The following is a 72,089-nucleotide window of genomic DNA, read 5'->3' on the forward strand; positions in this document are numbered from 1 at the left end:
TCGGCAATATATCTTGAGTAGGATTGATTTTTATTTATCATGAAACTAAGCGAATAGAGAAAACATGTTCAACTAGCTCAAAGTATGATTGTACACTTAGGGGACGTATGATCTTTTACTCTCTTGTTTAATTTTCAAAAATATAAAGCTTAATAGGCTCGTACGTATTTTGTGTATGTGATAACAAATATTTATGTGAATTTATGGTTTCTTCATCTATTGTTTGAAATTGCTAAAAAATTTGTGAACATGATATTTTTTGGATTTTAAAGTCTAAAAAAACTCCTAAACACTATTCTATTTCACATTTAGGGAGAGTTTGTAATTAAGTAGTAATATAAGGAAAGAATTCAGATTTTGGCATTCGAACTCTTTTTTAATATTTGCTTTGACATGTTTCAAGATTTGTTATGTATTTTAGGGGCTTCTGGATTTTAAAATCTGAAATCTAGGAATACTTTTAAAATTTTGTCGAGGTGTGTAAGTAACTTATGAATTGTATTGAATAATTATTTATTATACTTACTTTTACCAAACATTGTAATCTGAAATTTAAGGATCGATCGCAAATAAAGTAATCACCATCAAAATTTATTAAAATAAAAAAATATATGTTGACAAATTCCCATAAAATTAAGTAAAAAAGGTCATTAAAATTAATTTTAAATTCGTGAGTCCATTAAGAGTATGGAAGACATTAACACCTTATGAAATGCATTTAAAAATACATAACTTAAATTATTATACACATTGTTAAATTTAAAATATTTCTTTTATTAAATAAGAATTTAAATTTGAATAAAATGTTGTTTTTTAATTTATTATTTTTTAGAAGAAAGTGTATTTAAATGGAGAAAAAAAATTATTGTGATTGACAAAAATGGTCTGTTACTAGTGTAACGAAGAATTGAAAGCTAATAAGTTTTAGATAAAAAAATATTTGTGACACTTGATTTTAAAAAATAATTTTTGAATACACATACCTTAGGTGAGTTTCAAACTACAACATGAGTAAAATATCTACTTAATATAAATTCAAGGTTGTCATGATGACAACCTTAGACACAAACCTAACCCTAAATCTTATGTGGCATTATATAGAAAGCTTAATTCCTATGTGGCATCTTTAGAGCAATCCTAAGTAAAACTTAATAATAATTTTATGTGGCATTTTTATAGCAATATATAAAATATAAATATTCTAATATACAATCCTAAATCATGATGGCAACCCTTATTTATGATTTTCATAGTGACCCAATCTTACACGTAACTGCAAATATAAATATTCAATTTTATTAATTTTGTAACTCCCATATAATTCCATTAATTATTTCATTTACTCAACCTTATAATTTTTTGTAAACCAACCAAACTCATTCCTATCTCTATATTTCTTTTCAAATTCTTCATCCACTCATTAATCTATTCATATAAATTAATATAATATAAATATAAATTAATATATTCATAAATATTTTGTAACTCCCATATAGATATATATTAATTCATATTTATATTAATACTTTTGTCATTCTTTATAAATATCTATTTGGTCATTTCATCACACGATCATTTTTCAAACAATTATCTTATCTAAAATGGCTAACAATGGTTAGTATTGGAAACATAACATAATATTCTTTTATTATTCTTAATTGGTCAATTTGTCTCACTTTCCTCCTTAAATAGATAAATTTCTCTCTTTTTCTTCATCACACAAATGTTTTAGAACTTGACAAAGCATGAGATGAATGAGTGAATTATTCAACACTGATTCAAAAAGAGAATTGATTTTTCTATTTTTATCTAATCCGGTAAGGTTTCATGTTTTTTTTATATCTTTCAATAATTTGGAGCATCACAATTTTAGAAGTTGCAATACATATGCTTTCATTTTGATATTTTTTTATTTTTTTGGGTTTAATTTCCTTCCTCTTTCTTCAAATTCTTATAATATTAGTACTTATGCATTCTTTCGAATATAAATTATTATTTCTTTCTTTATTATAAATTACAATTATTATTTTAATCATATATATATATATATATATATATATATATATATATATATATATATATATATATATATATATATATATATATATATATATATATATATATATATATATATATATATATATATATATATATATATATATATATATATATATATATACACACACACACTCATAATTATTTTAAAATAAGTTATTTATTGTTTTTGTAATAAATATGCACATACGACTCTTGCAATTGTTTTCGTCCAGATCTAATCATATCAATTACATTATTTTTTTATTAGTACATAACAATAATATTTAATTTTTATTTTAATTGTTATGAAGTTTTGTTTTTTATTTTCAAATTCTTACTAAAAAAAATCTAAACTCCGCTTTTTAATATTAGTGACATTATCTACCAATTAAAATATTAACTTTGCCGTTACAATCATATTACAAAAATAAAATTGAATCTCAATTTTTCATTATTTACTAATTATCTATCAATCTAAATCTTAAACTTATAATTGATGATTATTAGAAATTCTGAAATTATATTGCTTACTAATTTGAGTAAATAATTATATTTTTTAATATGAACTTATAATAATTACCAATCATTCCAATTTATAACTCAACAATTAATGTAATATTGAACATTTTAAAACTATTTTTTTTAATTATATTTTAGTATAATTATTATTGAATTATAAATGACAGCTATGAAATTGTTGTTTTACAAATTATCCGTTCATTAAAATCCTAAGATACAAACTAATTGATAAAACTTAATATGATTCCTATATTGTTTCAAGTTACATCGATCTTTTTTATTAGTCTTTAAAATTTAACATATTCTTAAATATTCTAATAAACTCATATAATTAAGACTCAAACTAACATTCTAATATATTCTAAAATTCTTTAAAATTTAACATATTCTTAAATATTCTAACAAACTAATCAACTAATCTGCAATTTTTTTATGATAAAAGTAAATTTAATAATCAAAATATCACTATTTAATAAAAAATTAAAATAGCTTCTTAAAATATTAATAACTTAATTTAATAAAATTTAGAATCATTAATGCCTATGAAATTGAAGAAAAAAAACTTTAAAGTTTCATTTTAATTTTCAAAATCTTTTTTTCTTTAATTTAATTATTGAAGTTAAAATAATTAATTTATTAAGAAGATTAACCCATAATAAATAATCGTTTCCCATACCCCACAATTCATTAGTCAGGTCACAACATACCTCTTCCACTACAATAAACAAACAAAAAAATCAGGAAAATATTAATGAAGTTATTTGATTAACATAGTAACACCGAAGAAAAAATCAATATATTAAAGTATAATATGATTTGAAAAAAAATCTAGAGAATATATGGTTTAAACCGTTTTTTGGACTTGACATTGAATAAAAAAGTTCTTAGGTTTTTTAAATTATAGACTAAACACTAAAAGAATAATTGAAATTTAGATTGATATACTCTTATATGTATTATGAATTTAACGATTAATCACAAATATTATCTATAAATAATTTAATATAATATTGTATTATTCACATAAATATGACAAATCTTTCAAATTTAAATAACATTATTGAAATTTTATCATATATAAATTATTAGTAATTCTCATATTTTTAAAATTTTGTTTATGTTTAATATAACTTTAAAATAAATGTAAACATATGATATAATTTATATATATAAATTATTAATATTAAAATTCTAATTAAATCCGTGCAACGCACGGGCAATAGATCTAGTAAGTTTAAATACACTTTTGGTCTCCCTAATTTAATAATATTTTAATTTTTAATCTCCCATTTTAAAAAGCAGTTTTTTTTTCCTAAAATTTATATTTATTAAATTTTATTTAGGGTTAAATATATTTTTGGTCCCTATAAAATTATTAAATTTTATTTTTAGTCCCTATGAAAAAAATACATGTTTTGGTTCCTACAAAGTTATCATACACATATTTTCAGTCCCTATTGTTAAGCTAATGTGTATTTTTGAATAATTATTTTGTAGACATCTTTAAAACGTTATAAAAAGTTCATTGAAAAATAAAAAACTCAAAATTTGATTTATAAGTCGAGATTTTCATTACTTTTATCATTATCTTTTAAAATATTCTAAACATGTATGAAAAAAATAATACAAAAATTTAAAAATTAAAGGGTAATTAAACAACTTTTAAAATTTTAAAAAATAATAAGAAATAAAACTGCATGCATACAAATTTTCTAAGAACCAAAATATGTTATTTTTTTAATAAAGACTAAAAAAAAATTATAAAAATTTATAAGGATCCACAATAGTTAACCTTTTAATTTATCCCCCTCCAATTTTATAGATGTGACAATGATGATTATGATAAAACAAATTAATTTTGATGATGTGACATTGATTACTAAGCTAATTTATTAATTATATATTATTTTTTAAATATTTTTACTGAATAAATTAATACTTTCTAATTAACTATTTTTAGTTAATTAATTAAAAGTCTTACAATAAATTTCTGGACCAAAAGTCCATTAAATTTCAACTTAAACCTAGTACTCAAGATGACAATATAACTTCCATGAAAGCGTTATATAAACATCACATATAGCACACAAGGACGATAATAAATAAGCGTATTACAAAAAAAATAACGGAGGTTGAAAATATCATACCAATTTTGATGATTTATTGCTCAATTTGTTGCACGCATAAATGATTAGTAAGCAACAACAACTATATCATAAGCAACCAACGGTCAATCTTGTATAAATGGATATGTCTCCTTTGTATGTCTGAGATACACTGTCATAAACTCCTTCATAAGTCATCAGATGAACTCGTACAACATATGTTCTAATCATCTTTGATTAACATTTAAAAACAAGCATATGCTTAGCTACTTCATTGCTAAATAAGTGTTTGACAATCTCGGATAACTGTTTCAACACTTGACGGTGATACAACTCTTTCAAAAATTTATACTTTGAATCCTTAATAATTGGTTGACAAAACAGTGAACATCGCCAATATTCATAATTTATCTTCATCTTTTTTCACAACGATCTTGAAAGAGTAGGTCAATAAAGACGCTTCTTCCAAGATCGTTAGCTTTTATGAATAGTCATAAACACAAAACAAATAACATAATGTCAGATTTATGATGAATCCTGCACACACCTCAAAGTTTTGTTTGTTCAATCTAGATAAATCCAACTTAGAGAATCTCTTGACTCAATTAATGATCAAATGGCATTCTAGTAGAGAATTACTTGACATTATTCCATATTGATAAGTCAATGATGAATCAATCATTAGTATATAAATGAAATATGTTTGGTTTCCACTTAGATGAGAGATCTTCCAAAAATAATTTTTTAGGATCGAGAAAACTTTAAATTCCTGAATTTTAAAGTCGCTTAAACTCAATAAAAAAACCATCTTTGAGGCCATTTGTTGGTTGCGAATATAAGTGTGAAAAAGGTCTAGAAGGGGGGGTTGAATAGTCCAATCCCCTTTAAAAACGATTTCAAAACTTTTAATACAAAATCAAAGTTTGATGGGCGGAAGCTAAAACAAAATATAATGGAAGCATAAAATCTCATTAATATGAATTCTAACCAATGTATTTCAATGTTATCATTGAGAGTATGATCAAATAGTGACTTAAGTAAACTAGGATTCAAATTGTATAATCCAGACAATTTAATATCTTAACATAGAAATTCTTTTTATCACAATCAATTCTAGCAATATTCGATAGGTTTGATACAATAGAGACTTATGCTTATACAATAAATCACTACAATCATGATCTAGCCTAGATGGCATATAATTTATGTTATGATTTAACTTTTACATGATGAATGATGAAAATTAAAGAAGGATAGGGAAGAAAGAAAATACACAAATATATATATATATATATATATATATATATATATATATATATATATATATATATATATATATATTGCTTTGTCAACCATCGTCATTATGCTTACTCCACTTTTCAATGGTTTGAAACTATTGGGAAAATAATCACGACTTCTATTATTTTCAAGAGTTAACATACAAGTATTTTTATACAACGAACTATCATCAATCTGAATGCTAATAGCCACACTACATTAGCCTACACGCAGATCCACTGATAATTCCTTCTATTGATGAAGATACTCAACTTCTACACACAAAATCCTCATTTATCTTGATCCAATAATCTTGCTATCCATAATTATCTGCTTCAGGCTTCCTTTCTGCATCATTCTTTCCTCGAATTTGACCAAGACTTTTTTGAGCAATTTCCATTAGCCTCGAATAATTGGATAAATCCCAAATTTGTTCTACGACAAACTTCACTTTATTTCACCAAAGTCTTCAATGGAGTATAGAGACACTTTTCCCTCTTTGTTAACAACACGCAACCAAAATCCATTTCCAAGAAACGATTCTTCTACCTAATACACAAAAACACAACTTCAAAGAAAAACATTAAATTCCCTAATGTACCTTTAGTCTACCTCTCACACTCAATCTTTAGAGTTGACGGTTCATAACCATGGTTCTTGACAAAGGTTGAAGATGATGAATAGTATTTGAAGAATCTCATACATATAACTAATACTCACATGATCCACATTCTAGAAGTTTAATCACAAGGTATCAAAAATGAGTTAGGTGTTGATGAATAAAGAACACACCCACTAGGTTCTCTAATGGTTATTGGTAAATATGGGTTTCTAGGTTCTTGGTAATTGTTCAGAGATTGAACAATTCCATCACTTGATTTATCAATTCCCCCCTTCTCCCCCTCCCTCTCTCTATCTAGATTTCTCTCATGGGTGACATGCTCTCACTCATTGAAAAAACAAAAAGTAAAAGATGAACAATTGATGCAAAAGGGTTGACACACTCCCACATGTTGCTACACACTCTAAATAACAAGGATACTGGATTTTTATCAAATCATAAAGTAATGATTCAAATTAAAAAAACAATCAACTTGAATCAAAGGATGGAAAAAAGGGGAAAAGGCCATCATTCTAGTTATGTGTACCTCATGATTAGAGTCTAGTGGAGTTGGGATTCGAATCACACTCTACTTTGATTCACTTCAAATGAGGTAGACCCAGCTCCTAGCTTTCATGAGACTTCATGATTTGAGTCACACAATGTATGATTCGAACCATACATCCTTGCATCCTTGAGTAAAACCTTCTAACTTATGATTCAAGCAATACTCAATATATTGAGACAAAACCAATTGCTAGGCTAAGCAATGAGACAAAAACATGGATACAACAACTAATATAATGAATGGAGAGACTTCTTAAAGGTACAAAGACTAAATATAGTTGAAGCCAATGAATACAAATTATTATTCCAAACGAATTACAACGACAATGCAAATAAGTTCATATAATGGACAAAGTACAAACACGTGATAAATCAAATAATGCATATACACGCAAATTGAAAATTCATCAAAACTAAAAGGATACATGCGATGATTTTAATTTCAGACGAGTTGCACATACTCGTGAAGATCTGCTTTCTCGTTGTATTCACTCAGCTCAGAGGCTTATCCAATGACTTCGGTATCCTGTTGTTCAAAATGGGGGTGCATAATGAATGTTTTTACGCATTATTTATAATGGTTTCTCTACTTGATCTTGCGTGGGAGCATGGCTGCCTCGGTTACCCTTGGGGCTCTAAGGAGGAGTTTGGTGCTTCTTACTCTTATAGTGATTCTTCGATTTTGGATCTTTGTCTTTCCGCGGTGCTATTGGCTCAGGGGCAACAACTTAGCTTTTCTTTGAAATGGCTTCATGCGTAATGTCTCCCCTCAGAGGCGCATTGTATAAGCTTTATTCAAGGCAAAATAAAATCTCTCATACTACTAGTGAATTCTATTATCGAACGATAATATGCGTGTTGCTCAACAACTCATTAACACCTTGTATTTTGAGATTGGCTTGCACTAGTTAAAACGGGGAAATATTTTCGGTTGTGAAGTTGGCGGTGGTACTGGAGTAGATCCTAAAATATAAGGAGGTTGAAGTAGATTTTTGTGCAACAGAATGTCTAGCACAACCTGATATACTATACCTTGAGAAGGAGGGGTTGAGTTTTCTCCGTTTGAGCGGCAGTGGCAAAACGAGTAGATTTAGATCCAACCATTGTTGAAAGGTTTGGGAGTCAGGAATCTGGAAGAAAAGAAAATCAAGGTTGATCTACTTCTCAAATAGGTTGAACAAGGTGGGTCTAGTGTTTGATTTTGAAAACTCTATTATGAACAATTAAGAAGGTTTTGAATTGATGGATCGAAAAGAGAATGTCTGATTGTGGAAAAAGCAGGAATTAAAAGTTGATTCTCATAGACGATGCCACTATTCCTTTACGAAACCATAAATAGTTGGAGAATCGGTGGTTGTGATGGGCGACGGTGGATCTAAGTTTTCGATGCAGATGAGAAGGAGCTGACTTGCAAGGTTAACACTCCAACGCTCAAATCACTATGTGAAAGAGAAGAGTATATGAAATTTGAATTAGAAATTATGTACTTAAATTCTTCGCACGTAGCCCGTATATAATGAAGCGGTTATAACAATGTATTATATGCTAGGCGTGTGACGTGGAAAGTCGCTAGATGTATCTTGACTCTGGATCTTCTATACTCTTCAATAAAGTAGTTTTTCTATCCCACAAACAATTCAAACGATTTATAATTCTCTCGGAATGGTTGACCGATGATTTTTTGATCGGTCAAACTTTAATAAAGATAAAATATATTAAAAACTCTTACACTTATTTATCTTTGATACGGTGATATATATAATTCATCACCAAAAGTATATTCTTTAGAATTTTACTCAAAACTACAATTGAAATAAATTTTAATCTATGCATGACAAGAATTAATTAAAAAATATAGTATTTAAAAAAAGAAAAAATTTTAAAATAAATAATTTTAAAAACCTTCTATTTTCACATTTGGAATAAACCTGAAAATAGAGATTATTAAAAAAATTGAAAGTACATAATTTATATATTTATAATAAAACATGCATTTTTATTATTTAATTTACTTATCAATTAAAGAGACTTCAATTCCTTCCAAATTCGTCCAAATTTAAAATAAATAATTAATTAATTTTGCCACCCCACTTTAGGTTACAAATTATACTAATCATTTCAAATGACAATAATAATAATAAATAAGTAATTAATAATGAAAGTACTAATAAGTTTAGAACCGTGCAATGCATTTGAGATACTCGATCAGTGGTGGAAAAGCCAATTGCAAAGCTGGAAAGGAAAAGCTGTCTTTCTGCACCACTCCCTGCCACTGCACACACCACTCTCTCATCTCATCACTCCTCCCTCATCTCCCCCCTCCCTATCCATTCAATCAATTTTCAATCTCTCTTATTATCATCATCATTACTCATTACTCCTCCACAACAAATCACACACATTCAATTATCAATTCAATCTCCTAAGTCACAATACTTTACTACTTGTATCAAAAATTTCAACATCACAGGAACATTATAGTATATTACCCAAATTAATTAATTCCTACTAAACTCTTCTCACTTCCTTCCTCAATTCGCTTTCTTCTCACGCATTCCTTACTCTCACTAACACTCATTCTAAACAAGATTCCTTTTTTCTATAAGGAAACCCTAGAAATCATATTATACTATTTCATTCCTTTCTTATATCCACTCATTAATCATCACCGTTTTAATTCTGGAGGAAGAGAGAGTTTTCTATTTTTCCGTTGTTGAAAAAAATGCAGTGGATTATAAGATTCTCACGGTTTTTCTCAGCCGCAATGTTGGTAATCTTTCTCTCTCCTTCCCTCCAATCCTATCCTCCCGCTGAAGCGATTCGATCTTCCTACCATATCCCTCACGATTACCGATTCTCGTTCCGGAATTCGCCTTCTTTCCATAATGCCGATGAATGCGATTCAGTTTCAGATAAAATCAGTGTTTGTGACCCTAGTTTGGTTCATGTTGCGATAACCCTAGATATTGACTACTTACGCGGTTCAATCGCGGCGGTTCATTCGATTCTGCGTCACGCTTTTTGTCCGGAGAGTATTTTCTTTCACTTCCTTGTGACAGACACGAATCTGGAGGCGTTGGTTCAGTCGACTTTCCCGGAGTTGAAGTTCAAGGTTTATTACTTCGATCCGAGTGTTGTTAAGGGTTTGATTTCGAGTTCGGTGAGGCAGGCGTTGGAGCAACCGTTGAATTACGCGAGGAATTATCTGGCGGATCTGTTGGAGAGTTGTGTGAGGAGAGTGATTTATTTGGATTCAGATCTTGTTGTTGTGGACGATGTTGCGAAGCTTTGGGGTACGGATTTGGGGGTGAAGACGATTGGGGCGCCGGAGTATTGTCATGCGAATTTTACGAAGTATTTCACGGCGGGGTTTTGGTCGGAGAAAGGTTTTGCGGCGACGTTTGAGGGGAGGAAGGTTTGTTACTTTAATACTGGAGTGATGGTGATGGATCTGGTGCGGTGGAGGAAAGAAGGGTACACGAAGAAGATAGAGAAATGGATGGAGATTCAGAAGAGTGAGAGGATCTATGAGCTTGGTTCTCTGCCACCGTTTTTGCTGGTTTTTGCGGGACGCGTGGCGGGTATTGAACACCGGTGGAATCAACATGGTTTGGGTGGTGATAATGTGAAGGGTAGTTGCAGAGATTTGCATGCTGGGCCTGTGAGTTTGCTGCATTGGTCTGGGAGTGGGAAACCATGGATTCGACTCGATTCGAGAAACCCTTGTCCTCTTGATGCTCTTTGGGCACCGTTTGATTTGTATGAACACGGGCACGGACTCGGACATGGACACATTCATGAATCATCATCATCATAGAAAGACAGAGACACAACGGTAATTGGTTAATGTTTCTCTTCTGGTGAAGCTAGATTTTCTCAACTCTGTGTAATCTTTGATTTCATTGAATTCTCATTATTTTGGTTAATTTTTTTGTGTTGATGAAATGAGATTATTAACCAGATAGTTATATTTAGTCATTGTTTCTGAGTTCTTGTTCATATAAACAAATCTTTTAGTCTGTAGTCTGTTTGATTTGATTAATTTTCTGCATTGAAAAATATTTAGATGAAGATGATTCTTCTGGTTCTTGGTTCTTGGTTCTTGGTTGATAATTCTTGTTGTACACAAGTTGGGTGTCTTGTAATAATCATAATGTACTAGAATTATGACAATTGTGTTGAATTTGTTTAAGCTTATCCATCAATATGAAGAAAAAAAACTAAGTGCTTTTAATTTGATTTCTTATTTAGTGTAATGGCTGGTGGTGTCTGGCAAGGCAGTAAGTAGGCACTGGTCTTTCAGTGATTTTAGTGTTTTATCTGTTGAATTTGTGTATGTTGGGAAGTGGCATGTTGCGAAAGGGAACAAAGAAAGATACTCGAAATTTTGTTTATTGTATGTATCTATGGTGGAAGTGGAAGACACGTATTTTGGTGGATAGCTTAGCTGTCCACGTCTGCAATAAGTTAATGTGAAAAGAAATTTGAAGCAATTGGGCAAGAGACATGATTCACATGAAGTATCTAATTTAGTCGGCAAAGGTATCAAAAACAAACAATCCAACGAGGGAAGCTAAGTTAAGGTATATGGATTTTGTTGGCAGTGAAGCTAAGTTTGCGGGCACTCTGAGGAAAGAGTGGTTTGGTTTGGTGACAGGGGAGAAGGGAACGGAACGTTTTGTGCACTTTGTGAATTTTTGTATTGGATTGATTGGATTATTCTATTCAATTTTTTATTGTCTGTCCGTCACTGTCACTTTGTCCTTTACACCGCTTGCATAATAGCTGGCATTGTAATGCTTTGTTCTGTATTTTCTTCCACCGTCAGATTAATTATGCTGCTGCATTTTTGGCCTCACAATAAATAAATATTATATCAAACTTGCATGTCCTTTTCTTCTACGATCCTGACACTATTGCATTGTTTAATATTACTTTTAAAATAAACGGAAATGTTTTTAGGACAGAGAGTCAGAAATCAAAACTGTATATATACTTTTTCTGGTTATGAATCTAAACTATACATTTTTTTATACGAATTTTGCTGCGTTCAAGCAAGTCCTCTTCTATCTTACATTTTTTTTTTAAAAAAAATTTATAGATAAAAGGAAAAATATTTATTATTTTATAAAATATCATTATTAATAAGATTTTTTTTCAAATAATTATGTTTCCAAACAATAATATTAAAATAACCATGTTTTTTCAATATTTTTCAAAATACCTATTTTAAATAAATAAAAATTGCATGAGCAGTCCTCAAGCCAACTGGATTGGCGTCCTTGAAAAACATTTTAGAAGAGAAATCAAGCCAACTGAATTGGCGTCCTTGAAAAACATTTTAGAAGACAAATCGGGCAAATTTGCGTGTTCAATGGATCAAGCCAATCTAATTGGAGTCTCTAATAGAACAAGTTTGGAGTCTCTAGTAGAGCAAGTCAATTCGATTGGCGCCTACACTTTGTACTTTAATAGAAGTTCCAATTCATCTGAAGCACCAATTCATCTGACATATACACTTTACATTTTTTCGGTTTTTAAATTTACTTAAAATAACTAATTTATTAAAAATTGATATACTAATATTATTTCCTTTAAAACAGGTTGCTTATGAGAATATTTTTTTACCCCAAGTGATAACAACCCACTTGATGATCATTCAGGGCATCGATTCCACACTCCAGATGTACCCTTTCTTTCCTGTATAGGTCTCTTTTGATTTTTCTAAGGTGTTTGATGCGAAGTCTCTGGAGCATCACCAATCACCATCATCATTAAGAATTTCTTGTAATTCTACGTAGTCTTGTGTCTATGTTAATGTGTCGTAATTGAGTTTTGCCCAAGTTATTGTAGTTTGGTTGTTTGTTTGGGTTTATGGGGTTACTGGTAGGCGGCATGGTCGATTGAATGGCGACATTAGTGTGAATACTTCAATGGAGAAAGTAAGAAATGATTGTTGGGGTGTTTGATAGCCATACGTTTGTTAGGTGTTTGGTTATTGATGTTTAGGTGTGTTGGCTACGATAGAAAGTATTGGTGTCATGTTTCTTGGGTGTTTTGGCTAAGAGAGGATGTGTTGGCGGTATATGTTTGTTGGATGTTTTGATTATAATCAAGTGGTTGTTGGTGGTATGTGGTATGCTCTTGGTTTTGTGGTTGAATATGTGGCATGTATTAGTTGAGGGTTTGGGTGTTTGTTGGTTAGTAATTTTGTTGGGTGAGAGTTGTATGTAAGTGGTATGGTAATTTTTTGGGGGATATATGTTGAAGCTTGTTGGCGTGGATCGACTAAATACCTATTTTTGGATATAAACTCAGTTGTAATTGATCTATACGAATACATATAATTAGGAGTTGGTTTAGATTTGATTGACATGACAACGTTAGTTAAGAGCAGTTGATAACGACGCTTTCATTGACGAAACTCAGCTTTAGCGAATTCTGCCCATTCAGAAAAATTCCATTGTTTTGAGTCTTTATTTAATGCCATTATGTCAGGCACTTTGGGGGATATGACATTTCTTGATGCATGTCGAACCGCGGTTTTACACGGTCACTATGGTGCATCTCCATAGTAATGAACTTGATGACTAGTGTTGTTGCACTCCATACAACTGCATCTTCTTCGTTCATTTCATGTTAACGATCTAGAACCAGATATGACCTCCAAATAAATTGTAGAGAAAACATAAATTAGATTAGTAAATAATTAATATTAAAAATAAACTATTATGAAATGAATAGTTCAATGGTAATACATCGTCTGGTCTCAGGTGATCCAAGAGATTTTGATAGGTTGTAATGTAGTTTCTAGGATATTTGTTGTAACTCATCCCAGATGCCTAAACAAAAAAGTTGTAAATAATTTGTATAGAATTAATAATATATATTAAGTAAATAAAATTAATGTTATAGACTTACTTTGTTGCATAGGGAATTGTGTAGCCGTTGTGGGAGACATGCACTCGGGACGGCAATCTCGACAAACCTCATGCTTGGAGCAAAATGGTGCATCTATAAAATGTAGATGTACCTATCTTTGTGTTTTTACACAAATAATTATAGAGACAGGACAAACAAGCAGAACTCCAAGTATACATTCCGATTTTATCTATGTTTCTTAAAAACGGTAAATACATAATATGTAACACTACAACCAGTATTATTAGGAAATATGAATAAATCAATTAGTAGCAAGGGGTGGGAATAGGCTGGACCAATCTAGGCTTTGCCAAACATGAGTCTCGCTTGTCAAAAATTTCAAAGCTTAAACCTGACCTGTGGCCTATTAAATGCTTATTTTTAGGCCTAAATCTGACCTTTTCGAAGGCCTTTTTGGCCTAAGAGCCTACATAAAAGCCTCTTTTATTTGGGCATTTGTAAATAAGAAATTTAACGAATGTTTAAATAGACTAACAAATTAAAAGATTAGTACGACTAAATACTTATTTGTGTTGACTTACTAAAGTTTACCTATTAACATAAATTTTGTGTTACTATTTGTTTGAGAGAACTTATGAAAACAACTTATGACATTGTTCATAAGGTTTTTGCAGTTAATATTCATCAGTTCTTCCAAATGACTACGCTTGATTTTTATATTTTAATTCAAATTATAAATATAATATTTTAATAATAATTAAACTATATATATATATATATATATATATATATATATATATATATATATATATAGAGAGAGAGAGAGAGGGGTCAGTCTACTAGGCTTTAAAGGTTTTTTGTATAGCCTGTGGCCTAGTCTTTTTAGTTAAATAGGCTTTTAAAAAAGCCTAAACCTTTTCTATTTGAAAAGAAGTCAAGCCTGACTTGGGCCTGTATAGGCTAGGTCGTAAGTCTCTGTTAGTTGGCTTGACCTATTCTCACTCCTAAGTAGCACAATATAATATCTAGTTTTATTTATTTTCTCTTGTTCATTAAAATTTTTCAGTTAATATCATACCTCTGTAATGAGTTTTAAGGCGGGTAAGTAAAACATATTAGCCCATCGGAGTATCATCTAACAATTGGCACCCAAAAGTTCCTCGCATATTTAATTGGCTAGATTGTACATTCCATTAATTGCATTGTCATCAATAGATAAACCCAATAAAATGTACACGTTCTTTGGTATTAAAGTACATTTATTGGTTGGAAGAAAGAAAGTGTGTGTTCCGAGTGTCCATTTTTCTTGTAGAGTGATGATAAACTTGCATAAACGAAGTAGGACATAATTTTGATAACATGGCCAAAACTAATACGTTCAACATAAGGTTGAATATACCCGTTGTGTGAGATATATTCATGGACACAAGTACAAAATTTCAATAGGTCTTTAAAAAGCATAAATAAGTTTTTCATAAAAATAACGGATTAGAAGAATAGAGGGGAGGAAGGAGTGAGAATGTTAGTAAGTGAAAGGTGGGCTTATAATTTTAACTAGATTATCCTAATTATATAAATTAGGAGATAACATAGGTTTAGGAGAGACTTCCAAATAGTACGTGAAAACAAACTTGAAGAGAATAGAGACAGGGAGGTTAGGAATACAAGTGGGAGAAGGAAAAGGCTAGAGGGAAGAGCATCACCCATATTATAATTTTATTGCTGCTAGGATATCCAAGGTAAGGGGGAGAACTACTCATCTAATGAGTATATGCATGAGGGGTTGAAAGAGGTGTCCTTAACCTTCAAAAGGATTATCGGATTTTTTTTATTGAATTATGAAAATTGATGAAGAGTTGCTGATATATAACGATGTTGGTGATAAAATTTGTGTACTATTATGTGTGAAAATTTTGTTTATGTTTGCTTTGAACCTCCTCCATTGTTATGTTGAAAAAGCTTCGAAAACATAACTTGAAAACCTTGAAAAATGATTTTTTTTTATGTCAATCGGTGATATATTGTGAATTCTCTATTTAATCATTAAATAATTGTAGTATGTCAAATTCTAAGATCGGGTTTTTACGAAATCAAAATCAGAGGTCCAGAAGACCTTTAATGGTGAAAAATAAGTATATGGACTGTTTTTCAAGCTTGTAATTGGTTAAACACTGAATGTAACCGGTTACTTCTATTTCGGGTGAAAATTGTAGAATTGAAAACGGCGTATATAGAATTCAGTAACTATGTTTGACGCATGGTTTGAAGCGTTAGAAAGCTAACGCGAAGTACTATCCCATGATGATGGTTTAGGGGTTTAAGTTTGTATGTATGATGAATGGAGGTGAATAATTGAGGATGATGTTGTGTTGATTTTGTAAGTGGTGATGTTGATATGCTACCATATGAGTATGAATCATGTTAATGAATTATGTGATGTTGTTGTGGGATAACAGTTCGGAAGGGGAACTATTATTGTTGGGTAAAGGCATATTTTATTATTGAAGTGAATTCTCACCCCTGTGCTTTGATGTTGTCCATCATGGACATCTTGCAGATAATCAGGATTAGAAGCTGATGCTGTGAGTGGAAGAAACTTTTGAAGTTATTTTCATTTAGTTTTGTTGTTTATTTAGTAGCTATGCTCTGATTATGTAACATTGGAGTTGGGACACTTGTTTTAATTGTTGAATTCGAATTAATGTTGAGGAATTTTTATGACATTTATTTTAATATGAAGAGCAAACATGATAGTGTCAAGTATTTTAATTTGATTTTTCGTGGCTATTTGAATAAATTAGAGATGTTTTGAAATTGGTAACACTTTAATCAGCATATAATTCTTTTTATATAAGTCTTAGAGTTAGGGTGTTACATTAGTGGTATTAGAGCAAGTCGGTCCATTCGGCCAGATTGTGTAATATTGTATCTTCTCTGGTATGCGACATGTGTGTGAAACTAAGTTTTTGGTTATCATGTGTAAAACTAAGGTTTTGACCTCAGAGGTTTTGAACTTGAAGACTAACCGTTCCAAGCTCCGTGTTTGTAGAAAGAAGACTAACCACTTCAATCCACCATTGGAAAGGAAGACTGGTCGCTTCACTCTCAAGATTATTTGGAATAAAAGACGTAAACATTCATATCTATCGTCTTGTATTATTTTGTTGAAGGTCAGCCATCAATTCCTTGTATAAGGAGATTCACGAGTCTTTTCTACTAAAAGCTCTCAAAGTTTATTGGAAATTCTCAAGATCAATTCATGGGGACAAGACTAAGTCTTTTTTTTTTATTTAGTAAACCTGTATAATTCTTGGTGATCTTCTTCTTCCATTAACTCCTTTTATTTCTACAATTTATTTTTCCGTTGCTAAAATTTTAAAATATTTTTAAACTCTAATTTTATTTCACAAAGTTTTTTCAAAATCACGTTTTTCCAAACCACACAATTCACTCCCTCTTGTGTGTGAAGTCTCTAGTCCAGCATGTGGCATCAGAGCCAAACTCCTTTTTAAGGACTAATCATCTTAGGAAAAAGATGACTTCCGACACAAAATCTTTCCTAAATACACCACCACTTTTGGAAAATGGCCGTTTTAATATTTGGCAAGCAAGATTCAAAACATTTCTTCAAAGGATAAATCATGATTTGTGAAAAACTATAGTGAATGGTCTGATTTATCCTACTTATCAAGTAAATGATTAAGTAGTGGAAAAACCCTATTCTTGTTGCACCGAAGAGGAAAAGAGGAAGATAAATATAGATCTTAAAACCAAGAACTTTGTAATAAAGTCTCTAGATGACAGTAAACTTTTTGATATTCACCATTGTAAAACTGTCAAGAAAATGTGGGATGCTCTTGAAAAGTTATATGGAGTTTCTCCAAATATAGCGTAAGAGAAGATGAACACACGAGGCGGAAAAGATATAGATACAAGTCATAGATGTTTTTCAAAATTTAGAAACATAGGAAATTTTGTTAGAAACTGTTTTACTAAAAAAATCTAAGAATTAAGAATTGGAAATACTAAAAAAATCTAAGAATTAAGAATTGAAAATTTAATCCAACTCTTAAATCAATAGATGTGAGCCTTCATAAATTTCAGGAAAAAAAGAAGAAATTATAGAGAAGATGAACGAGCTAGTTCAACTACTCAAAGATGGAGGAATCCAAACTGAAGAATCGTCATCCTCATCTTACTCCTATCATACGACTCATGTACAATCCTTCGAAAGAACATACTCAGTAGTTGAACGATCTTCTGAAGATTCAACATCAAATGAAGGATCCTCTTGTTCAAGAATTAACAAAGAAGATGAAGAAGTTTCTTCAATACTCGAACGAAGAAGAGGATGTGAGACATCAATCTCGGAGAGAAATATGAAAGAATCTTCTTTCAACAAAGATGATAAAATCTACTCAAAGGCATCATATAAGGAAGATATTTTCCCAAGTATCAAACCACTTTATGCTTAACTCTTTTAAATGTATGATCATTTAAAGAAAGAAAATATAAAATTAAGATAGCGTACCCTAGGAAGATTTACCAAATGGAATTTTGACTCAAAGTTATCTAGTCAGAGCTCTCACATAAGTAAAACAAGTCTAAAACTTGGAAAGAAAAGAAAGAATATAAAAGATATTGTTCACAAAGGGAAGAAGTGTCATGTATATAAATGCACACATTGTAAGGCTATGTTTGGGAGTTTGGAGGGGAAGGGAGGGAAGAACTTTGAAAAATAGGAAAAATTGGGTGAAAAGGATAAAACGATTTTGAATATGAGGGTTTTGGAGGGTTTGAGTTTATTCATAACACCAAAAACCCCATAAAATAGGGGAACTCAAAAATTGTATTAAAGGAGGGTTTTGAAGGGCTTACATAAATTTTCCAAATATCTTTTAGGTTGTTATAGTATTCTGAAAATTAAAAATTTAGTAATGATAATGACTCTTTTATCATTCTAAACAAAATCATTTTTTCAAAAAATGTCAAATATTTTCCTATATTTTTTTATAATTTCGTTTTTGGAAGCCTTCTCCTCCCCTCCTCTCCAAACTCCCAAACACAACCTAAGAGAGTAGGGTACTTAGAACCTTTTTGTTTTGATAAATTAAAACCTTAGATCTTTTGTGACTAATGCACCTGGGCCAAGAAGATGATGTGGGCATCAAAGGTGAAACCCTAATATTTTACATGTATGCTTTGCAAGTTAAAGCTTTGACGTTATTAAAATAAAATTGTGCAAATCATCATTATACTTTAGAAAGTATACAACGTCTATAAAGACTATGATCCCAAATATGAACAATGATGGCAAATATCAACCGTTATGATCAAAATAAATTATTTGAGATTTTTTATCTGTAGTGATCAGTTGAATATATATATATATATATATATATATATATATATATATATATATATATATATATATATATATATATATATATATATATATATATATATATATATATATATATATATATATATATATATATATATATATATATATATATATATATACAGGGGCGACGCCAGCGTCCGGCTAGGCTGGGCAGCTGCCCAGGCTCCTCCTTCTCTCGGCCTGAACTTCAAAATATCATCGCAATAGTCTCTCTCACTCAGAAAATTGAAACTGCTACATGGAGTACTCGTGAAACAGTGATGTGTTTAGATGTCGAATCGTCGCGATTTCTTTTCTTCTTCCTTTTCTTTCACTTATAAGCTTGATTTTCAATGTGAAATCGTTGTTGTGATATTATTCATTGTTGTTGCAGGTTGTGGTTTATGAATCGCTGAAGAATTGTTGCTGAATTTATCGTTTCGCGCTATGCACATCAAGTGTTCGGTGAAATGCTTGAACCATGTTCTTTTGTTTTTCTATGTTAAAATCTCTTGGTTTCAGGTCTGAGTTGGTGTTTATTTAGAGTTGCTTAGTTTTGTTTATATTTGATATTGTTTTTGGATTGCAATTATAATCCTTGTGCTTGAGTTTTCTTTTACATTTTTGGCTAATAAAGATACTCCAAAATATAAACTAGTCCGGGTTTATTTGAAAGAACCAAATCCTTGGACTGATGTTATTCAAGAATCTGAAATAGATATGCTCAAGTCAGCATTTGTTATAAGCAGTAACCAACTGATTGTGAGCTACTTAAGTGATGTGATATTTGTTCTCCAAGTAAGAGACTTAGAAATAGGTTCCCTGCAACATCAAATACCAATTGACATAGGCATAGTTAGTGAAATTTCTGCACGTCATCAAGATAGTGTGGTTTTCATTTCCTTTTCAAGCTTTTTTTGACTCATGGTATCATATATTAGTGCAACCTGGGGGAACACAGATTCTTGATATGAAGATATTTTGTGAGATTGAGGTCCATGGGTTTGATCGCTCAGAATTTAAGTCAATCAGGTAAAAAATGAAACTCACTCATGTTCAAAGTTTTCATTATAAATTAGGCCCTCTGAGATACCATTATTCTGTTATGAGTATAGCCATTGTTGTCTCTTGAAATTTCTTTGTTTAATATATGTGTCAATTTCTTGCATTTGATTATTTGATACGAAATAACACATTTAAGGTTTTTGTGCCTAGTAAAGACGGAGCGAAGGTACCGATGTTTATTGTTGCGAGTGATAAAGTTTGTTATAGAAGAGTTTAGTGCCGACTTTGAGGATATTTTAATAATTAAAGAATTAGAAATATTCTTTTGAAAAGATACTTTATTTATGGAATTTTTAAATATTGATCATAATTGATAAAAATTCAGTAAGGTGCTCTAAATATAGAATCAATAAATCTTAAACGTTAATTAAATCTGATGGCTGATATCAATAATTCTCATTTCTCATAAAAGATATCAATTCTCACCGGATACGCTCCCATATATATATATATATATATATATATATATGATGGACTTATTTATTTTGTGGATGTACCAACTCTCTCATACAACGATGTGTGAGGGAGGATATATTAGGGGTGGCAAACGGGCATGCCCGCCCCGTTTAGACCCGCCCCACGAAAGTCCGCGAAAAAACGGGGCGGGGCGGGGCGGACTTTTTAAAGAGTGCGGGTCTAAAACCTTGCCCCGCCCCGCAAAAAAGTGAGGGCGGGGCGGGGAAAGCCCACGGGCATTCGGCTTTTTAGGCCTAAAAATAGTAAAATTCTATAAAAAAAAATGCCCGCAAAAGCCCACAAAAAAGCGGGGCGGGGCGGGCACATTAAAGAGTGCGGGCCTAAAACCTTGCCCCGCCCCGCGAAAAAGTGCGGGTAAAACGGGCTTTCCCCGCGGGCCGGGCCCGTTTTGCCACCCCTAGGATATATCATGTGGTGTTTTTTTTTAAAAAAAAATATTGAAAATAATAAAAACTATTTTAAGATTGAAATACTAAACAATATTTAATTAAACTATTAAAATAATAATTTTAATCTTTTGCTCATCAAAATTAGAAATAATTCTCCCCTTGGTTTATTCCCCTCTAATCAAACACCATGTGAAATGTTTCTCATTCCTAAACCAGGGTTTTTCGGGTCAATTCTCCTTGTCCTTGGTGTTCACACGTGGTTCTATAATTATTGAGATTTTCAAAATGAAAAAATATTTAAATTCGTTCGAATTGCATGCTTGTGACTTGTGAAAACAGCAAAGAATTATCAATCTTGCAAAGTGCATGAGATTGTTTAATAACTTAAACTTTCAAATATTAGGGTGGGGGTGATCCATTCCAACAAGTATTCATGGTGCATGAACATAAATAAATTAATTCACAATTTGGTTTAGTTTTAAAATAGTATGATTATGAATGTCTATTAATTATGAGATTTTATATTGATTTTTAATATATATGAATTTTCAATTATATACTCGTAAGAAACAAAATAATTTATTGGTTATACTAATCCACAATAGCGATAAAAAAATTTGATCTGTTTTCGAGATTGTTACGTGATTTTGGTTTTGTTACGAAATCTCAATTCTGTTGATGGTAATTTTGATAGTCTGAATTTTAATCAATTTTTCTTTTTTGGGTTAAGCATGATTGAGTAAGTTTTTCTTTTTACTCCTTACTCTCTCTTTAACTTGTTGGTTATTGTTTTTATTTATTGATGATTTTATTTTATTTGTTAGACACTTTTTGTACCATCTTTCATTTCATTTCACGTCTCCTTTGACATTGAGTTTTAATAATTTTTTTAAAATGAAATAATACTTTATTTATATAACTAACGGTGTGTTTGTTTTGAGTAAATATAATAAATTTCAAAGAATATTTATAAAATATATTTTGTTTAACATTATAAATTAAAAAATAAATAAAATAAATATATAAATGTGAAAAGTTATTGGAGATTACCTCTCTTATTCTCCCAAGAATATAAGATTCTCACCCTTTTACATGAGAATAAAAAGAAAAAAAATAAAGTGCAAATAAAACCCCCAGAAATAAAATATTCCAAAACATAATTTATAAATATTTGCAACAAATATGGGAAAGTAAAAATTTAAAGTAATATTCCTAGGAATAAATCTAGAATCCATCTATCAAACGCCCCTTGAGATTTCAAGTAGAAAATGGACAATAAACTGTATCGTTATTTTTTTATTGATAAAATTAATTTTTTGTAATTATATTTATTATTTTAGGAGACACAATATATTATTATACATAATTTAATATTTTTTATAAAATATTAGTTGTTTCTAATATTAGAAAATTAAAAGTACAAAGACAAATAATATGAAAACATAATAATTGTTAGAACACACTTTCTCATACTTTGTCATGTTGTTTGAAGCAGTTTTAAAAATGTAAGTACCCATAATATTTTGCATAAAACTTTTTTTTTCCGACTATCATTGCAATTTAATAAATAAATTTTTTATTTTATAACAAAATAAGAATGAAGATTCATTTTGGTCATTCACAAAAATTACAAAATCTAAATTAATTTTCCATAAATTTTTTTTTGATTTTATCCTTTATGAAATTAAAGGGAACGTATTAGTCCCTCTATTAATATTTACTTCAAATCGATTTTTTCAACCTTTAAACTTCTTTACTACCAGGCCAATGTACATTTATGATAAATAGTTCTCATGATTTTTTTTAATAGGCAAGAGATCTATTAAAGGGAGCTAAAGGGAAACTTCACCCGACATTACAGACACGGAGACATCCCTTACCTCTCAAAACAACGGAGAGGAAGAGTACTCCATATATAGAAATTACTACAATCAACAATTTTACAACTAGAAGAAAGCCAAATCCACGAGCTATACACTATGGCTGACATACATTCATCAAAGCTCAGGTTAACATCGTTGAAAATAACATTATTTCTCTTAAACCAAATACTCCAAACCGATACTAACCAGATAACTGACATCACTCTTCTCTTCATCTTATTCAATACTTTCTCACAATTAAAGAAGAAAGATTTAAACTCCTCCAAATTCAACTCCCCAAGTGATCCAATCCAACCATAGACTTTCCTCCAAATATTATCGGAAAAAGAGCACAATCTAAAAAAATGCAAAATAGTCTCACCCTCCGAACAAAACACGCACCTGATTTGAATAAAATCCATGAGAATTTCCCGCTTAAAGAGATTATCTTTAGAAGGTAACATGTCGTGAAGGAGTCTCCACCCGAAGTGTTGTATTTTATTTGGAGCTTTAGATTTCCACAAGTGATACAAAGCACCAAGAACTCCACTCGGGACAGTAGCAGCCGCACTCACCGAAGCAAACAAACGATAACAAGAATTGACAGTAAAGTGGCCTTCCCCATGCTTCATCCAAACAAAACTGTCATCAGCTTCCCTTTCCATAACAATAGCAGCCAGCAAACCTGTTAATTCCACACAAAGGTTCTGCACATCAGTATTATGATTCTCCACTAATACTGCAATGTTCCAATGCCATTCAGAACCCTGCCATTGACCAGCATCTTCAACGCTACAACCTTTGTTTAATGCTATTGCGTGAACCTCCGGAAACGCATCCTGCAAAGTTTGATTACTCAGCCATTTAAAGTACCAGAACGACGTTTCCCGACCATTTGCCACCTTGCTAAAAAATAGCACCTGCAAAACTATCAATGGGATCAACAGAATTATCAGACAGAATCAAATCATGATTTATAATAATATTAAACAATTCTAAATCATGATTTACAATTATATTAAACGTTTCTAAATCTAAAGCAAAAAATAAACCCTATGTACATTGATGATAAATAATTCTCATGATATATAGTAATATTAAACAATTTAGAATTTAAAATAAAAAATACAAATTTATAATCATGGGTCTTGAACTCAATTATTATTAAAATTTCTGATGATAAATATTTAACATAATAATTCAGAAAAAACAATTACTTATTTACTTATTTCAAACAACACACAAATAAATATTTGTTCATTTTAAATAATATATAAATTTAAAAATAAAATTAAAGAAATGTAAATCTTAAATATAATTAATTAAATAAAAATAACTTAAATATTACTTAATTGAAATTAAATATCACAATAATAAATATTTATTTATTTTAAATTAATTCAAATGAAATAATAATTAATTAAATTAATGGTAATTTAATTAATTTTTAAAATATTTATTTAATTCAAATTAAATTATCAATTAATTTTTAAAAATATTTAATTAATTTAAATACAATAATAATAATTAATTTTATTTTTAAATTTGTGTATTATTTAAAATGAGTAAATAAGTAAATGTCTATGAATTATGAATTATTATGTTAAGTATTCATTATTAAAAATATTAACAACAAAAGTTGATTGGTTTAGTTATAAAGTAATTAATATTTAACATGTTTGGTTCATATATTTTTTTAATCAAATGAATAACTTTATTGAGATTCAAAAAGCCAATACAGCGCAAGTGATCAATTTAGATCCAATAGTTCTACAAGGACCAAACAAACCAAGAAGACTTATATCAAGGTATCATAAGCCTACTCAAATGGGGCCTAATATTCCTATTGTCCCAGCATCTATACACTACAACATCTAAGATGTTAGAAATACTTTGTTGTATGCTCATATTGTCCCTAAAGCAGATAATGTTCCTAAATCTCCCGCACTTATGCACAAATTCGGTAAAGGCACACTATATAATTCTTTGCTTCCATCCTTTCTTCTTACAAATATTGATGAACCACATCACTTCCTCCTTCCATTGTTGAGGGTTGTGCACCAATTGCAACCAACACAAGACTCCCTCCCATATAGGTCTCAGACCTGGAAAGTCAAAGAACACATGATCTAGAGTTTCGCTTGCCCTGCAAAAAGTACAATCATCCGTATCAAGCATACCGAATCTCCGTAATCTTTCCTTGGTTGGTAAGCTGTTGTGACACGCTCTCCATAATGTGTGTATGGCTTTAGGTATAGGACAATTACTAAACATTGCTTGCCTCCAATAGACATCTTGTACATGGTCTTGCAAATTCAAGTACATACTTCTAGCATTATACTTACTCTGCTGCAGGTTCTGAGTTACAACATTTATGGTTTTCAATATACTTTTCATCACCCAAGATGCATATTGCTTGACTGGAACCTCCATGATATTCTCCCCCCTTTGTATAGTAGGCATTTATCCATCGTATCCAAAGGCTATCAGCCTTGCCACTCAAGTTCCATAGGTTTTTTGCTAAGAAAATTTTATTCCATTCATGGAGATCAATGATGTTGAGCCCTCCTTTCTTCTTGGGAGTGCAGACTTTTTGCTAAGACACGGGAGATTTTCTGGTTATTACTTTTGTCCCAGCCCAAAGATAGGATCGGAAAATAGCTTCAATGTTCCTAATGACTTGTTTAGGCATAGGCGGACTATGAATCCAATAGTTACTTGTGGAGAAAAGTACACTTTGGATTAGTTGAGTTCTACCTGCAAAGCTTAGCAATCTAGAACTCCAATGTCTAATTCTACTAACTATCTTCTCAATTAGCCCAAGACATTGTTGCACAGTAATCTTCTTGCTAGTGAGGGGGATCCCCAAATATTTGAAAGGCAAAGACCCCTCCTCAAAAGTGGTGGCTCTTATGATGTCTTGCTTTGCTCATTCCTCCACATTGCCAAAGTACACTTTGCACTTAGCGGGTTCACCTCCAAACATGTTGACTCAATCTTTGGTTCATATTTTTTGTTTTAAATTCATAATTGTTTAATATTATTATAAATTATAGGAATTATTTGTCCTAACCTAGTGATAAAAGTATAGGATGTGACTTAAAGATTCTTGATTCGATTCCTTCTAAAAATATTTTTTATCTTTTTTAACACTTTCAAATCTGAAATTTTTTTTTTTTTTTGTGAAAGATTATTTTGAATTCTGTAATTTTTGAGAAAGACTTAAGTAGGTCTTCGCTCACAAAATAATATAGAATTTTGCTAGAAAAAAAAATTAATATAGAATTTTGAACAACTTTAAATTTTTTTTACTAAAATTTAAGTTACATTAAATACAAGCCGAACAAGTGGATCCATACATATTACACCAAACAAGCTGACATTATGACTACCGAAAAAAGGAAGGCTCGTGGATAATAAGAACAATTCTGAAACAAAAAGAGTTGGTGATCCAAAAGAACATATACCTTAAGGTGCAGAGCAAGAACATTGTTAATAGCTTATATATATACAAGCTATTATGGAGGAACATGAAAAAGTACTGGAAGATTTTCTATGACAATCGGGTATGGCCAAGATCTCAATTTGTTTTTTTGGCTTGCTTGCCATGAAAAATTAGCGGCAAAAGAGAGATTGTAGAGTTTGAAATGTTAGTAGAAGATACGATACGAGTTAAGATCCTCTCTATTTTGTTAATTATCAAAATTTTGTAAATAAAAATGCAATAATGTGACATTTGATGGGTCCACTTATTTTTAATACATTATAAATGTCTTCAAAACTATAGTAATAGAGAGAGAAAATAGAGAGGATCTTGGCTCAGAAAATACCTATTGTGTTTGTCAAATGCAGGAAACCATAATTTGGACTCATGTGCTTAATTGGATGCAGGTAATTCATATGCCCGAAAATTGGAAGGAGGAGCTTAAGTGGTTTATAAAAGGCAAAGTAAAAGAAAAGGATGGAAAAAAAGCTTGATAAAAATTGCAACACTGTATGAGTGTTGGATGTATAAGAATGCAATTAGTTTTGGAAACATTGTTAGTAATATTAGCATAGGCCTCAAAATCATAAATATTTTGATTAATAGAGCTTGGCTAAACCCAAAGCTTAGAGAACATATTGGTAGGATGATGCAATAGATAACTTGGTCTTATGAGATTATAGGTTTTTGGTGGGATCCATTTGAGTCACCTTTGTACTAACTGTTTTTTGTTTAATTAAAGTAATTTGATTGAAAAAATACAAGCCGAAGCTAAAACTAATTATGCAATTCAGGTTTGATTGAGCTGTAAAATTCTCAGCAAAAAGAATTTCAAAAGAGGAGAGGAGTGAATACAATATCCAAAAGCATGCATTAAACATTGGTAGATGTTGCTAAATAGTTATTGGTATCATTTAATTAATGGAATGATGTGTTAGGTTTAGGATAATATTTACAAACTAAATATTAACGGATTGGGACGTGGCAACTATTGTTCAAGCTGCAAAAGTGAATCATTGTTTATTTTGTTATGGACATCTTTTTCACGTAGTTGTCATATAATACTGTTATTGAATATACAATTTTTTTTAATTCTTTTTCCCCTTTCTCTCTTTTTATCTTATTAAATGAAAAAGGATACAAGCTTTTTTATTTAATGAAACATGACTATATGAGGTGTTGAACGCATGACAGCTAGCTGTTTTTTTTTTTTGGTATTTATTAAATTAAAATTTTTTTAGTAAATAAACATTAGCAATTAATTTTATTAGATAGAGAGATAAAATTATAAAGCAATCCACCATAACTATACTTTTATTCTCTTTTAATTTTAAGTAAAAGAATTATAAAGCAATTTCTATGTAAAAATAATGATTTTGATACTATTTTTAATTTCAAATAAAAAATGTTTTGGTAGCAATTCACCGTAATTGTATTCTTGCCACATCAATAAGAGTGACGATTCATTAAAAAAAAAAATCTATAATAATTATATTTGATTTGAACAAGTGATATTTGTTGGAACAAGTGATATTTGTTGGAACAAGCCTCATTCTTTCACTCAAGTGATGCACACATGCACAAATCTCAAGTTCTTTGCAACCATCGACTTGGATGACATCATTTTACTAAACATTTTGAGATGATTCCCCACCCTAGTCATCCTAGTGAAGAAGTCACCTACACTTTTGTTTTCTTCCATCTGAAGCAACTCATACAACCTTTTGTGAGTTTGTAACCTCACATCCTTCACTTTTTTCAGCACCATCAAATGACTATTCTAAGATATCCCATGTCTCCTTCGATGGTTCAATATCTCCAACTTTTTCAAAATTGTTTGGATCAACACATTGGTGGATTATAAATAATCTTGCAACCTTGTTGGCATGTTTCTAGTCCTTTGAGGTCTGTTGGTGCATGCTCTAACCTTTCTACCATCTGATTGAATCTCTTTATTAGCTTCACAAATCACACATGATTCTCACTTAATCCTTCTTGGTATAATTACTCCAATCCCATTTTTTGAGTTCATTAATGATCACATCCATGTTGATCACAATCTTCCTATTCACAGGATCAAACAATTTGTAGCCACCAGCTGAATGATAGCCAATCAAGACCATTTGGCTTGATTTGTCATCAAGCTTTCTTCTCAATTGGTCAAACACATGTCTATGTGCAATAAACACAAATGCCTTCAAGTGGCTTAGACTTGGCTTGACACCATACCAACATTCTTCTGGTGTGATCCCTTTTAACCTCTTGGTTAAACATCTATTCAAGATGTATGTGCAGTGGACACAACCTCACTCAATATCTCATTTGGTAGATGATTGCCCTTTAACATACTTCTTACCATGTTCAAGATGGTCTTGTTCATTCTCTCGCAGTTCCATTTTGTTGAGGTATGTCTGTTGGCACCGCCTCATGCACAATCACTTCTCTTTCACACAGTGCATCAAAATCATTTGATGCATATTCTTCTCCACCATCAGTCCTTAAAGTCTTGATCTTGTGACCACTTTGGCTTTCCACCATGGATTTGACTTTAGTGAACACTTTAATCACTTCACTTTTCTTCTTTATCAAGTATTTTCACAATTTTTTGCAATAGTCGTTTATGAATGTAACAAAATACTTGTTACCTCCAATTGAATCCACTTGAATAGACCCACGCACGTTTGAGTATATGAATTCAAGAGAGGTTTTAGAACTTCTTCCTATATCTTTTTGAAGTTATTCTAATGTTGCTTTGCCTACACACATTCCTCACGCACTTCATTAGGAATATGGATTTCTGGTAGACCTGAAAACATGTATCTCTTATTCACGTGGTCGATGTCCCTAAAATTGAGATGACCAAGCCTGTAATGCCATAGCCATTCATCTCTGCTAGTTGTAAATTATAGGCATTTGTGTTCCATCACATCAAGTTCAATCTTGAAGGTACTATTCTGAGACATAGGTGCCTTTAAGATTAATCTTCCACTTGAGTCATGTACTCTTATCATCTTGTTTTCTATCTTTGCTTTATAGTTCTTTTCAATCAGTTGACCAGTGCTAAGTAGATTTCTTTTCATGCCTAGAATGTATAACACATTTGAAATCAATGTCTTCTTGCCATATTTCCTCAAGATTAGGATATCACTAATGCCATCAGCTGTTAAAGTGATGTCAGTTGCAAACTTTACTTTGTTTCTACCGTCATGAGTGACAAACATCCCAAGTCCAAGTACCATTGGTCTCTATGCTTTTCTTCCTCCCTTTTTACCACCATCAGCAACACATCTTCATCATCTTATTTTGCAAGACTCACATCACCTTTTTGGTTGCCCTTCTTATCTACAAACCACTAATTAGCATAATGACCATATTTCTAATAGTTGTAACACTGAACATTGGTTTTTTTTAATCTTCTTTCTCCTCTTCCTCTATCTGTAGCACTACTTCTATGACTACCTTGAGTTGTAGCTTGCTTCTGATTTGATGAGTTTCCTTCTTGCTGGTAACTTCTGTCACTTGAATTGTTGTAGCCTCATATACCTTTGTTTTCATTTCATTTTCCTTTGCCCTTTCTATCTCTTGTTGATTGTGCCTGCAACACCACATCACTGTTAGTATTGCTTGCAAATCTCTCCTTCATTCTTTATTCATGAGATTCAAGTGTCCCTTGTAGTTCTTCCTTTGTCAAACTTGACAAGTCCTTTTATTCTTCTATGGCTACTACAACATGATCAAACTTTGGAAGCAAAGATATCAAAATCTTTGCAACCATCGACCTAGATGACATCATTTCAACAAACATTTTGATCTGACTCACCAGCCTAGTCATCCTAGTGAAGTCACCTATGCTTTCGTTTTCTTTCATCTGAAGCAATTCATACAACCTTTTGTGAGTTTGTAATCCCACCTCCTTCACTTTTTCTGAACCACCAAATGACTTTTCTAAGATATTTCATCCCTCCTTCGATTATTCAATATCTCCAACTTTTCTAAAATTGTTCAGATCAACACATTGGTGGATTATAAATAGGGTTGTATAATTCTTCTTTAATTCTTTGTGAGCAGACTTTTGTTCATCAATGGCACTATCACTGGTTGATGTCACTCACTCATTACAAGATTCTACACATCTTGATAGAAGAAAAACACCTTCATCTGCTTACAACAATTATCATAATCCGTGCCATTCAAAATGGGAAGATTTGTAGGAAGGTGTCCATTCGAATGAGAAGTCATTGTTTGAGATTTCCCAAGAATCGCAGTCAATGCTCTAGATACCAAATGTTGGAACAAGCCTTGCATTAATAGAATTTTCACAATTAACTAGTTAGTTACTTGTTTTCTAAGTAACACAAGGCACTATGAATTATACTTTCAACAATATTGTGGCTGATATAACTGGTATAATATATAGAGTCGTCTTAAGTTTTTGAAGTCTTGTGTATGTAAGTCTTGGCTCGACCATGATAAAATAATTAGAGATTCTATTTACCTACAGTTTAACATAAATATATATTTTACTGATGCTCTATTTAACCGTAAATAATTTTGGACTGTACAGTATCCTGCGTTGCACACCCTTAAAGATGACTTAATCAGATTAATATTCAAATTTAAAAATACTTATCAACACATGAAGTGGATTTCGAGATCAAAGAAGAGAATGAAACATTTCTCGAGGAAAAATTTATTCGAACAATTAGATATTGGGTCTAATATAGTTTATTTTGTTAAGAAAAATGGTTCTTTGAAAGGTACATAAATTTTAGAGACTTAAATGTAAACAATTGACACTTTAATCTTGCTCCTATAACTGACATGTTAATAGAGTCACCATTTGATAATGAAATTCTAAGCTTAATGGATGGGTGTGCAGAACATAACTAAATATTATAGAAGAAATGTACCTAAAATGACATTTAGATGTTCAGGATCATTAGGAACTTTTGAGTGGGGTATTCATGCCATTTTGATTAAAAATTTCAAGAGTAACACACCAAAGTGAAAAGTGAAATGAACTTAAATTTTCACGACCTTATTCATAATTTTTGTTTAAGTATATATGATGATATTGTGATCAAATACCACAATAAAAGCTAGTTTGGGATGAAAACTAAAATACCGTCTCATGTTAGACATAAAATGAAAGAAAAAATCTATCAAGAATGAAACCCAGTAATAATAGTGATAAACAAACAACATTGTAGAATGTACCTTTAGAGACATTCAGTGATATTATCATCTCAGTCATTTGAGATTAACAACTACAGAACCAAGTTTGCAAATTCCTACTCTCTTGAATATAGTAGTACTATATATATTGATAGTGTCACACAATAACAACAGAAAGTAAAATGTACCCAAAATATTACAACATAGACAATCCAGATGCAAGATGAAGTAGAGAAACTTCATCACCTTCCTCAAACTATCAAGGGAACTGAAAATTCATGAAATCTTGTGGTCTTCCACCAGCAGGAGGGTGAATATAAACCCAAAGCAAAGAAATAATAATTGACAGTAAACCAGACCAAACGTAGATAATTGTTGGAACCTTTCCTCTCCTTCCCAAAAGCCCTTTTGCAAATGGATAAAGATGACACAGAACCCAAATGCTGAAAAACAATCCTCCGACAAGTTTACTCCATTGTGGAAATGGACTGTAGAGAGTCCTGGCTACTCCCACAGCAATAGCAATAGTATTCACCATCATAATTGTGATTGGAGGAACCATTAGAAAGCTCCATTTCACTACATAAAGATCAGCAAACTCATCTTCTCCATCTTCTGGTGTTGCTGACTTAGATGTCAATGTGAATGAGATGTCTACTCCTGCTATCACCTTCAACAATCCTTGTAAAACAGCTGCGGGATGTGCGCTCGTTCCTCCGATTAACCAAAACTGTTCATTTCTCCACCAATCATGTAGTGTGATGCCTGACCACTTAATCTCGAGTAGTGCAAGTAAGCATAGTGTGACTGTGATTCCAAGCAAGAACACTAGAAAGGTTACACTGAGAGATTGGACTATAAACTGTCCTGAGAATAAGGATAATGCGGGTAGGAAGCAATACACAATCAGAAACATTGAAGTGAAAGGGTACATTCCAACATTGAAATATGCTACCCTTTGCAAGAATTTCATTCTAGGACTCGCCAATAACGCGTTGTTCCTTGAAAAGAAGATCTCAACAGACCCTGTTGCCCAACGAAGCACTTGGTGTAGCCTGTCTGTTAAATTGATTGGAGCTGTTCCTCTAAATGCATCTCTTTTTGTCACACAGTAAACTGATCTCCACCCTCTATTGTGCATTCTGTAACCAGTCACAACATCTTCTGTGACTGAACCATATATCCATCCTACTCTTTTCCCCCACTCAGTTTTATCCTCGTAGTAACAAGATATAACGCTAATTGCCTCGGCAACTGTAGCAGCATCTAACGGCTCACGAGGCACGGCAAGAGAACCTGCAGGCCTTCCTTGTGTTCCATTTCCTTTTGAATCTTGAAGCAACCTTCCTTGATATTCTGCTACTGGAATGGATGCAGCTAGAGAAGTAGAATTTCCAAACCTTTTGGGAAGAAGCAAGGATTCTATATCTGCATCGTCATCGTTGTGATCGCAGTTGATTGGCACACAAACTTCATCTTCTTCCTTTTTTGACACCTTAGGCTTTCTAAGAAACAACTTAATTTTCCTCCTGCCAAACCATCCATGATGTTCAGAAGCTCTAGGTGGACTAAAACCATAGAGAGCTGTTCTTCTGAATATGCAGCCAGTTCCAACATACATTGGACCTTGTAAACCGTCAAGAGCTCTCATGCTCACATCAAAGAATACTGTGTTGTGATTTGCGTATCGATCGCTAGGGTCAATACCTTCAAACCTTTGAGGGAACTGAACATAGCATATCCTGTCACCGCCTCTGTCGAGCATAAAGCACATACCCTCTCTGATGGCTAATGAGTTGTAGATGTAATGATCACAATCAAGATTGAGAATGAAAGGTCCATTGGACATGATGGCACTAGTTCGAACAAGAGCGTTCATGGCGCCAGCTTTCTTGTTGTGATCGTATCCTGGCCTCTTCTCACGAGACACATAAACAAGCATTGGCAACCTAACATCAACATCTGTTGAGTCAATCAAGTTATCTCCATCTGCTTCTGTGCCATATTCTGGTTCTACATTTGGTGGAGCCAACATTGCCTGCAAAAAGATATTAACAAACAACATTATTATTATTAAACACAAGTCTCAACACCAGTAGTTGACAATGTTGAAGAAGTTGCATAAATCTATGATTCAAACTCTATAGTTAGTGATATTTAATATCTACCGTTTATACAGTATTGTGGTACTCGTAAAACACAGCATTGTTATTATTACACACAAGACGCAACATCAAGTAGTTGATCATATTGAAAAAATTAACTGAATCTATGATTCTAAGCTATAGTTAGTGATATCTAATATCAATGATTTAAACACTATAGCAGTACATATAAAACACAACATCACTATCATTACATACAAGGCACAACCAATAAATTGATAATGATTCAAACTCTATAGTAAGATATATCTAATATCAAATGATTTAAACACTATAGTGGTGCATATAAAAACACGACATTGCTATCATTACATACAAGACGCAACCAATAAATTGATAATGTTGAAGAAGTAATTACCTGAATTATACCAGCATGGTCACCTCTAGAGTGGTCAGGTTCTGCTGATGGCCAAGTTCCAGGCCAATGAGAACCATCAGACATCCAAGTTGCTCTAGGAACCTTAATGAGGTCGGATATATCCGAACCCGTTTCCATCTGTTTCTTCTTGGCTCGTAACTCCTCATGGGCATTGTAAGCATCTGATCTTCTCCTTATAGATTCAGGTAAGGAATTGATCCTCACTTTGAATTCATCATATTCCCTCTTCACCCTTCTCCTCTCCCTAACAAAGTCCAACCTAACTTTGTTCTTGAGAAAATCGCGCTTCTGACCGAAATATGCCTCAGGATTTCTCGGTTCAATTTGGTGTTTTTTACAGAAAGGAACCCAAACTCTAGCAAAACTAGCCGTCTCTGCAAGAGCTTCAAATGTCAAAAGAGCTCCACCATCATCAGACAAATAACAAGCAACTTTCTCCACCGGATAATCAACTGCAAGAATAGATAAAATGGTGTTTGCAGTTACAAGAGGTGGCTCCTTTTCTGGATCTGCTGTTGAAACAAAAACATCAATTCCAGGTAGATCAGACCTCCCTTTCGGGTTTCTTAGATTCGGTGACTCAAACCGATCTTTCAAAACAGCCAAATCAGTAACTCTGTTCACCGGACACAGCTTAGGAAGCTGATCAAGTAGCCATGAAAATGCAAACCATAGCTCACAAGTCACTGACATTCCCCACAACCACATCGCCTCATGGTTCCGGTGTCGAATCCTCCATGTAAGAAACAAACCAAGTGCAGCAAGACGCATCAAAATTAGCAACCTTAACACACAAACAAACAAACACATTAGGAAACAAGGTTTATCCCAAGAATAAAAATCAAAAGCTTGGAATTCAAAAAGACTTACCTATAAGGACTTAGAATTGCAGCTGAAACCCCAACTTTCCTAGTCAAAGGTCTTCTACTTTTCTTCCCGAAATCCGGAGGCGGTTCATATCCATTGGAACCATATCCATCTTTAGGCCAAACAGCATTTCCATAACCATAAGTTCCTTTAGTTTCAAAGAGCCAACGAGTATGATCAAAATCCTGTGGATGATTCTGCGCTTTAAAAGACTTCACAAGAGAAAGCCTCTTATCCAGCTTAAATTCCGCCATGGAAGGTAAAGGTAAAGCCTGATCTTCACACTCAGACACCTCTTCTTCCTCCTCTTCTTCTTCCTCATCACTAACATTGTTGTAAGGTTCTTTACATCCCGGACATTTACCACCACCTCCTCGATTTCCATATCCATTTCCATTTCCATTTCCGCAACACTCTTTGTAACAATCCCTGCAAATTTTGAACCCACACTCACAAGTACAGCCCTTAATCGCGTCCTCGTCGCATCCTTTCATTCCACAGATCAATTTGGATTTCAACGGCGGATTTTCATCGCGGTTGTCAGAGCATTCGATGACATGACCTCGTGTGACAGAGTTAAAACCACCGGTGAAGATAGTACCGGAGATGTAATCGGTGTTGTTTCTTGCGTTTTCTTCAGGGAGGCTTGTTTGAGAAGACGAAAGCGGCATCCGATCTGGCGTAGGAGGAATGTGAACTGTGTAGGAAACATACTCTGTAGTTGTTTCCTCAGTAGCATCGGAGTAGTTTCCACCAGCTGATAGCCTTCTTCCGGTGCTGATTCCGGTGGAAAGTCGGTTAGATCGGTTGGTGAGAGGTGAATTAGGGTTGTTATTATCGTCATTGTTGTTGTTGGAGACTGAAGGACGTGGTTGTGGACTAGTTAGACCGATGCTTCTTCTTCGAGTTCCTCCGGTTTTGCCGCCGGAGGAGACGGTGATTTTCACCGGAGAAGAAGAAGAAGTGTTCACCATTTTTCAGAAACAATGAGAATGAAGATGAGGGAAGAGAAAAAAACGGTTATTTCATATGGAAAGTGAATGAGAATGAAGGGGAAGAAGTGGGTTTAGTTATGGAGAAGGTTTGAATTTGAATAGGAAAGAAAAAGTTTGGGGTGGGATTTAAATTTAACGGTCGATAAATCTGGACCGTTTATTTAGATGGATCTGGGATATGCTTTTTGTGCTTTGATTTCTGAATATAAAACGGTCCGTTTGATAGTAGTCAACTATACTCAACTAAAGGAGTTTCAACTTTCAACTTTATATTTTTTTTTTTATTGTCATAATAATGAGTAGAGTAAGTAATTTTTTATTTTAAAAAATTATGTGTTTATTCGAATGATTATAAATTTGTAATGGCTATTTAAGAAATTGATGCAATTATTAGATATGCTATTTAGAAAATTGATGCAATTATTAGATATTCAATTAATAGTTATAATTTTAAGTCTTTTTTTAATTATTAACAATTAATTATTATTTTATTTTTCTCAAATTTTATTTATTAATTATTTTTAGTTGATAGTTAAATATTTTTTTTGAAATAAAAGCTTTATATTTCAAAATGAAAGAAATTACATACAGGATTGACCCTCTTAGCCAATGCCAAAAATCCTATCAATGATTACATAAGTAATATAGCAATCTTGCTCCTATAGATGGTGTATTTCCATCCTCTATAAACAACAGCATCTATAATATTTTTAACTACTCTATCACTATCTATGGTATAAGTGTCTCTATGAAAGATGTAGTAATTTCTTTGTGTCCATATAGCATGAATGGTTTCAGCTGCCAAGGCTTTGAACAGGCCTTTCCTCCATCCCTTACCATGAGTCCAAGAATTAATCCAATTGAGGTTGACAAGTTTAGCATCGATTTGCATCCAGTGGCATATAGCTTCCCAAATAACAGTGGCATACTTACAGGTGAATATAGTATGATCAATAGACTCCACATCGTGTCCACAGAGTTCACATTTAGTATCCTTCAGTAGCCCTAGTTTGTAGAGTCTCTCCTTTGTTGCCAAACGACCGTGGTAGCAAAGCCAAAGCGTGATTTTGGCACGGGGTCTGGCGATGTTATGGCACATTAAGTGGTGCCAACTGATACCAGGGGTTGAGTCTTGAATAAGGCAGTGATAGATTCTGGTCATGGAGAAATTCTTGCTTCTAATCATACTGTCCCAGTTTTGTCTAATAGCTGCAATATCCTCTTTCCTTTTCATGATATTTTTCAGAATCCAAGTACAATTATCCTTTGTTTGTGTGTTCAAAGGTTCCTGCCCCTTGAGGTAATAGCAATGGACCCACTTAACCCAAAGGTTATCCACTTTCAAACAGATATTCCACAGGCATTTTATGAAGACTACCCTGTTCCAAATCGCAAGATTGAATATATCCAGGCCTCCCATTTTCACTAGTTTACATACCTTCTCCTAAGCCACAGGGCTTTTCTTCTGACCACCCCAAATGAATGCCCTGCATATAGCATTAATCTTGTGCAAGACAGCTTTAGGAAGAGGGAATCATGCCATCCAATAATGAGCTATAGCAAAACAAACAGATTTGACAAGAAGGATTTTTCCAGCATTACTGAGAAGTTTAGAGGACCAGTGTCGTATCCTACTAACAATTCTATCAATAATGGGCATATAGTGGTTAATAGTAAGTTTTCTGCTGGCAAGAGGGATGCCAAGGTATCGGATAGGAAGTTGCCCCCTATCAAACTCAGTAGCAGCTTGAACACTCTGCACAGTTTGCTCATCCATACCACTACAGAAAAGTTTACACTTCCTAGGGTTTACAATAAGGCCAGTAGAGTCAGAGAATTGCTTAAAGGTTTTAAGGATGAGATTGATGGAAACCTGATCTCCTCTGCTGAAGAGAAGAATATCATCAGCAAATGACAAATGGGTGATGGCCAGCTTCTTGCACTTGCTATGGTGATGAAATTCAGAATTCTGCTGCATCAAATTCATCTTCCTATTAAGATATTCCATCATGAGGATGAAGAGCAATGGAGAGATGGGTACTAACAGTTTTTAGGATCCAGTCAATGAATTTGGAAGGGATACCTATTTCTCTTAGCACACACTCCAAAGCTGTCCAATCCACCATGTCATAGGCTTTTTGGAGGTCCAACTGCATCATACATCTTGGTGTTCCTCTTTTTCTGTTATACCCTTTCATGAGCTCAAAGGCAAGAAGAATGTGGTTGCGGATGACTTGGCCAGGAATGAAAGCTGCTTGACTTTGGTGGACAATGTCTTTGAGGATAGGACTCAACCTGTTTGTCATAATCTTGGACAGAATTTTATAAAAGGTAGTACAAACTGCAATAGGTCTATACTCCTTCATGGCTATGGGATTTTCAGTCTTGGGCACAAGAGTAACCAGAGTACTGTTGAAAGCCTTGAACAGTTTTCCTTTGTCAAAGAATTCATGGACAGCAGCTATAACATCATGTTTTATTATGGCCCAGCTGGATTTAAAAAACTTGGCTCCATATCCATCCATGCCTGGGGCTTTTAGATCTCCAAGGCTCTTTAAGGCTTTCAGAATTTCCTCCTCTGTAACTTTAGCAATTAAAGCATCTCCTTGAGCATTAGTGACTTGAGGACCAAGTCTCATAGCTTGGATATCAACTTGCTTAGTACAGGCTCCTTTTTTCCCCACCAGGTTTCCATAGAAATGCATGACCTCTCTCTGCAGATCGTGTTGGTCAGTGATCATGGTGCCATCATCCTTATGCAGCATGCTAATATTTTTGTTCAAATTCTTCTTCTTCAGGGTAGCATAGTAATAAGCTGTATTCTCATCTCCCAACCTTAATCAGTCTACCTTTGTTTTTTGAATAAGGGTTTTCTCTTCAAGATTATTCAGGTGGATTACTTGTTCAGTACACTCCTTAACACGAGTAATACAAGTACCACTTAATCTATCATTGCTAAGGTCAAGGTGAGCCTGCTCAAGATTAAGTCTAGCCTGAGTAATTTGATTCTTCAGCCCATTCAAAGGTTTACTAAGTTTGGTAAGAGCAGGTTTCAGCCTCTGCAGTTTATTCCAAAGAATATACATAGGTGAGCCACTGATAGGTAAGTTCCAATTCCCTCTAACAGTCTCCTCATACCCTGCAAATTCAGTAATACAATTTAAGAACTGGAAACGTTTATAGCATCTCTTCTTGGCCACTTTTGGGATGACATGGAGTAAAGCATGGTCTGAAACTCCTGGAGATAGGTGGGCAAGAGTCAGGTCCATGAAATCATTAAACCAGGCAGTATTGCATAGCATTCTATCAACTCTTTAGTGTATGGTATCATCAGCATGTCTATTGCACCAAATATAGTATTCACCAATACTATCCATTTCACTTAGGTCAGCTTCCTGCATCATGTCCTGCATATCCTTATACTCATATTCCATAACCATTCTGCCCCCAATTCTGTCTTGAGCTTGAGCCACATTGTTGTAATCACCAATAGCGCACCAGGGAGTGTGTTGGGAAGGTTTAAGGTGAAGAATGTCTTTCCAGAGTTTCTTCCTCTTCTCTAGTTGATTAAGACCATATACTGCAGTGAGCCAATACATGAATACACCCTGGAAATTATGAACAGCACAATGGATAAACTGTTCAGAGGAAGAGATCTCTTTGAGGTCCACAGTTCTACTATCCCAAGTGATCCAAATTCTGCCATTGTTGTGGTGCTTGTAGTTATCAATGTAGTTGTCATATAGCTTCAACTTATCTCTAATGTTACTGGATTTAGTACTTTTAACCCGAGTCTCAATAAGAATCACAATGCCTGGTTTCAAATTCTGAAGACGGGAACTAATCTCCTTAAGCTTACCAGGCTTATTTAGTCCCCTAACATTCCAAGCTATCAACATGGCTCCCTATCTAAGGTCACTATGAGGTCATTCAAAACCTCAAGTGCCTCAAAGCCATTTACACAGTTTATACTAGGAGTTTGATCTGTCAGAATTTGTTTACCTCTGTCTTTTGTTGTTGGAATTTGTGTCCAGCTTCCCTCAGATTCATCAGTGATCCCCTCTTGTTGTTTCTCTTCCGTTGTCTTTTCTTGCTTCTTTTCCTCAGTCACAGTCACAGTTTCAGGTGGTTTAGCCTTAGGTTTCCATTGTTTCGTGATCTCAGCTTTACATTGATGTCCAACACGTTGGCACTTGGTGCAGAATGGAGGCTTCCATTCGTACTCAATCTTCTGCATAAGTTTCCTTCCTTCATAATCTTTGATGGCTACCTCTTTTGTCAGGTCCTTTGTAACATCAACCTCTACAAGGATTCTGGCATAAGAGATCCTCAGTTTGTTCGCCGTGCATTCGTCTGTGACTAGAGGAACACCTATGGCACTCCCAATCTTGCTCAAGCTGTTTGCTCCCCATAGGTGTAATGGTAATTGCGGTAGTGTGATCCATAGTGGCAAGGTACGTAGCATATCACGCTTCAGGTTGAAATCTGGTCGCCATTCTTTGAGCATCAAAGGAATGTTTCGGATTGAGTACGGACCTTTCATGAGTATTGCATCCATGTCATCATGAGAGTTGAATCGAAGGATGAAATATCCATCATCGTGGTAGTACATTTCTGGCAATTTCACAAAATTCCAACTCTTCATCATGAAGCTTTTCACCGTGTGCATACTAAGGTATTCACCCATAGCATACATAACAAGTGCAGTTTCCCAGTATCGAACTTCATCGGCAATGTCTTCTTCATCAATTTCAATTTCCACTGTTCCATTAGACATACTCGGGGTAACGTAGTGCATCGATAATCCTTTCGCCGGATTGCGATTCTCCGATAGTACATCCACCCATAGCTTGCGATCTTCAGCCTGTTGTGTGTTATCTTCTTTCTTCTTCACAATTAGGGTTTCCTCAGGTTTATCCCCAATTGCATCTTTCTGCTTGGTAGTGTCCTTAGCGTCCACAAGAACTTCATCAGGTTGAGTCGGAGTCCCCTTCACCGATGACGCCGGTGACGGAGGTGAGCTCGACAGCGGCGACGATACCATACGTGGTGGCCTTCCCCGTCCCCGTTTCGCTTTCGCTCCCATCTTTTAATTATTTTTAATTAACATTATTTAAAACATTATTTTTGAATTGATAGTTAAAACATTATTTTAATTAACATGTTTTATATTTATTTAATTATTTCAAATATTTTAAATAAGTGGCTCATTAAATTCAATTAATTTATTTTACTTGGAATATGAACTATTCATTTAGTTGTTAAGTTATGATAATAATAAGTTATTAGGCAGCTTTTAAAACGTGTGACTAATTCTTCTTTTGTTAACTAACTAACCCCATCATTCCATGTTTTAGAAATCCACTCACTCCTCTTGATTTGGAGTTTCCTAGTCTCTGCTAGGGTTTGAGTTTTCTTCTCTTTTGAGAAGCTGTGTAACATTCAGTGCTGGAACATCGTTCATCTAGCTGTGTTGCGTAAGAGGATGTCAAGTCCAACATTGGAGGGTTTGTCGTTGAATGAGGAGGGTACTGAAGAAGGGTTCTGCTTCGACGTGGGGGAGGAAGGGGATGAGGCGTGTGATTTACGATGGTGTTTAGTGGGGAGATTTTTATGTGATAGACCTATCCATGTCCGCTCGATGAAAGTGAGGGTTGCTGATATGTGGAGACCAGTAAGAGGAGTAACAATAAAACAAGCAGGAGAGGGGTTATTCCTGTTCCATTTTGCTCACAATCTTGATATGGAGGCGGCGTTGAAGGGAGGTCCTTGGACATTTGATAGTCAGTTGCTGATCTTAGACAGGCTGAAAGTGGGGGTTCAGATCGAAAACATTCCACTGTACTTCGTGGATTTCTGGGTACAGGTTCATAATCTCCCTGCGGGATTGATGATAGAGAATGTGGGCGAAGCTTTGGCGAACTATGTTGGAACTTTTGGGGAGTATGACAAGAACAATAATACTAGCTTTTGGCGACAATATATGAGGTTGAGGGTGAAGCTTGATGTCCGGCAGCCGCTGAAGATTTGTACCAAAGTCAAGAACAAAGGAGGGGAGTGGTGTCTGGTGAATTTTAAGTATGAGAAACTCGGGTTGTTTTGCTTTGTATGTGGTATACTTGGCCACTCTGAGCAGAAGTGTGATGTAAGATTTGCTATGGAAGAAGATGATGGTGTGAGAGGGTGGTCTGGAGATATTAGGGCTGATAGTAGAAGAATTAACGGCGGTCCATCTTCGAGATGGTTGAAGGAGGAAGGAGGTCACGTTAATTGCAGTGGGAGCCAGGGCTTTCCGGCGCGTGAGATGCACGTTCCCAATGAGGGAGCTGATTCTGTTCCGAGTGAGGAAGGGGGCCCACAGTCCCTTGCGTTACGTGTGGCAGACCAGATTGGGCAAGGAATTAATGACAATCATAACCAATTAATGCCAGGTACTGAGGGGAATTTATTTGGCAATGATGGGGCTATTAATGGTGTATCCAACAGTAACGGCAGGTTTATCAATGAGGATGGAATATTCCGCACAACTGCTCAGACAAATCAATCAACACAATTATTGCTCCAATCCCGAAACGTGTCACAAGTGGGTCCTACCGTTGTTGCTGGTAACATCCCACTAAGGGAACCGCAACCATGTGTCAAGCTTGCATTCAACCTTAATGGCCCACTTAATAACTCAACTCCACATACAAACAACCCACGTGATTTTGTTAAGGCCAAACTCAAAAAAAAAAAGCCTTTTACACACAAATTCCAGTAGCTCGAAAATTAATCATAATGACCTGTCTTTTATCATCTCAAACCACAACATCTTACCATCCCAACTTTCACCTGTTTCGCCCATGCAGATGGTGCAACTAACTCCACATGACCAAAATATTAACCAAGCTAGCAGCAGTGTGTTGGATCAGGATGTTATGGATAGTCATACAGAACGGAAGCGTCGTAGGGAAGATATCATCAACAGTGGTAACGGCAGCGTGGTTCTAACCAGCATTTTTTATCGGCAAGTCCTGGCAGCCAGGACTGCCGGGACCAATGAAAATTCTTAGTTGGAACTGCCGGGGTATGAGCAACCCGAGAGCAGTCCCGAATTTGCGACAATTAGCTCAGCAGCACCACCCAGATATTTTGTTTTTGTCGGAAACTCTGGTGAAGTCGAGAAGAATGGAAGATATTAGAGTGTTGTTAAAGTTTGATGCCTGCTTATCTGTTGATGTGGAGGGCAGGAGTGGGGGTTTGGCAGTGTTATGGAAGAAGGAGTGTCAATGTACTGTCATAAATTTCTCGCGGAATTTCGTCAATCTTTTGATTCAAGATGATACGAGGGGACAGTGGAGGCTTACTTGTTATTATGGGTACCCGGAGCGTAGTAGACGTAAACTGGCTTGGGATATGTTACGGGATTTACGTGTTATGTCGAATCTCCCGTGGTGTATAGTTGGTGATTTTAATGATTTGTTATCGCAGCAAGATAAACAAGGGATCCACCCGCATCCTAATTGGCTCTGTGCGGGGTTTCGGCAAGCGGTGGGGGATTGTGAGTTGTCAGATATTCCTATTGAGGGTCACCCCTTCACATGGATAAAAAGTCGTGGAACGAATCAGGTGGTGGAGGAAAGGTTGGATAGAGCATTGGCAGATGCTTCTTGGCTCTCTCAATATCCGAATGTTCGGCTTGTTAACCTGGTAGCGGCGCACTCGGACCATAGCCCCATTCTTCTCCAATGCGAGCATGTGCATCGGCCAAGCAGACGGTATTTGTTCAGATTCGAAAATAAATGGTTGAAGGAGAGTGATGTTAAAGAGGTGGTTGAGTATGGTGGGAAGCACGGAATTCAGTCGGATGTTGTGAAAAGTTTAGAGTCCTGTGCGGGAGAATTGGTGAGGTGGAACAGAGTGAACAAAAGGAAAGTAAAAGGTGAGGTAGCAGCTTGTGTGGAGACTATGGAGCAGTGTAGGGGAAGTAACGATCCTAGAGCTATTGCCAGTTTCTTTGAAGCCCAGGGCAAGTATAATCATATTCTTATACAGGAAGAAGCATACTGGAAGCAAAGGGCGAAGATGCATTGGCTTCGTGACGGTGATCTTAATACTAAATTCTTTCATATGTCGGCTACTGCGAGGAGAAAATTCCAAAGGATTGATATGCTTACGAAGGGTGATGGGGTTGAGGTCAGAGAGCAAGAGGGCCTGTGCAATGTAGCAAAGAGTTATTTTGAGGAGTTGTTTGCTTCGCGTGAAGGGCAGTATGACCAGGTTCTGGATCTCATTCAGCCAAAGATTACTGTGGAGGAAAATGTGAGGTTGACTATGTCTATATCTAAGTTAGAGCTCCAGGAAGCACTCAATTATATGCACCCTGACAAATCTCCGGGACCTGACGGGTTTAATCCTGCTTTCTACCAACATTTTTGGAATCTTTGTGGTGATGATATCTATGAAGCTGTTAATTTTTGGTTGGGTAGGGGCTTCTTTCCGCCGTCTATTAATGAGACCAATGTGTGTCTTATACCGAAATGCGCAAATCCAAATAACATGAAGGATCTCCGACCTATCTCTCTTTGCAATGTGGTGTATAAATTGGTTTCTAAAGTTCTGGCGAATAGGATGAAGAAGTTTTTGCCTAAATGTGTGTCTGAGGAGCAATCGGCTTTTGTTGAAGGTCGTTCTATTTTGCATAATGCTATGATTGCAATTGAGACTATCCACGCGCTCAAGAGAAAGACTAAAGGGGGAAAGGCAGATATGGCTCTGAAGATCGATATTAGTAAGGCGTATGACCGTGTTGATTGGGGATTTTTGAAAGGAATGTTGCTTCGGTTGGGATTTGCCGATAAGTGGGTTGATTGGGTGATGATGTGTGTTACGTCTGTTCAGTATTCTATTCTTGTTAACTCAGACAAGGTCGGTCCGATCCTTCCAGGGAGAGGTTTGCGCCAAGGGGACCCTCTTTCGCCGTATCTCTTTATTATCATCGCTGAAGGTCTATCAGCGCTTATTCAAAGTGCGGTAAATCGAGGAGATATCCATGGGGTCAAAATATGCAGAGGGGCACCAAGTGTGTCCCATCTGCTTTTTGCTGACGATTGTTTTTTGTTTTGCAGGGCCAATATAGTAGAAGTAGCTAACCTCATGAAGGTGCTAACTATCTATGCGGAAGCTTCTGGTCAAGAGATTAATATGACCAAGTCAGAAGTGTTTTTTAGCTGCAATCTGAGTATTCCAGCCCAAGAAGATTTGGCTCGGATTCTGGGGGTCAGGCATGTGCTTGGTACGGGTACTTATTTGGGGTTACCGTCTATGATCGGAAGAAGCAAGAAGGCGACTTTTGCTTTTTTCAAGGATCGGATTTGGAAGCGGATAAACTCTTGGAGGGGGAGGTCGTTATCTAGAGCTGGTAAAGAAGTGATGATCAAGTCGGTGTTACAGTCTATACCATCTTATATTATGAGTATTTTCCTTATTCCTGATGCGGTGGTTAGTGATATTGAGAAGATGTTGAATAGTTACTGGTGGGGTGGTGGTGCTAATAATAAAGGTATAAGTTGGATGGCGTGGGATAAGTTGTCGTGCCCGAAGAAGGAGGGAGGGATGGGTTTCAGAGATTTCAGAGCGTTTAATATGGCTATGATTGCAAAACAAGGTTGGTATATGATGTCTAATCCGATGTCACTAGTGGCCAGAATCTTCAAAGCAAGGTATTTTCCTAGATCTTCTTTGTTAGAAGCTAATCTTGGTAGTAACCCGAGTTTTGTTTGGAGGAGTTTATGGAAGGCCCGGGTAGTTCTAAATCTCGGGTGTCGGTGGAGTATTGGTGATGGGAGCAAGGTAAAGGTTATGAATGAACCATGGATAAGAGGTAAAGGAGAGGGTTGCATGAGAGGTCCTCAATCTCGGGAGATGTATGAACTCACAGTTAATAATATAATGCTTCCGGGGGTGAAACAATGGGATGCTCACAAAATCCACCAGTTTTTTGACATTGAAGTGGCCAAAGAAATTCTTTTAGTCCCTTTGGTGAATGAAGTGGTAGAGGATTCTATGATTTGGAAGGAAGAACAAAGTGGAGAGTATAGTGTGAGATCTGGTTATAGATTGTGGAGAAGTGTCCAAAATAATTGGGCGGCGGGTAGTACCGGGGGGGAGGATTGGGGTAGCTTATGGAAGGTTAAAGCTCCACCAAGGGCAAGACATTTGTTATGGAGAATTTGTAGAGGCTGTTTGCCGACGCGTTCTAGACTCCGTAGTCATCACGTCCAATGTCCGGCTACTTGTCAGCTGTGTAGTAATATTGAGGAAACTGAGTGGCATGTCTTTTTTGGATGTGATTCATCATTCCAAAGTTGGGAGACAGCAGGTTTGTCATCTATTATTGAGCCTCGTATTCATTCCTTTAATAGTACGAAGGAGCTTATTTTTGATATTTGTAGTAAGGAAGATAGGAGGACAGCGGGGAGAGTTGCGGTTTTGCTTTATGTGATTTGGAATAATCGTAATAATGTGATTTGGAACAATGAGCGGGAAGAGAGTACAAGATTGGGTGTGCAAGCTTACTTTAATTGGTGTGATTGGTATAATGCGCAAGAAGTTTCTATCGGTGATAGAGATTTAGCCCATCAAGCGGGATGGATACCACCGAATGAAGGAAGGGTGAAGTGCAATGTGGATGCTGGGTTTAATAAACATTTGGGAACTACGAATAGGGGTTGGTGCATTAGAGATTCTCTTGGAAGATTCGTCGCGGCAGGTGTTAATTGGGACATTGGTATTCTCTCAGTCATTGAAGCGGAAGCTCTAGCTTTAAAAGAGGCTATTCATGCAGCTATAGCTTTGCAACTCACCGATGTGACGTTCGAAAGTGATTCTCAAAGGGTCATCCAAGCTGTTCAACACAATCATGCCGGTAACGCGGAATTTAGTTGCATTATTTCATGTATTAAGACTTTGTTAGTTAATTTTCCCAACTTTGAGGTTAAGTTTATTAATCGCCAAGCGAATTCGGTTGCCCATAATCTTGCTAAGGCGGCCAATTCTTGGGCTAGGCGTAGTGTGTTTAATATTATTCCTCCTTGTATTGCTCAGCAATTGCTATTGGAAATGAATTAAGTTTATTTTGTTCAAAAAAAATAAGTTATTAGGCTATTAATAAAATTTTATTGGAGAGACAACATATTTATTTTTTTTTATAATTCATTAGTAATATTGATGAAGAAAATTCTTAGATAGACACGGACATAAGAAATTCTTTTGCACACAATCAATTATAAAATTTTAATCAATTAAAATAAATTCAACATTTTCTCTCTCTTTCATAATCACAACCACCTCATCAATCCAATTAAAAAAAAATTAAATTTTAAGTAAACTAAAAATTTTCTTTTCTTCTTGGTTGTGCCTAAAATTATAAATTTATGACAAAAATTTCTCTAAATTAAAAAAATAGCAAAATTATCAACAATTAAAATAAGACTCAAAACAAAAAGGTTATTTCAACTAAACCCGCCTCGCTACTCTGTTTGTTTCTAGATCACATGAATTTTGAATTTCAGAAATAAAGAATTTTGATTTTGATATGTTTTTATATACGGTTGGGACAACTTGCCATGCAATATGTGGGACCAAATAAGGAGAAGGACAATGCATAACATATAACTAACTCAATGAGTTTAGATTTTTCAAATGAAACGGTCCAATGACATGACAAGTTGTGTTTTTACGTGCTACAAAAGAAATTAAAATGACTTTGAAATTCAGCAAATTAACTTAGGATTAGTGTTTTAAAATTCTGTTGAGTTGGCATAATTAGTGATGATTTAAAAAAATTTACTGTAAATACTACTTCTGGTATTTAATATATAAAAAAAATTACTTTTTAGATTAATTGAAGAATTAATATATTTAGATTTCAGATATATTAATTTTTCAATAAATCTATAAAAATAAATTTTTTTTAATATTAAAAATTAGAGTATTTGTTAAGCTATGCTATGTTCACACAATAAAGTAAGCATTATCTTAGGTTTTTACTTATGGCCTGCACTTTTATTTTAAAAAAGTTTATGTAAAAAATGTGGGCAAATATTAATTTAATAAATTTATCAAAAAGCTTAAGCAACGGTGCTAGAAGTTCAAATAAATATTTCAACTAACTCACCTATCCTCTGTCAGTGACATTTATTAGTTTCTAGATCACCAAAATTTTGAATTTCATCAATAAAGATTTCCTGAATTTCGATATTTTAAAAATATTTTTTATAGATTGTCAGGTCAACTTGGCATGCAACATGTGGGACCAAAAAGGACAAAGGTAGATATTCCCCGTGAATGCATTAAAAACAGCAAACCTCACAAATGCTTATCAATAACTGCTAATTACTTCTAAATTTGAAAATTTATTAATATTTTTTGTGTATATTAAATAGAAATTTATCTTGTAAAGGAGTATGAACATCGTAGTTTAGTTAAGTGCTAAAAAGAAAACGATGGCTCTTCGATGTGGCACTCTGAAAAAATTGCTATTTAAATTAACTTGATATGATAAAACTAAATTATGTACAAATGTATCTATAAAATCTCAGGCACCTAAAATGCAACAATCTATTTTGTGGGTACATTATATGTTTGCAAGTAGTTTGGTACATTGCCGTCCCCTGATACCATTGAAATTCAATAATGGCTAATTTTTTGTAAGGGGCCCTAGGGATTCCAGTACTCGAAGCGCTGAACCTAAACAGTCTTCAACCAGAAGCCGATTTACATCGACACCAGGAAAATGAATTAGCTCTAATGTAAGATGGAATGTAATGCGGGTAATTACTGTGGCTAGAAAATTATCTCCTTGATTATCAACAGAACTAGCATGACAAAGCACATTATAACAAGCACAGTTGCACATGTAATCATCCCTCCTTTTTTCTGTGTTCTTTCCGCCTGTAAAAGTAAAATGGTTTACAAAATGATACTGTGCTTTAAGCAGCTAAAAAATTCAAAAACAAAGGTCCATAAATGCACCAACTCACAAAGAATAAGCAAAACCTTATGTATTAGTAATAATTTCAGAATGTAAGAGAAAACAGAACCTTTTGTAACTGCTTAAAGCCCTCCTCGACAGTTGTAGCAACGCTCTGAATGTTGTAGTCGATTCTATCTACAATTGTTCCCTGCATGAATATCAGCTTCTTGAGTTACCTTTCACTAAAATAATAAATCCATTTTGTTTTACAATAACGAGGGTTGGGCAATTGTCCCAGAATTTCAACTCAAGGGACAGAGTTCAAACCATCGAGGACAGTTGTAAAATGATCATTGTCATCACTTTAATTAATGATAATTTTCTGATTCTCCAAAACAAATTATAAAGAGCGGGGCAGTAACCTGGTCTATTACAAGGACAGAGAGATCCTTCATGATCTGAGCAAGTTCGTGGACTGAACTAGCGACCTACAGTAAATTTCACATGGTCAGACAAGATACACGCAGTGGTTTGTCTACAAGCAATAAAACAGTTCCTTCAAATTACCTGATCAATTTCTCTTTCTCTTTCCGCTGAGATGTGCTCGTTTTTCTTTAGCTTTGTCATTTGCGCTTCACTAAAACCCTGAAACCAATCAAATATTGTCATCTTTTTCTTTATATACAACTTCATCAGGATTTGAAACAGAATGAAAAATATATATTTCATTAGCATTTCATGCTAAGGATAGAAACAGTTGGCTTAAGAAACCAAACCCTTACTAAAAAAACTGTAATGAATCACATTAATCCCCTCTTGAAAATGCCTACATGATGTGTAATAGAAACAGGTACATAACTGGATTTAATAGCAACAACTGGATTTTATTGATGATTGAATATGATAACACTAAAACAGTTTGGTAAACTAACCAGAGAATGAGAAAAACGAAAAAATGTATTTTAACAAAGTAGAAATTAGAATAAATAGAATTATAATATGACTAGTCTGTTACTGAAAATGAAAATCTGTTATTAAAGGAGAAGGCATTTTAACGAAGAATGGAATACGATTACACTAAAAACAGTATGGTAAACTAATGAATCACACAAATCAGAATTGAATAGGATAATAATTAATAATCTGTTACTGAAGAATGAAAATCTGAACAGAAAAGGAGAAATAATTATCCTCCAAGGGTTTCTCCTTTCACATAAACTGTCTAATCTTCTGAATAAATCCTTCCAAAAATATAGGATTGTTATTTAATTGAAAATATGATAATATGTTTAACCAATAGCAGCAGTAATATCCCTAAAATTCAAGTAAAATTAAAATATTTAATGCATAACTATGGTATTATTAATACTTTTTATTGATTGAATAGCAATTATGAAAACAAAATGCAAGAAGAGTGTAGACCAGAAAAACCAAAGAATCGGTAGAAAACAATTAAGTGAAGCCCGGAACAACGCCAACTTCTAAGTTTAACAAACTGTGATACCAATCGTGTTGCTTTAGCGCACGACCGTGGAGCAAAGTCGGCGTCGAGAGTGATGCGTTTGGTCAGCAATCTGTGTTCAACAAGTGTGGCAGTCGTGGCCGCGAATCAGAGCCAAATTGCAATATACTCGTGCATTTATGTTGGCATTTAGGTTAGGCGGGCGAAAGCACTCAATTACCCCCTCTGTTTTAATTGTTCAGCTTCTTTTTTAAGGGTGTATTGGTCCTTCTGTTTTATTATAAGTAACCTGATTGCCTTCTCATCGAGCAAATCCCTCTTCTTCATTCTTCTCATTTTCTCTTTTTTTGGTTTTCTCCTTCTGTTTTATGTGAAGTGAGAATAACATCGACTCTTCTGGTTTCTGCAAAACCATATGTTCTTCGGGTTTCCACTGTTTTCAGGTGTTGACCTTTTTTGATTAACTTTAGAACTTCAATTAGTGGTTAAGTTATATTAGTTTTAATTCTTAATGTTAGTGACAAATGACAAATGTTAATTATAATTATTAAATATAGTTACCCCTTTTATTGCGTATTTCGCAATTTTGTAGTATTTATGTATCCTGTTGAGATTTATGTTTAGTTTGTATACTGTTTCTAGTCTTTGCAATGGCAGATATCCTGCTATCCGCTATACCGATTTCGCAGTTATCCTGCTATCCGCTATACTGATTTAGCAGTTTTGGAGTTTCGCTTCACGTTGCTTTCCGAAATTAATGACATAGTTAAAAAACCTCAGAATAGTTAAGAAAGTTGGGTGTTCAACCCAAAAAGAAAAAAAAAAAGAGAGGAGAGATTGCAGGTTTAAGCCAAAAAAAATTATGGGTCACAAGCTCGTAGCCAAAGGTTCAAGCACAAACTCGAAGAGAACATCAACCACGAACCGACAACTGTGTATAGATAAAAATATAGGAAAACAATAAGGTCATGTTTACCTTTTCCATTTCCTATTCTCATCTTTAAAATAAATTACTGTAAAAAATATATGTTTGCCTAGCTGTCTCATTGTGAATTTCAGAATACAAAACCAGTATTTTTTAAAATGATAAAAGTCGTGTTCACTGTTTCTGAAAACGCCATTGTCACTGACCACCTGCATATGGTGGTCAAATTGCAAGTTGAGAATAAATATGCATACGGTGGACTGGTGGCTGTAAGACGAAAGAAGTTGCTCCACAAAAAATCAAAAAATAAACACGGAAAACATTTTGAGCAAGTGCGTCAAGTGTCTAAAACCCACAGCAAAGCAAGAAAAACTCATGAATAGAAGGTTCTTGACTCTCGAGGATATCTAATCCACCTAACCAGAGGAAACGGCGAGAGAGGAGAAAGAGAGGAAAATAAAGAAACGTCATTGCATTCATGAGCTAAAAAAAAGCACGACAAAGCTAGAAAAATGCAAAAAATCATGACATAAAAATATGCACCTTATTTGTTATTTAGCCATTATTAAAACTATTGTTATATGGTTATGTGCTGTATATAATGATATAAAGGTTGCCAAGATCGAGATCTTACATAAGATCAGGAGAGAATAGCTAGATCGTAAAATATAAAATCGTAGCTAAGATCGGAAGATCCTACCCAATTATTTTTGTTTGATCAAGAGGAGGTAACAAGATCTTAAAACATAAGATCGTAACAAAAATCATAAGTTCCTACTAAAATGAAAAAAAGAATAATGGTATATATTTAAAGTATTTTACATCATATATGTTAGTAGGCAAGTGTATTCGTGAGAAAGTGACTCTTTTTCATATTTTTTAGACATGTATGATCAAGTTTTTATACTTTATTACTATCACATGGAACATTTGTTAAGACATTAAGGACTTATTTGGTCAATTACTAGGATTATCATAAGTCAATCAGTTAAAACAAACCCTACACGTGAAATGTTTATTCTCTAAACCGTAAATCTAAAATCTCATCATTTCAAAAGGCATGCATTCATCCCTATCGATCCGTAACTTTGTGACTCTGCATGTTGTCATTCTTTTCACCTTTTAATGGTGGTGGTCAGAAAACGGCCGATCATGACCGGAACTGGCAAAGATCTCACAAAATCAATGATTTTATGATTTTTTTTTTTCACAATTTGGCTACATTCTACTTAACATCGGGGTCGTTGGGGATGAGTGAGATCGCAAAATCTTAAGATTTTAAGATCTAGATCGAGATCTTGATGACAACCATATATAACATCGTTATATTTCAGAATTGTGATTTCAAAATCCGGCATAACATAATTTATGACTCTGCATGTTGTCATTCTTTTCACCTTTTAATGGTGGTGGTCGGAAAACGGCCGATCATGACCGGAACTAGCAAAGATCTCACAAAATCAATGATTTTATGATTTTTTATCACAATTTGGCTACATTCTACTTAACATCGAGGTCGTTGGGGATGAGTGAGATCGCAAAATCTTAAGATTTTAAGATCTAGATCGAGATCTTGACAACCATATATAACATCGTTATATTTCAGAACTGTGATTTCAAAAGCCGGCATAACATAATTAGTCCCAAAGTCAAGTATAAAAATCTACTATACTAACATTAATTTGAAATTTATATTTTTCTAAAGTCCTATACCGTGCCCCAGCCCCAGCACCCCCACCCTCAACTTTTGCAATTAATGGAATGTAAGGGGTCAAAACAAGAAACTACCAAAGTTTGAACTAAAATCTTGCAGCTTAACCATTACAACTTTGCTTTGGTTGGGAAGAAAAATCATCAAAAGTTACTTATTTATTCCATTAGTTACAAAGACTGAGATATCTTAAAATAATAGTGTCTAGCTAAAAAGAATAATTACAATAAACAACATACCACATCATCGAATCCATCATCCTGCAATCCAGATTTACTCCCGTTAAAGTTTATCTCCAAGTCAATCCCGTCATAACCCTGTGTGATTACAACCAAATATAGAAGTAAGTGACATGATATAAAATAAAAACAGGCGTAGTTTGAGGCACTGAGGACTCGAGGATTGGGAATAGGGCAAGTGATTAAAAAAACAGAAACAATTTAATAAACGTAAATTGGTAAACAATAGTAAAGAATAAGGAACAGTAAAAATGTGGGAGGATGATATGAAAGAATTTGGAATTGAAAAATTGGCTACACATGAATAGTTGCAACCTCTTGTTGTTTCTGCAAACGTTTCAAATATGCTGACTGCTTCCGCCGGAGGTCCATTGACAGGCTCTGAAGGTCTGTAGCAAGTGAACGCTGATGAAAGGAACAACAGAAAATCAGTTAAGTGAAACTAAAAGAAATGAAAAAGCCAAATGAAGACAGGATAGAAATTAATATAAATAATAAATGAAAAACAACGAGGAACGAGAAAAAACAAGGTTTGGGATTTGAAGGGAAAGGGAGACTAAAGCTATAGTTCACCAATAACCCCAGTTATTCATAGTGGAATTAAAGATAACCTTTCAACAATAACTTATATATCTATGAAGCACATAAACTCCGAACATGACCCCGACACTGATTGGTAATAATTTGAAAAAATGAATAAAATAAATTATACGTAATCACAAGTGTCGGTTCAGGTGTCAGACACGGATACGGCTTTTTTCAGAGGTAGTATGCACTACATACGACTTTTCTACAATTACCTGCACATTTTTTCTGACATTAGATTCCTCAGAAGATCCTCTACCAGCAGAAAGTTTTTTCAGCCTCACTTCAGACTTTCTAATGAGAGCCGTAATTTCCCGAGTTAGAGTCTCAATCTGCCGCTGATCGTCTTTACCATCGCCAAAAGAAGGCATTAAAGCCTTTGCATGAGCTTTAGTTAACTCAGACATTTTAACCTTCGCCCGTTGTATATTCGTAGCTATTTCTTCAGAATCATCCACCCAATCTGGCGGCATACCCACAGTAAACGCATCACTAACACACCAAAACACAATAATTGATAATTAACCGCAATGCCTTTCGCGTGTTAGGTTATAGATTGCTAAAACTTAATTATTGTATCAAACTCTAATACTATTAAAATTTGCATCGCTGCGATCGCTATAATGCATGGAATTGAAAAAGAAGAGTATAAAGGAGAAAGGGAAAACCTAGAGGAGGATGGACCAGGGTCTTGCGTACTGAGAGGAGTATAAGAAGATCCATTATTGGAACGAAGAAGCGAAGTGTTAACCATTTCGATGACAGGACCACCGGAAGAAGCGGAAGCTGATGAAGAAAGAGGAGTGCGTAAGCTTTTGACGGTGTCTCTGTACTTTCTGAACTCTACAGTTCGGTTTCTCGTCGCCATTGAATTGAAATCGGGTTGATGAAATGGTTTGGTTCTGAAATGGTTTGTGAGAGTGGATTGGTTCTGAGAAACGGTGTGGAAATTGGAATTGGGAACTGGAATTCAACTACGCCATAGCTATGGGTGAAGGTTCTGTTTTTGGGTTTAGGAATTGTGGGAAGGGTTTTTTGGTAATTTAGCCTCGGGATTTTCTTCCCTTACTCGAGAAGAAAGAGGAACCGGTAAACGTTTCTTCTTTTTTTTTCCTTTTCATTTCTTTTACTTATTTTATTTAATTTAATTACAGTTTTTGTAAATGTAATTACTGCTAATTTATTTTTGAGTTTAAAGAGGGTTGTAAAACGATTTACCCGTTTGTATAAAAAACGATTTAGACATTGACAACCAATCAAAATTCAATATTTACCGTGTCAGATTAATGTTTTAAGCAAAAATAAAAATTAAAAAATCATACGGGTTATCTCTCCATTTCTAATGGAAAAATGATGGTGCATAAATTAAATTTTAAATTAGTTGTATGATATAGGACTTTAAAATATTATAATTGAGAGAGTACCCTATCATTAATCTCTTTCTAATATTTGCTATAGTTCCTAGACATTCTTGAAAGGCAAATTGAAATTTTAACATATATATATATATATATATATATTTCACTCAGGGTCGGCCTGTGGGTGTGCGAGAAGTGTTACCGCACAGGGTCTCCGACTTTTAAGGGCCTCAAGCCTAATATAAATATAACACTAAGTAGTATATAATACAGGTTCAAAATCAATACATCTGTTGTTCTATGACCGGGCGGTTGTAACTAGTTTTTTGTAACAGAAGTACCTGGTTCGATCCATAAGTAGCAGCATTTTAACATTTTATACTGGGTCACTCTTAGGGGTGGGAATAGGCTAGGCTAGGCTAGCCTTTATAAGGCCTGGGCCTGGCCTACGATAAACTTACAAGGCCTGAGCCTGGCCTATGGCCTACTATAGGCTCGTTTTTTCAGTCTGGCCTGGCCTTTTTAAAAGCCTGGCCTAGCCTGAAAGCCTATTTAAAAGCCTCTTTCTTATTAATGTTTTCAATTAATTCATATTACTTAAGAAGCCTTATAGGTCGCATATATATGAACATTTAGACCGACCTATTTAGCATTTTTTCCAATATATGCATATATAGACCAATCTATTTGACACTTTTTCTAATATATATGCATATATAGGCCAACCTATTTAGACTCATTTTAATATATATGAAAATATAGGCCGACCTACAAGGCTTTATAGGCTTTTTTAATAGCCTAGGCCTGACCTGTTTTATTAAATAGGCTTTTAAAAAAGTTCAAGCCTGGCCTTTTTATCAAATAGGCCCGGCCTGGCCTGGCCTTAAGTAGGCTAGGCTATAGGCCCCTGTAGGCCGGCCTGGCCTATTCCCATCCCTAGTTACTCTATAGGTCAGTTATTACTTTTATTGCTATATATTATGAATTTTAATCAACATGGCTTCCACATGAAAACCTTTTTAATATTTTAATCAATGCTTTCCTTTCTTACTAGTTATTAAGATTTTTTAAATTTATTTTAGTTTATTCTTTTTAGCAATTTTTCTATAATTTAATTTTTCATTTTACTGTAGCACTCTATATTTATAGATTGTGTAAGTTTCATAGTCTCTTGTTCACATGCAATCAAATCTAAAATCTAAAATTTTAAAATTTCAAGGGTTTTATAGATGTATGAAAATTTTTAAAAATGTAAATTTGAAAATATTTATATTTTTTCTATTATTGTCAATCGACATTTTAATAAATTTAACATAGTAGTTGTGAGACTTTGAAAATTTGTAATTTTACTTTTTTTGTTTATTAAATAAAACACTTCATTATTAATATTGTAGAAATTGCTCAAAGAATCATTTCTTTTTATTAAAGGGTATGAACTTTTCTATAAATCTATAATTGAGTAGAATTTTTTTAAAAAAAAACTAAACTTTGATAAGTCAAATTTCTAAAGAATATTTCTATATAATTTGTCTTCATATATTTAATTTTATTTACAATTAAAATGGAAATATTTTTTTAATTTATTGTGTTTTAATTTATTAAAGGCCTAATTTTTAAATAGAACAGGGCCTCCAAATTGTTCGGGACGGCCCTGATTGCACTTAAGGAAGGCAAAAAGTCTAGGACATAAAAGATACTAGTCAACCAATACTACTTGCATCTGTAATTATTGCACTAATCAAGAAATCTGGACACTTAGAGAAATCAATCTTCTCTCCTTTATGAAGTCTTAAGTTGTATTTAGCCAACACATTCGCGTTCTTATTAGCTTCCTTCGAATTTAAATCACTTTAATCTCCCGAAAAGAAGTCACACTGGTGTTGATATTGCGAATTAAGTTCATATCCTTTAACTTAATCTTCTTACCCCTAATAATATTTGCAGCTTCATGGTTATCCACCTGGATTTCTACTTATGTGTAACCTTTTGTTTGAGCCAAATGTAAACCTTCCTGAACACCCCAGAGCTATGTAGTTATGACATTGAACATTCACACGTGTTTGGCGAAATCTCCCATCCAGTGGGCCTCACTATTTCTCAACAGCTCACTGCATCCTGCTTCGTCATTCCTAGCTACGGCACCATTAGTATTAAGGCATATCCACTCCTTCTCAGGCCTAGTGCAAGATGCAACATTTGTGGTATTACATGTGTTACTAACCTTACGCTGAGCAAAGTAATATGGCACGAATATCCTCTAATTTACCCAAAACCATAATTGATGACAAGTGGTGGCCCAAGTAGCTTACCAGTTCTCAACAACACTACCCTACATTCTCAGATTAAGCTTTTTCATTCATGCATATGCACATTAAAGAAGGAATTTCTTTCATTAGTTGGAAGCAGTTGCAACCACACGTATTTCACTTGCTGACAGTCCCTCGTAGCATGATGTGGGAAGGGCCTCCCAAACTGATTTTGTCAAAGTGAATCTGCCAGTAAAGGATAATTGATTACTTTTCCAACTAGTAAGTTTGGTCCTTACCTTGACAATAAGATATTAGTAGTTCATAGTTTTAGGATGTTGACCTGTTTAGGGCACAACTAAACACATGATAATTTAATAAAATATACATAATATAAATAAATCACTTAAAAACAATTAATCGAAAACTGGGGTGTTACACCGCTTATGAGACGATCAATTGTTAGGTCCTTTAAAAGGGTATCTTTGCATCCCGCCAGGGAAATCACGACCACACACACCTGTTGGCAAGGGTTAGAAATAAACATATAATGATAAAAATAATTAATATCAAAGGTTCTCCAACGGGACATCGCAATTCACAATGATTACAAAAGCCCCCGAAGGGGCATAAGATACAATTAAAATAAATACAAACAAAAAAGATGGGAATAATAATCATTCTTTATAAACTAGTCGTCCATCTCGAACCACATGGAAATGATCCATGGAACTAAGTCCATATTAGGATAAAGAAGGGCAATCTACCTTTTCAATCCCTTAAAATGATGAACATATATTTGCTCCTCCAAACCCTTGTAGGTATCACGAGTTTTTCCAAGCGATTGCATCAAACCCTCAATTTCTACAACCTGAGCGGGGACCTGAGTGGCTACCCCTCGGCGAGTGCCTTCGAGACATCTCGTTTATCCTTTAACTGTTTTATCACTGCCCTGTCTTCGTGAGTGAGCTTTTTGACATTGACCTCCCCATACCAGAGACCCCCGGGGTGCAAGAATATTTCTCCCTCAATGGTTTCTCCACTAAAAAGAACATCATGAGTTAGGTCTCCACCAGATCAGACAGTTGGGCAAGGGACATATTAGAAAGCAACTGGTAATCTTCAAGGAAGTTCATAGGGAATGAAATGAGGTGATCAACGAATTCCACTATATTAAAAGCATGGTTATTCCATAAGGAACACTCGTGTGGAGAAATAAAAGGATCTTTTTCCCTCCTGAAAACCTTGGGAAGGCGAATCTCAACCGTTCGCAAAGTCTCACCCTGCGCACCTCCCTAGGACCTTCCATGTCTCGGGCAAAGGAACGCATCAACCGCTTCTGAGCCGTGTGCATCTTCACCAACTGCTCCATTTTCTCTTCGAGAGAGACCCGTATCATCTCACTTATAGATAACAGACATCATTAAAATACAACGACATCCAGAGTTAGGTCATAAAATATTTTTCCATACCTAAATATTCCTCCATTCCATTACCATCTTCATGATTTCGGTTGATAAGGATACTAGAATTAGGGTGGCAGAGACACTCCAGAGCCTTAATCACTTCTCGTTCGAGGGAAGAAAGGACACATAGATTCATCCTTACTGTAAGCTACGAATTCGAAGACCAACATAGAAGGAAAATGGGTTCACTATTCGCCCTCACTATAACCGAAAAATCACTATCCTGATCCTTTATCCTTACAAACTTGTCTTTCCAATCCTCATGAGGGTTGGTGAAGGGTTTTAGCAGGCAACTACCATGAAAGGGGTGCAAAGTTACTTAACCATTGGTACGAAGGAATTTCATCCTAATGAATTTTATCCCAAACTATAACAAACTATTTGGAAAGCCCTAAGTATACCCTATACATTCAGAGTAACATGGGAGTGAACGAAATTAGTAGCAGTTAAAAACACTACTTCAAAGTAAGTAAAGGGAATTAGAACCTTCAGTTCATAAATAACAAGAAGATGAATACAAAAATAGGGGGAAGACGGTCGGCCAGAGGTATCCATATTCACCCTCTTTTTCTTCAAGCAGGGTTTCATGATCACATCCCTCTCTCAACTGGTGGTAGAAAACCTTATACTGTGAGGAGATATTTATCGATAATTTCTTCACTAAAATACAGGGATATAATATCCTTGACATGGACATGTTTTGTTTTCTTCCCCTTGATCAAAATGAAAACAGAGACTTGGGAGAAAAATTGTCTAACCTATAAATGTTTATTTAAGAAAAAAAATGGGAAAGGAAAGGTGAAAGGGTTTTACGAAGTAATACAGGAAAGCCTAAAGATACACGACTACACGCTAAACTAATAAGGGAACTACCACAGAAAGTGGGAGAGTGTCCACATCTGAAAGACACGTGTAAGAAGTAAATCAAATCAGTTTTCCCGAGAAACGCCATCATAAAGTGCATTAAATATCACTCATGCCTTTTTCCACCTAAACGCTATAGCTTTTAGAAGTGATTGGCATTTTGATGTCTTTGAACATCACATATGAATATGTGTGTTCTTTAGTAAACCATTCGCCTTTTTCTATAAATGACTTTAAGGGACTCACCCTAACTAAGGGACTCGCACAATGAGCATGGTCATCCTCATATAAAGAAATTAGTGACAGGGTGATCAGAAAAATAGCAAGTGTACTATTTTCATTGATGTAGTAATAATAGGGGTTAATCCCAAATATTGATCTCGAGGACTGCGTAGAAAAATATAAGTTATTATAATTACTCAAATGAACAAAAGAACATGGGGATTTTGGTGATTGTTGTGAAATAAGGATAAACAACAACAAATCAAAACAAAACGTAAAATTGAACTGTTAAATGATACGAGAAAGTATGTTAGGGCAAGATGTATGAATTTTCTTGTAACAACCTTTAATTCGTATTTTATGAAACATGTGTTAGAATGATCCACTACCGAATCCCGTTTCCGCTAATTCCTTAGCCGAAAACCTTTGATATTCATCTTTAATCCTTATTCCTTAGCCATTCAAGATAACCTCAAGCAATATGTAGTTTTTAACAAGAATCTAACCGTTACTACGATGGAATCCTTATTCCTAAGCAATTTCACCGTAGTATTATTGTGCAGACAACTATAAGGTGGTTTGTCCGACCTAAATTTTAATCATAATTCAAAGTCTATTTGTCCGATAGAAAAAGCGTTAAGAACTTTACACAATAAATTGGATTCATAACAACATCAATATCATAAAACAATGGAAATTAGGTTTATCACAATAGCAATTCAGGGACACCCCCTAGCATTGGGGGATTTAGCCGCTCATAATATTCAAAGAAAATACAGAAAAAAGCTTAGACATCACACAAATAATGGATTTTGTTGATCTTCAATCGCGATTGCTCTTGAAGATATCTTTTCTCCCAAACCCTTGATAGCTTTCTTATTTCTTCTATAATTCTCCATATGATTAACATTCCTTTTCCTTTCTCCAAAAGTAGCCTAAATAGCCTCAGATCACTTACAGTTGCAGCAAATACCAAAAATTCCCCCCGGGATTACAAAACAACTCTTTAGAGAAAAAACGGCACAATATCGCGCAGTGGCCAACACGGGTTGTGTCAGGTGACACGGGCACCCGTGCCAGGCTTCTGTAATGCTCAAAATTCACTCATAGGAAGGTTTGGACTCTGATTCTTCTCGGATAAATCATTCGGGCTTTTGGCTGGACATGGAAACATGTAGAACTACCACGGAAACACATAAAACGCGACAAAAGAGATAAACCACTAAAAACACTAACACACGAATGGAAATACGAAACGTAATAATACTTGAAAAACAATAAAAGACAAGACAAAGTGTTACCGATTCTCTCATATTCATGTCGGATAAATGACAAAATACTATTAGAAATGGTGACCGATCACAGGGCGATGAGAGTGCTCCAAGAGTTTAAAAACACTATGCCCTTAAAAAAATCCTCGTGATTGAGGGACTATGTAGTGTTATACTAATTTCTAATCCAAAGACTTAATATAGGCCCAAACACTCATTAAACTTGTGAAAATATACACACCGAACCACCATGCTAAAGCAAGATCCTATCATCATTTCGACCGTTGGTACTCATCCAACGACCTTCAACATCATACGTTTGCAAAGTCTATCTATCTCATTAACCATCTTGAATGTTAAAGTGATAAACTTACAAATACATAACATCTTTTATATATTATTGTTCTGCAAATTCAAAACATAAACCCACCGTCCAAATTAAATATTTTTAAATTTGATTGAATTAATTAGAGAAAAATTCAAACATAATTAAATTGGATCAAAATAAAAAATAAAATTGATTTAGGTAACCATATTTACAAATGAACCCACACCTATGACCATCTTAGATGCACAACTATGAAGGCTATTTAAGTAAATGCAAAAGAACTAGGTTTCGTAATGGCCAAGGATCCGGTCTCCAACGCAACAACTAAGAACTCTCCCAAACCCAAAAGTCATCGCTACTTTCCTCCTCCTTTTTTTTTTCCTTACTTTTGCCATTAACACGTACCACATTTCACTTCCATCTTTCAATCTCACAACACATTCCACATCTTCACTCTCTATCAAAATTCCTTTCATTTTCATCTCACTCTTTCCACCACTTCAACACAACCCTAAATTCTCCACATTACTCAAATGGAAAACGATACCTACCAATCAAAGCTCAAATCTCAGTTAGGTCATTTCCTCATTTTATTCAAACTGCTTTTTTTTTTTTTTAATCGATTTTGTTCCAGCTTTTTCTCTAAATGTTTTTTACGATTATTTGAAACAGAGCTCTTAATCGATTTTGAAGATGATAATAGAGACGACGACGATGATTATGGCTTGAAAACGTTTTACCCGTGCCCATTTTGCGAGGATGATTTTGATATTCTAGAGCTTTGTTGCCATATTGATTTGGAACATCCAATTGATGCTACCTCTGGGGTAATTTATTCATCTCGCACGTTAATTAGTTTAGCATTTTTTCATTCTTCATTAAATTAGGGTTTAGGGTTTAATTATTTAGTAAAATTTTGATTATCACAAAATTTGCTAAAATGACCTGGATTTGAGGGTTCCATTGGCAGATTTAGAAGTTGATGATGACAACTTGCAAATAGTCCTTGAAATTCAAGAGTGTGTACAATTTCTTTTATACCATAGAAATTGATTTCTCGACTAGCTTATCATTTGCAGTACTATTTGTGTATACTCACTCAGGTTTCTTCATGCAGCTTTGTCCAGTTTGTGGCGTGTGGGTGGGATCAGATTTGGTTGAGCATATAACAGCTCAACATGGAAACTTGTTTAAGATATCCTTTTTGTACTTTATCATAGAAATGCTTTTACTTTTATCGAATGTGTATGTTTGGTTTAGCTTTTGGAAGTGGCAAAAACAATTCTAGAGGTGTAGAATTTATTTTGAGGTGTTTGGTTTTTCTAAAGTAGAATTGATTCTGCCTCTAGAAATGATCCTACTTGAAGCTAGGATTTGTAGCTTTTGAGTTATCCAAACATAAATCAATTAACGTTCTACTCACTTTTAACCCGTGTCAATTCACTTAAAATCAATTTGTTTTTTACTGTAGAACCAAACGTTGTTTTGTTTTACTAGTCTGTTTTTCATTTGTCTTTCATTCAACTATGTGCTTCCTTTACTATTGATTACAATGATTACAAATCAAAATACCATCATAAACATGATTCGTACACAAAACTTTCGTTTTCAAGAAAGGGTGAACGGAATGGACACTTGCAATCTTCTTCAGACGGGTTGTCTTCGCCTGTGATGACAACCTCCAAGGCGGCTTATGATCCATTTCTGTCATTTGTATGTGGCTCACCTGCTTCTGGTGAACATGGAAATGTGCAGCCTGATTCTTCAAGTGAAGCAAGCATTGAAGAAATACACTCTGATGATACATTGTTAGAAAGGTAAGATATTTCTATCACTCTTTTAGTATCTTTTTTTTCAATATCCTTACACATAACTATGAGACTAATCTTCAAGTTAGAAATGGTGGTTAAAAGTGGCGACTCATAGGGTTAAATCCTTTATATTGTTGGTCAAGTTTGGTAAGGGCATAGTTCATTTTAATTTCAACAATTTACTTTTGGTTATGACAATTGAAGTTTGTGGATGATTGGGAAAATTTATTGTCCATGCAGTTTGCTTGATCCATTGCATTGATTTTTAGTTTATGGATGATTGTTGGTTCCAAAAGATTTACCTCTGAGGCTCTGATAGCACCTTTAACTTTGTGAAGCAGTAATCTTGAAAGGTGCTTTACATTAAAACACTAAAAGCATCCCTCTAAACAGTTAGACTTGATCTAAATTTTCTAAATTTTATTAATATATATGCATTGCAACTTTGCAACTTTCACTGCAAAGTTGAAAAATAAACTTGAAAGGCAATTTAAGTGTGTTATTCGTTCGGAACTGAGTTCCATCTAGTAATATAGGCAATGATGCAATGAATGAATGCCAGATATAAGGTAAAAACCTGGTTGTGTATGTAAGTCCTTGAAAAAACACAGGGATTCATGAATTATTTTTGTTTCTTCTATTTTTTAGAGGAGCCATTTGTATTTTCGAGCGCGACGTTCATTAACTTCTGTTGATTTGTTCTTGTTTAAAACCCATGTTGGTTGTGTATGCAAGACATTGATTACCATATTAAGGTAGAAGAATTTAATCTTTTTATAAACTTTTTGATAAAATATTTTTAAGGAAGCAATGAAAGATCCATAAAGAACATGTTTAACAATAAAGTTGGCGCTTAATAAACACTGCAGACATTATTAGGTATATGTCTCCTCAAGTCATTTTATGAAACTGCATTTCTGTTAAAATGTTTAATTTATATAACTACTTTATCTCTCTTTTGATAATATGTAATCTTAAATACTTGTATATTATTGCAGAGATGTTTCACCACCTTTATGTGAGAAAGACAAAGTTGAGAAAGCAAGGCGAAGTGAGTTTGTACAAGGGCTTTTGTTTTCGACTATTCTTGATCCTGACTTTTGACCCATACATATCAGTTTTTATCAATTTGGTGGGTGGAAAAAGGAGAGAAAAAGTAGGCCATTTCATCTTGAGATGATAATTAGTATGTGTAAGAATCATATGCATGCATTGTGATGTTTCTAGTCTATAGTATAGAGAGCTAAGCTATTCAATAAAAAAAGAGAGAGAGCTAAGCTATTTGTAGAAATTATATTTATATATTTATTATGTAATGTACATTCAAGTTTATGAAATTTAATTAGTTTAGAAAACATGGCATACCCTTGTCTAGGGGTTGAACTTGGTCTTAGATACATTTTTCTGCTGGCCTGAGCCTGATTGTGGCCTGCCATAGATTTTTCTTTTCCCGAACCAACTTTATTGTTTATTTAACAGTCTATTTAGTTGTGTTTGATAAACATCCTTGGGAAGGTGGTACAAAAATGAAATAAAAAGACAGTCAACATAAATATTTTGTGAATAATAAAGGCTTACCTAAAGATATTTTCCTCGGGAGCAATGGCCACTTCCACAACCGAACGTGTATTAATGCATTGGCTTTTCTATTATGGGGCAGTAAGTCTTACTCAAGGGTTGACTCCTTCATAACTCAAACTTTTCCAAAAGGAGACTAAGTCATCTTTTAAAGACTTACTCCTTCATAACTCAAGTTTTTTCAAAATAGGAGACTTAAGTCATCTTTTAAAGACTTCATACGAGGCCAAAGAGAAGAAGGGTCAACGTTAGTGTCCCTAATGACGAGGCCAACATAACCCTTTGTTTTTCCACCGGGATAGAAACTCAAGGGCTCACTGCCATTTTGGATACAATTCCCATCGGAGCAAGAGCTGTCACAAAGAATAATGAGTTTTGCAATGGATCGATTAACTACTAAAGATGTGACGTTTGTTATTTTTTGGTTTTGTATTTCAATGCAAGATGAAGCATCACTAGAAATTTCTAGAACATTTGTAGGATCGTCTCCCACATCTGTCATGAAAAAAGCAAATAAAGGGAAATAACAAGCAGTAAGCAAGGAGAGAAATGACACTTGAAAAAGCTAAAGCTCGATGAAATGATGAAAACAAATAACAATTTTGAGAATTCAGATGAAATGAGAAAATGCACGACTCAAAGAAAAAAAGAAATAGTTAGAACACTAGTCATCAGATTTAAGAGGAAAACAATCAGGGTTCATAAAAGAAGACAAGACATACAATTTGTACAAAGTTGAAATATGGCTAGGAAGGTGAAATAATCTTTATATATCAGAGCAAAATAGGTAAATCAACGGTCCCAAATAAAAGAAAATGGACAGATGAAAAATAAGTGTCTGACTTGCCTTAATATTGTAACGACGCTCGAGTAGAATTAAGCATCATAGAAGGAAGCGCCATGCACAATCTAAAGAACTAGAGTCATGTTGTTACGAGACATTTCAATGATGAGACTAAGATTTCATTTCCAAGGCCACTCGGGTCGACCCCAAAATCTTTTCCACTTCTCCAACTGATAAGCCCTACACAATAAGCCAAACTTAGTTTTTCTAAAGACTTCTCATTGTTGCGCCATATCAAACTTTATGGACAATTGTTTTAGGCCAGCCATTGACTAAAAAGGAGAAAGCCAAATTATCAACAATGTCTACTCAGCTAAAGTTCCGGAGATACAATTTAACTACTATGGACCTCTACATAGAATCCACACTAGGGGTTGTTTCCTATAGTTATATGTCATCAGACAGTCTCTCACATTTCACACCCAAATGATAAGGAGCATTCATAACCATTATTCAAATATAAAACATCTCATACGAGTCTAAATATATTATCTCTCTAACGCATAGCCCACTCTATTCTTTTATTCTTTTATTGACTTTAACGTCATAATGCTAAATCAAAGATTCACCTAATAACATTAAAACTCTACTATATCATTTTACCGAACATTTTATGGTTCCTTGTTCAACAAGTATTAGGATAATAAATATTGAAATTTTAAAATGTCAATTAAGAATGTTTGAAAAGGATAGTTTTAGTAATTAATTATAACCTAATATTTTTCGGCGGAAATTTTTGACTGGACCAAGTAAGGATCATAATAATGATTAATTAAAACATTAAAGTTATTGATAGATATAGGACCCACCAAGTTGAAACGAAGGGAAATGATATTTCGATACTTGTGGTTCAACGACGGAGAAGCAGAGGAACGAGAACGCTTGTGGTGAGGTGACAAAGTTGACTATTGCGTTGACTTTCTTCAAACCCTAATCCCATTTCTCAAATGATTCACCCTTGATTCGATCCGTCGAACGAGACTCCGTCTCTCCATCTCCTCCCCAATCTCAGGCCATGCGACCTTGCTCCTCCGCCATTGCCCTCTCCAGAGAGGACTCCCTTTTCACCTCCGCTTCTCTTTCCATCGATTTCACAAACCATGCCTTCCTCCGATCCCCATACCGCCGCCGCCACTAATATTGTCCCCAAATGTATCCTCTTCAATGCCGCTTCTGGTGCCTCCGCCGGTACTCTATTTTCTCATCACAATTTATTTGAATTTTGTGGAATTTGTTTGTTTTGATTTTTCTGATTGATTTGTTTGTTGATTTGTGTTTGATTTTGATGTAGGAGTTATTGCTGCTACGTTTGTGTGTCCTTTAGATGTAATTAAAACTAGGTTTCAGGTTCATGGTGTGCCCAAGTTCACTAATGGAACTGTCAAAGGTGGTATATAATTTGCTTTGTGCATCTTTCAATTTGTGATTTTTATCTTTATATTTGTGATTTTTTTTTTTTATCAATATCATTTGAATCATGATGAAAAAACTAGACAATGAAGAGTTGCCGTGTAGATAATTCGAAATGCTCGCTGTTTAGTACTCCCTTTATTTCAAAATGAATGATGTTCTCATTTATAAATATAGAAATGATTGCTATATTAAAAACATTGGCTTGCAGTCTCTTTTAACAACTTTATTGCATTTCGTAATCCGGGTACAAAAACCTCAAACGACATTCATTTTGTTAACAACTTTATTGGATTCCTTAATTTTGAAATGGACGAAGTATTTTACTTTGAGAATTAAAATACTTGAATACTGTGACGTGTCTAGGACACTGACCTGGGGTGTGGAAGAAAAAACCAATTTATGGCCTCTTGGGCTAGTGGTGCAAAAACAATATATTCAGGGGTTTAGAATGCAAAATATATAGGGGTATATGTGCATTTCTTATAAGTTATTGAACCAACTCAAAAGGGCTAGCTCCACCCCTGCTTCAGATGTGAACTTTTTTAATATTATTACATGAAGGATCAAACAACAATATGAAATTTTGATATTAGTATGGATTATTGAAACTGAATACTGCAATTTGATGTTGTCAGGCAGTGTAATAGTCGGCAGTTTGAAACAGATATTTCACAAGGAGGGGTTACGTGGAATGTACCGTGGACTGGCTCCCACTGTGCTAGCTTTGCTTCCAAATTGGGCTGTGAGTCCTTGCTCTCCTCATCAACGTTTCATTTGTAATTTTGCGTGTATTATATTCTTAATGAAGTATACAAAAAATAGAATTCAAAAAATTTATTTCATTCGCGTCTAATATTTATATCTATGATAAGTAATGAATGCCTACCTCATTCATGGCTTGGGACAGGATGACAGTTACAAAACTGTTCTGTTGTGGATATTTGTTATGTTGGCAATAGCATAACGGTGGTAGGGTTTGGCACTATTGGCCCGGGAACTGCTGTCAGAAATAGCGGTTGTAGCAGGCCCTAGTTTGGTCCAAACCGCTATCGCACCCACTATTAGAATTTTGGGGATAAATTCCTCAATTTTTTAAATAAAACTGTTGTCTTTTTTTAAGTGTATAAATTTCAATCTGAACCCTTTGAAGAGTAATGTTATGTCCTTGCACCCAAATAATCGTTCCTCTCTTGCTCCTACTTTTTGTTCAATTTTGTTTTATTCTTCTTCTGTGCTTAAGTTTTATTACTCTCTGTTTTAGGCTCATTAACTATTACGAATTATGATCTCTTTAATTTTGTGTATTAGTCTATTTGTGAATATTTATGTTTAGTTTGTACACTGGTTTTTAGCCTTGGCAATAACAGCTATTCCGCTATAGCATTTTTTGGGGTTGGTGCCACGCAACACTATCCGAGATTTACTGCATTTTTTGAAATTGCTAAAACACCTCCAGACTAAAACTGAAGCTAAACTAGTTGAACACATGCCACTGACCCCAGTAATTCTTGATAGTTGTGAGTCACAGTAGAGCTGTTGTGTCGGTATTACAACAAGGCTCAGTACTGTAGTATTTTTATGGCCAAGCTAGTAAAATCCTTTGATCTTTTAGCTCACACCATTTTTTTTTTCTTGTTGCCTAATCAATTTAGCTTTACTATTTGTTGGTTTATTTCATTAGTCTGTACAAACCTCGAAATTTAGTTTGTCTACATGCTATTTGAAAGCATAATACTGAATATGTTATGTTATAATTAAGTGTTCTAAATGTACTTGCAGGTTTATTTTACTATGTATGACCAGCTCAAAAGCCTTCTTCATTCTGATGGTTAGTCCATTGCTGCTTTCTTTTATACTGGACCAAATCAGGGGGGCTGTTGACAATTCTTTGTGACTTACATAGCCCACTTATTGATTATTATTTTTGGAGCTGCCAACTTACTTTGTTATGAAGCCAAGATACTTCAAAACTGGAAAAGTATTGGTGCCTAAACTAAAAGTACCTAATAATTTTTTATTCTTTAAAAAAAACTCATATTTTTCAAATACATCTTACCAACTAAAGACAATTGTCATTTGGATGAGAATACATTTTCTATACGTCTTACTAACTATGGCACAAAATTGTATGTTTTTCTTTGATACATTCGTAGTAGCAGGAATATATTTCGGTATGGGTGGTTGAAAGATATGAAACCGTTAAGAGTGTCACATTGGAAGAGACATGGTTTGAAAATGAGTTTGTAAATGGGAGATTTCTCCCTCCTTAAAAACCGGTTTTATACGGTTGAGTTATACCTAACCCAAATTTTAAGAGCACTTTGCCTACTAACATTTTTTTTTTGGAAATCTTGATCATCATATATTGACTAATGACTATTGATATGTTTATCGATTACTAATGAACAATTAGCAATGTCGCGAGTGCCTCTCAATAAACATTGTGCATTTATGTTGCAGAAAGCACACACACACACACACACACACACACACACACACACACACACACACACACACACACACACACCATGTATTATGATCACTGGAGACATGTACCTATGCTGACTTATTATGCTCACTAAGCATTTTTTAATGAAATTGATGATCATATATTGACTATTGGTTCATTCATATATACTAACGAACAATTCGTCATGTGAATGCATCATAACAAATGCTGTGCATTTATGTTGATCTCAATTATTCTTGTTTATTGTATGTGTGTGTATTAACGTATCTCCGTTGTGTACTATTTTTCTCTTTTAAAAATTCTTGTGTCCCTGTATTTGTGACATACTATGTGCGGGCTTCTTAGGTTTTTAGAAGTCATAGGGATGTACAAATTATAATAGCTATAGTGTATACATGCAGATGAAAACCATCATCACCTTCCAGTTGGAGCTAATATGGTAGCTGCTGCTGGGGCTGGAGCTGCAACTACCTTGTTTACAAATCCACTTTGGGTTGTCAAGACTAGACTTCAAGTGCGTTTCTTCCATTCACACTGAATGTTCTTCTAATTATTTGATTATCTATTAGGATTATAGAATAGAATTCGAAGAAATTAGAGCAGTTAAGAGTTGTTATTATTATTAGTTGTTAGTTGGGGTTCTTATAGAGAGTATATGTATAAATAACTAGGAGTCCAAGAATTAAATTCCAAAGGCGACTGTTTTATTAAGAAATATGATAGATTAGGATAGAATCTCTCCTCAAGGGTTTCCTCTTCATAATAGAGAAAACTCTATTTACAATTACAATATTCAAAGATGCTTTCTGCCCTTTGTGTTCTCTTATTTATACACATGCTCTCTATAACAACCCTAACCCCAACTTACTAACTTCTAATAACAATTCCTAACTACTCTAATTTCTATTTACTCTATAATCCTAAAAATATTTTATCAGCCATTCTCATCTAGTTGGCATAATGCATGAGCTACTTGTACTCTTTGTGGTGTATCAATATGCAATTAGTACATTATTGTTTGCTGGGTATGTATCCCATCTATGGAAGATAATAAAACCTCTATTTAGTGGGATGGGTTGGATAAAAGATCTAGCGCACAAAACAACTATTGTAATGTAGATACATCTTACATATATTTAAGCGTACAAATTTCCTCATAATAGTATTGATAAACACCATCTTACGTATATCATTATGAAGTGAAATCTTAGAGAAACAATAGAAGAACTACAAAGCTTCTTTTGTCTTGCTTATAATCAGTGCATGTTTGTGTATTCTGCACTGTAAGTTTGCTGCCTTTTTAATGCAGACCCAGGGAATGAGACCTGGTGTTGTGCCATATAAGAGCACACTATCTGCGTTGAGGAGAATTGCGCATGAGGAGGGCATACGGGGGCTGTACAGGTTGGTATTTTTTTAATCATGAATGCAACAGGATATCGTCATTGGACTGGACATTATACTTAATAATTAACGCTACAATGACGTTTGAAATATTCTTTACCATAAACAGTGGCCTTGTACCTGCTCTAGCTGGTATCAGTCATGTTGCCATTCAATTCCCGATGTATGAAACAATAAAATTTTATCTAGCAAATCAAGGTAATTTCATGTCTGTTCTAGTTCTTTGTGAACTCTTGAAAGTTTTGGCAGTTACTTAGTTTGGTCACTATTTTGTATCAGATGACGCAGCAGTTGATAAACTTGGTGCACGTGATGTTGCTATTGCTTCATCAGTCTCCAAAATTTTTGCATCCACATTGACATATCCCCATGAGGTATTTTGCTGAATGACACTTAATTTAGTTCAAGATATTTTTGCACAATCGTAGGTAAGCATACTTCTAGATGCCTGGTCTTGCGAATGAAATAAGATGCCTGGTCTTGCGAATGAAATAACCTTGCCAATCGTAGCTTAGAGTTATTCTTCAGTGTTTAAGGAATCCTAGAATAATACTTTCTTCTTTGTAATTAGCTTTTTCTTTGAATATTGAGCATCCATTTTTTTCTCCTCTCCTCTCTTTTATTTTCAACTTGAGATCCATGTCATCGTGAATTGAGCTGGGATTCTTGAATTTGATATGACTTATTTTCATTCTTTGGGCAGACAA

General features: G+C 34.2%; 5 protein-coding genes across 9 annotated transcripts in view; 3 read left to right on the plus strand and 2 right to left on the minus strand.

The window, feature by feature from the left end:
• The first annotated feature begins 9,286 nt into the window (after positions 1–9,286).
• LOC131610810 (probable galacturonosyltransferase-like 7) lies at positions 9,287–12,031 on the plus strand. The gene is made up of 2 exons (XM_058882858.1): positions 9,287–10,942; positions 11,359–12,031. The coding sequence occupies exon 1, from the start codon at positions 9,830–9,832 to the stop codon at positions 10,922–10,924; it is 1,095 nt and encodes a 364-aa protein (XP_058738841.1). The 5' UTR covers positions 9,287–9,829; the 3' UTR covers positions 10,925–10,942; positions 11,359–12,031.
• A 19,798-nt stretch (positions 12,032–31,829) lies between these two features.
• LOC131610811 (cellulose synthase-like protein D5) lies at positions 31,830–36,320 on the minus strand. The gene is made up of 3 exons (XM_058882859.1): positions 35,239–36,320; positions 34,348–35,152; positions 31,830–33,862 (listed from the first exon to the last, which is right to left on the minus strand). Exons 1-3 carry the CDS (start codon positions 36,207–36,209, stop codon positions 32,084–32,086), a joined length of 3,555 nt encoding a protein of 1,184 aa, XP_058738842.1. The 5' UTR covers positions 36,210–36,320; the 3' UTR covers positions 31,830–32,083.
• A 12,409-nt stretch (positions 36,321–48,729) lies between these two features.
• On the minus strand, positions 48,730–55,197 carry LOC131610812 (syntaxin-42-like). 2 transcript variants are annotated; one of them, XM_058882861.1, is made up of 8 exons: positions 54,776–55,197; positions 54,323–54,599; positions 53,838–53,927; positions 53,523–53,600; positions 49,753–49,830; positions 49,608–49,673; positions 49,313–49,393; positions 48,730–49,163 (listed from the first exon to the last, which is right to left on the minus strand). In XM_058882861.1, the coding sequence occupies exons 1-8, from the start codon at positions 54,973–54,975 to the stop codon at positions 49,056–49,058; spliced, it is 978 nt and encodes a 325-aa protein (XP_058738844.1). In that variant the 5' UTR covers positions 54,976–55,197; the 3' UTR covers positions 48,730–49,055. The 2 variants fall into 2 exon arrangements, with proteins under 2 accessions (XP_058738844.1, XP_058738845.1); XM_058882862.1 differs by having other exon boundaries at positions 54,323–54,570; positions 54,776–54,979.
• Positions 55,198–62,255: 7,058 nt separating this feature from the next.
• On the plus strand, positions 62,256–65,681 carry LOC131612971 (protein DEHYDRATION-INDUCED 19 homolog 5-like). 4 transcript variants are annotated; one of them, XR_009287519.1, is made up of 6 exons: positions 62,256–62,438; positions 62,535–62,689; positions 62,980–63,057; positions 63,414–63,679; positions 63,914–64,026; positions 64,672–65,681. XR_009287519.1 is itself a non-coding variant. In XM_058884705.1 (5 exons), the coding sequence occupies exons 1-5, from the start codon at positions 62,396–62,398 to the stop codon at positions 64,775–64,777; spliced, it is 648 nt and encodes a 215-aa protein (XP_058740688.1). In that variant the 5' UTR covers positions 62,256–62,395; the 3' UTR covers positions 64,778–65,648. The 4 variants fall into 4 exon arrangements, 1 of the variants encoding a protein (XP_058740688.1); XR_009287520.1 differs by lacking the exon at positions 63,914–64,026 and adding an exon at positions 64,478–64,552 and having other exon boundaries at positions 64,672–64,805; XR_009287521.1 differs by lacking the exon at positions 64,672–65,681 and having other exon boundaries at positions 63,414–63,820; positions 63,914–64,014.
• A 1,227-nt stretch (positions 65,682–66,908) lies between these two features.
• The window catches only part of LOC131610813 (nicotinamide adenine dinucleotide transporter 1, chloroplastic-like), a 5,796-nt gene continuing 615 nt past the window's right edge, over positions 66,909–72,089 (plus strand). Inside the window, exons 1-8 of the mRNA XM_058882863.1 lie at positions 66,909–67,283; positions 67,387–67,482; positions 68,144–68,250; positions 69,288–69,336; positions 70,380–70,492; positions 71,288–71,382; positions 71,492–71,580; positions 71,662–71,756. Coding sequence (XP_058738846.1) covers positions 67,196–67,283; positions 67,387–67,482; positions 68,144–68,250; positions 69,288–69,336; positions 70,380–70,492; positions 71,288–71,382; positions 71,492–71,580; positions 71,662–71,756 — 732 coding nt within the window. The 5' untranslated portion in view covers positions 66,909–67,195. The remainder of the gene's footprint in view (positions 67,284–67,386; positions 67,483–68,143; positions 68,251–69,287; positions 69,337–70,379; positions 70,493–71,287; positions 71,383–71,491; positions 71,581–71,661; positions 71,757–72,089) is intronic.

The sequence above is a fragment of the Vicia villosa genome, linkage group LG6 (assembly GCF_029867415.1).
Source record: "Vicia villosa cultivar HV-30 ecotype Madison, WI linkage group LG6, Vvil1.0, whole genome shotgun sequence".
NCBI classification, from domain to species: domain Eukaryota; kingdom Viridiplantae; phylum Streptophyta; class Magnoliopsida; order Fabales; family Fabaceae; genus Vicia; species Vicia villosa.

Excerpts from the sequence above, each read along its gene's own strand:
- LOC131610811 (XM_058882859.1), bottom strand. The coding sequence starts at position 36,209 with ATGGTGAACACTTCTTCTTCTTCTCCGGTGAAAATCACCGTCTCCTCC. Across the intron at positions 35,153-35,238 it reads GCAATTCTAAGTCCTTATAG|GTTGCTAATTTTGATGCGTC; the intron begins GTAAGTCTTTTT and ends TTGTGTGTTAAG. Across the intron at positions 33,863-34,347 it reads ACCATGCTGGTATAATTCAG|GCAATGTTGGCTCCACCAAA; the intron begins GTAATTACTTCT and ends ATCTTTTTGCAG.
- LOC131610810 (XM_058882858.1), top strand. The coding sequence starts at position 9,830 with ATGCAGTGGATTATAAGATTCTCACGGTTTTTCTCAGCCGCAATGTTG.
- LOC131610812 (XM_058882861.1), bottom strand. The coding sequence starts at position 54,975 with ATGGCGACGAGAAACCGAACTGTAGAGTTCAGAAAGTACAGAGACACC. Across the intron at positions 53,928-54,322 it reads ATGTCAGAAAAAATGTGCAG|CGTTCACTTGCTACAGACCT; the intron begins GTAATTGTAGAA and ends TCCTTTCATCAG. Across the intron at positions 49,394-49,607 it reads CTGTCCTTGTAATAGACCAG|GGAACAATTGTAGATAGAAT; the intron begins GTTACTGCCCCG and ends ATATTCATGCAG.
- LOC131612971 (XM_058884705.1), top strand. The coding sequence starts at position 62,396 with ATGGAAAACGATACCTACCAATCAAAGCTCAAATCTCAGTTAG. Across the intron at positions 62,439-62,534 it reads AAAGCTCAAATCTCAGTTAG|AGCTCTTAATCGATTTTGAA; the intron begins GTCATTTCCTCA and ends TATTTGAAACAG. Across the intron at positions 62,690-62,979 it reads CAATTGATGCTACCTCTGGG|CTTTGTCCAGTTTGTGGCGT; the intron begins GTAATTTATTCA and ends TTCTTCATGCAG.